The 72089-nt window shown below is 36.4% G+C and overlaps 2 protein-coding genes across 3 annotated transcripts in view; one reads left to right on the plus strand and one right to left on the minus strand.

The window, feature by feature from the left end:
- Window positions 1-2563: 2563 nt before the first annotated feature.
- Window positions 2564-47259, plus strand: LOC114049623 (WD repeat-containing protein 26). The gene is made up of 14 exons (XM_027870898.1): window positions 2564-3009; window positions 5032-5131; window positions 5236-5292; window positions 11595-11731; window positions 16589-16686; window positions 17834-17990; window positions 22000-22138; window positions 28873-29013; window positions 30870-30989; window positions 32372-32517; window positions 32785-32863; window positions 33124-33253; window positions 43302-43487; window positions 46529-47259. Exons 1-14 carry the CDS (start codon window positions 2579-2581, stop codon window positions 46552-46554), a joined length of 1947 nt encoding a protein of 648 aa, XP_027726699.1. The 5' UTR covers window positions 2564-2578; the 3' UTR covers window positions 46555-47259.
- An 8293-nt stretch (window positions 47260-55552) lies between these two features.
- The window catches only part of LOC114050242 (protein cornichon homolog 4), an 18560-nt gene continuing 2023 nt past the window's right edge, over window positions 55553-72089 (minus strand). The window contains exons 2-5 of one of the 2 annotated variants that reach the window (XM_027871889.1): window positions 71801-71869; window positions 64936-65048; window positions 58291-58431; window positions 55553-55713 (exon numbers count right to left, since the gene is read on the minus strand). In XM_027871889.1, the coding sequence (XP_027727690.1) occupies window positions 55686-55713; window positions 58291-58431; window positions 64936-65048; window positions 71801-71869 (351 nt within the window). In that variant the 3' untranslated portion in view covers window positions 55553-55685. Of the gene's footprint in view, window positions 55714-58290; window positions 58432-64935; window positions 65049-71800; window positions 71870-72089 lie in introns of those variants that run through there. The other variant, XM_027871890.1, reaches the window with a different exon arrangement.

Genomic DNA, 72089 nt, shown 5'->3' on the forward strand with positions numbered 1-72089 from the left:
AAGCTCCCAGAGAGGAGGGTGCTAGCAATTGCGGAAAATCAAGACAAGCTTTGTGTAGATAGTAGCACATAAACTGGACCTTGAAAGAAGTTAAGGATTCTAAAAGGAGGTAGTGAAGAGGAAGTGCATTCCAAACACGGACAACAGCCTGTTCAAAAGCACAGAGATGGAAGATGGAATGTAGAATACAGGAAACAGCAAGTAGACCAGTTTGGCTGGAATGTACAGCTCATGAAAGAGAATAATAATCTTGGAAAGGTAGGCTGGAGACACATTGTGAAGGTCTTTAAATGCCATGTTGGTAACTTAGAGGAATTAAAAAAACCAGAGGAAGACTCCATGGTATTGAGTTTAAGGAACGACATGGACCAGGATGACATGTAATAAGGTTGCCATCTGTACACTGGAAAGGATGTCCAAACAGATGAGATCACAGATCCATTTAAGTATGAATAAGCTACATTGACTGACATAGTAACATCACGCTTAATTTTAGCGTTTCAAGCCTGGAGCTGTCCCTTCCAGCCGTAAATCCTATGAAATCATGATTGTTCCAATCTTTGCTTTGAGCTTCACCCTCTCCCAATTGCTGGGACTGGAAAGACAATGACTCAGGAAGGAGGCTGGTAAAAAAAAAAAAAAACTAATAAACAAGGTGCTCTCCCTGGTGCTAATAGAGACCTGTAGCTCATGTAATTAACATGCATTCCAACCATTACAAAAAAAAAAGTTTTCCACATAACCAGAAAATATGGTGAATAAAATTTTCTGAACCAAAAAATCAAAACACATGATCTGACCAAAGATATTTCTTTTGCAAAATCTTGTTTAGAGTACACTAATAAGAATAATTCAGATACAATGTCAAAGTTTACAAAGGGTTTTCTTCACAACAACAATCACTTGGGTAGTATAAATATTATTATCTCCTTTTTTATAGATGAAAAAACTGAGACGAAAAGTGTCTTGCCCAGGATCACAGAACTAGTGTCAAAGACTGGCTTTGGACCAAGGTCTTTTGATTACAAGGTCAACACGCTTTCACTGCCTCTTCACATAGTTTTCTTGAAGCTGATACTATCCTAGAAAAATAGGTACACACACAGTCACTAAACACCAAATAACATATGTTACAGTTTAAGGCTGCCCTTGAGGTTCCTTTAAACCTGATTTTCCATGTTTGAGGTAAGGATCAAAATATGATGTGCTTTGGAGCTGCCCATCTCTAGGAATGGCCTACCTATGCTTGGTTCCATCACCACCACTAGTAGGTATTGTTCTAGGCCCTCCTCTGCCCAAAGACAGCCTTGGACCATCGAAGGAAAGGCCATGCATACAGCAAAATAAAGCACTTTGCATGGTGTAAACTCAAGACTTTCAATGACAAAGCGGGGTCTTAGTGTTGGCAACCACTACCTGGCCTGACAGGGCCTATGCACTGCCCCCTCCCCCATCACCTGTGCTACCAAGAACAGAAAAGTCAACCCCCCCACACAAACACACATTAGCCAGAATTTCTCCTGCCTCTCCATCTCCATCTCATCTCCAGTGAGATGTTTGCAGTGTCATCCCTATCCTACATGTTCTAGGTCACCCTGGTGTGTATACACATACACACACACACACACATAGAGCCATTAGTCATCTGCACACACAGTCACAGGGAGAAAGGGGAGAAACTTGGCCCTCGGACCCTGCCAGCCAGCCAATGCCGGGGGGCTGCTCGGGCCTGCCCTCCCTCCCAACTCTCCAGGAGCCTGCCCCCTGGCGCACGTGCTGGGTGACAGGCCCCCCTATAGGTTCCATACCTGCCACCGGAAGTGAGTGAGGAGGGCAGTATAGGCATTTCCTGTGACGCGAGCGCCTGGACTCCATTAGGCAGCAGCTGGGGGAAGAATCAACACACCAGGGAGCGGAGCGGGCCCGAAGACAGAGGCGGCAGCTGCCTCCGCTGCTGCCGCCGCCGGGGCTCAGCACAGCGGCGGGCTCCCCCCTCCCTAGCAGCGGCCGCCGCCGCCCCAGCGGCGCCCCCCCCCTACGGGAGCGACCCCCGGGCCCGGCACCCCAGCTGCCTCCGGGAGGGGGGGGACAGGGCCCAGATCCTTCTCCTCTTCCTCACCCCCCCTTCCTACCCCCCCTCCCCGCTTCCCTGTCCCCTCTTCCCTCCCCCCCTCACCCCGGCCCTCTCCCCGTCCCCCTCCTCCCCTCCTCCGCCTCGCCCCACCGGCTTCCCACCACGGCCTCTCTCGGCGAGGAAACTCTGGCCTCCGCTTCCTCCTCCTCCGACTCGGACACCGGCGGAGCCTCCCCGCCCCCGCGGAAGAAACCCCGAGCCTCGGCGGCGGAGGGAGCAGGAGAGCCCGGGGCTTCGACAGGCAGAGCAGGCCTCTCCCCCCCGTCCTCGTCGTCGTCGTCGTCCTCGTCCTCCTCCACCTCCTCCTCCTCCTCCTCCTCTTCCTCCTCCTCCTCCTCCTCCTCCGTGGTGGTAGTGGTGGGACTCCCCGCGGCTGCTGCCCCTCCTGCCGCCGCTGCCGCCCCCCACCGCAGTAGCGGCCACAGCCTGGTCAGCGGCAGCATCATGCAGGCCAACGGGGCAGGAGGAGGAGGAGGAGGAGGAGGCGGCGGCGGCGGCGGAGGAGGTGGCGGCGGTGGTGGGGGCCAGGGACAGACCCAGGAGCTCGCCTGCCTCTCGGCCCAGAACGGGGAGTCGTCCCCCTCGTCGACTTCGTCCGGGGGGGATCTGGCCCACGCCAATGGGCTCCTGCCCTCTGCCCCCTCCGCCGCCAGCAACAATAGCAACAGCCTGAATGTCAATAACGGGGTCCCCGGCGGGGCGGCCTCCGCCTCGTCCGCTGTCGCCGCGGCCACCTCGGCCACCACGGCTGCGTCTTCCTCGGCTGTGGCCGCCTCGGAGCTGGGCAGTAGCCTGAAAAAGAAGAAGAGACTCTCCCAGTCAGATGAGGATGTGATTAGGTTAATAGGACAGCACTTGCATGGCTTAGGGCTCAAGTAAGTATTTGTTGAAGAGAGCTGGTGATTCAGGGGCGGGGGGCGGGGGGCGCGGGGCGCAGGGGAAGGCTGGAGAGAAGAGACCTAGAAGGGGTGAGACTGACGGACGGCCCCGGGATGGAGTTCTGCCTAGGGAGACTCCGGGTGAGACAGACAGACTCCGGGAGGAGGAGACAATCAGACGGAGAGACTGAAAGACTAGCAAATTACGACTCGCAGAGCCAGGCCTTGAATTCCTCCCAGCTTTCCCCCTCCCCCACCACCACCCCCACCACCACCACAAACTACCCCCATTGGAACTTAATTATCCGTCGGTAAAGACAGATGTATAAAAATGCTGGGGGAAGGGGAGGAGTGGACCAGATCTGGTGGAAATAATGAATCTTGGAGGACTTGGCCTTCGGAGTATATTTTAGACTTCTGTGTTGTGAACCCAGGGAGAAGCTTCTCCCATAGAGGACGAGACCAGAGCATGGTTACCAACCAGAGAAGCTGGACACCCACAAGTGTTTGGGTTATTGAGGGGACGGGAGGGGGTGGGTTAGGAGGGTGTACAGCTGGTGGTTGTGGTCAATTGGAAAGAAGAGTTGCTGAGGAAATCAAACAGGAATAATGGCGCAGAGGAGACATGTTTGTGTCATTTGTGAAGCTTTGTGTGTTAAGGACACAGGCCACAAACTACTGTCAAATCCTGATTATTATCAGTAAGATAGATACGTGTTTGGGAAGGGATATCTGATCTGACCACTTGTTTTCTAGTCTAGGTGGCTTGATGCACCCCAGAGAGAGGGTGAAGGGGTCTAACCTTGTCCACAAACTGCTATCAGTTTGTTTACACATCAATAAAGGAAAAGCCCACGGAGCGGGGGAAGGGATCTTCTAGAGACTGAAAGCTATTGAGAATGGTGGAGGAGGTGGAAGGGGCAGGACCTAAAGGAGACTCACACACACACACACAAAAAAAAGAAAAAACCACCTCCAGCAGTCAAAGTTTCCTGGCTGCGAAGCTTAGATTAAAATAAGCCTTTGGGCTTGCCACTGTGTAGTTTTTGATTTATAGATTTGTTTGAGGAAGAAATAAGAACTTCTAAAAAGTGACATAAGTGCATCGACACAAGCCATACTTAGAGGTCTGATGTATTTTGCTTAAAGATTAACAGAAGTGGGAAAAAATCCACTAAAACAAGAAAATGTTAAACTGGTAAATTAGGACTTTTGAAATAACAAAACAAGACTGAAGGAACAAGCCACATATAAGAAGCCAAACAGCCATATTTATCTCCTCTTCCCCTAGCTCCCAAAAGGAACTGTTTGCCATGAGAGAAGATTTCACAGACTATGATAAAGATGGATTTCGTATTAAATGAGCTTAGTAAATGTAATGTATTACTGAAATCAGGCAAGCTGACAGCAGAGGGAGAAAATAACTCGTGACTGTTTGGAGCCTACAGCATAGTAAATTTGCTATTTTTAGTTAGAAAGGTGGGGGATGATTTTGTTTTGCTTTTTAAAAATTTTTTAATAAATTGACCTCATAAAGTGTTGATGCAGACACAAAGCTTGAATGTGTTTGGGAGAATTTTAATACTAGACATTACTGAGAGCAATTTGTGTAGTACAGTAATTTTATTTAAAATAGTGACAATATAGCTAGGTGGTTTCCTACTTTTCCCGATGGCCACTTGATTGCAACAAATGTTATATTTTAAAACTTTTATTTTCTCAAAGTATTCATATTTTAAGTGGCAAAACTGAGGGAAATAAACTTATTTTGAAACTGTGTACAAGTTTTTTAACCTTTTGCCCCAATGTGGATGTAGGAGATTGCTCCAGTGTGTGTAGCTCAGCAAATTTGAGCTTGTAAGGATTTTTTTTTTGTCACTTTATAATTAAAAAATATAAAATAAAATAAAATTAGTTCTTTTGGGGAAAAAATTCACACTGTTGCATAGGTATTGGTGTATTTGGAAAAGTAAAACCCTGAAGTTGGTCAGGTCTTTTTACACTGTATCTCTCCTGCAGCCAGACAGTTGATCTCCTCATGCAAGAGTCAGGATGTCGTTTAGAACATCCTTCTGCTACCAAATTCCGAAATCATGTCATGGAAGGAGACTGGGATAAGGTAAAGTAGGGCATATGGAACTGTATAACTGCTGTTAAAGTTATACATCTGATGTGCATATCATAACACTTTTGTTTTTCTCTCTTTTATATCAATTTTTGCAGGCAGAAAACGACCTGAATGAACTTAAGTCTTTAGTGCATTCTCCTCATGCTATTGTGGTAAGAGGCGCACTTGAAATCTCTCAAACGTTGTTGGGAATAATTGTGGTAAATACACTTTTGTTCTTAGTTCTGCATTTATGCTAATTTTAGTAAGCAGAATGGTCTCAGTAATAACTTAGGGCATCTGCCACCTCTATAACATAACTTATGTAATTTTTGTCTTTGTATCTAGAGCGCCTAGAACAGTGCCTGACACAGGCACTTAAGTGTCCATTAGATCATCAAGTATAGCCCCCTCATTTTGCAGATGCCTAGAAAGATTGATTTGCCTGGAACTATATTGTGTGTATTAAAGTTATAGGATAGTCAGTCTTCATTGTGCTATAAAATCTGAACTTTTTTAAAAAAATGCTTATCTCGAAAATATCTTTGAATTAATCTTTTTGCTCTACATATAAAAATTATGCCAAAGTTGTCAAATTTTCAGCATTTATGCTAAGAAATTTTAAATCACTGTCATGTGTTTAGATATTCAAAGTCAGGGAAGATATGCAAATTTTTATTTTAATGTTTAAAGGCTTAATATTGAATATATTTTGGGAGTGAAGAAGGAAGGATATTACATGTGTATGTGGCTTCTTTGAGGAAAGAAAAGCAGACATAGGATAGATTGGATAAAGAAGTTTTGTCCTTTTTTTTTAAGCTTTTTATTTTAAAGAAAAGTCATGTGTGTTAATTCAAACCAATCATTGGGTTATGATCACCCAGTTCCATTCAAGTAATCTAGTTGTGTGAATTTACAGTGTAAAAGTTTGAAATTTGTATGAGAGTTGTCTGGTGATTTTTGTGCAGATATGAATATTAATGCTGTGTTCACTGGTCCTTTCTGACATAAGATCAAATTGGGAGTTGGACCATTTTCAGAAATTATCATATATTTTAATATCTATTATAATAATCAGGCATTAATTCTTAAGTAGGTGTTTGAGGAAGGGGAAAAATAGTTTTTTGAAGTGCCTGTGATTGTAAACTTCAAAGAAGAATCAGCTGGTGGCTGCTTGCTTTAGACTTCTGGCTGATTCATTTGTTGTCAAAAAGCAGTTTCCTGTCCAGTGGGGGAGGGGATGGAAAAAGAACAGGAAGTAGGGAAAACAGCTGTTTGTTAAACATTAGTAAGTGAAGATTATATTATTTTTATTTAAATTGGGTCAATTTTATAACTTCTTTGGCCTATTAACCTGCTAGATTTGTTGGGTTTTGAATTTAAGTAAATGTAATCATGTAATATGAGAGAAGCTATATTAGAAAATGGTTCTGAGATTAGTGGTTTAAAGATATTTATAAAAAATATTTCCTATTTGTAAATTTTTCAAATATGAAGAGACTAGCATTGAAGAAAATGTAAGGTTTCATATCTTAAAATCTTAAAACAAATTATGATTGCTTCCAAAATTTGGTATTTAGGACTGCAAAGTCACTAAGTAAATGTATTTAATAATAACAATTTGCAAATTGAATTGTTAAATCAAAGATAAGCCTATTAAGGCAACTTGTTGACAGAAAAAGAGGACTTGATTCTTTAACATTCAGTAAGTAGAATTATGGATTGTTAGTCTAGAATATATATATAATCAGTTACTTAATCCCACAATGGAAAGATAAAAATGTTAATATGATTTCCATCATATTTATAATGATACCTTGGAATTCAGCTTGATATTTCAAGTCTTTTAAAATGGAAATTGTGGATTGTGAGAGCAGTTTTGTGATTTTTGGCCTAACTTAAGCAAAAAGTGATTATAAGCTTTAAATGTAGATTTTTTTAAAATATATTATTCCTGACAACCTTATATATCCAATTAAAACAATTTTAGTCACAACATTTGGTTTTTATTCTCTCAGACCTGATTGAATAGCATTATAGTTTGGCTTCAGATATGTCTAGGCTTGTTTGAGAGTTTTGTGTGAGCAGATTTGAAGGTAGTTAACTAAGAGGACTTTTATCAAATTAAAAAGTTCAGCTCTTAAATTTAAACATTAAATACTGCCTTAGGGACCATGCTTTTACACATAGATACTTAACATTTGTCTTGAATTCTATATAAAAATTCTGCAGCAGTTCAGCTTCACTGTTAAGTTATATAGAAGAGACTGCTTCAGAACATGAGGCGTTGTAGTTAACTTGTGTTTGGTGTGAGGTGGAAAGAAAGCATCTGCTTATTTATCCTAGCTTTGCCTGTTACTTGGTATCTTGTACTACCTCCCCCAATGCCAAATACCTCAGTCCTATATCTCATCTTTAATAAAACATGCCCACAAGAAACTAATCAGACTGATTAAATCCATTTTACCATCTCCAGTGTTGTGTGTCAGATGTAGCTACAGCATTAGAACTACATTAGTATAACAGAGAATTAAGCTTTTTTAGTATAACTGTAGGCATTAATAAATTTTTCACTGAGTACTTAAGTTCTGCTTTTGAAATCTGCTTTGTGAGTTGTTACTGCCACAATCAACTTTTAGAGTTTTTATTTTTCTTTACATCCCTTTCCATTCCATTAAGGTATTACCATTTCATTAAGGTATTACCACTGAGATGACTACCTGTCATTTCCTTATATTGGTGGTTGTTTTACTTGTTAGGGATTGTATACTATTTGAATTTTTTAGTAAGTTATAATAGAAATATACTGTAATATGTTGAGGAAATTATCTAAATAATATTGAGGGCACAAAAGTAATGCAAATAATTTTTTCTACAAAATTTAAAGTGTTACATTTAAAATTTTTCTTTTAAAAATATGTATTAAACAGCTTGAAGAGCTGTTTTGTAATACTAGATTTCCTACTGGTTTGATTAATCAGATATCAGTAGAACAAAGGTAGACTTTGCTGGATTGAAGTGGTATACCACATTCTTCCTTCCACAAATAGCATCAGAAGTGTGATCTGATCAGTCTGATCAGAAATTGGAAAGATAAATAAAAGGAATACAGCTATACTACCTTAGCTCTGGGAAAAATTGATACCGTGGATAAGGCCTTTACCCACTTAGTGAGCTTCAATTTGACGTATTCAGAATCCACTAATCAACATTATTTTAAAAGCCACCCTGGGGAAGAGTTTAGGATAGGGACTGAACCTTTGGCTTCATTGGTATAGGAAACTCCCTCTACTAATGCACAGAGGAACCTTCTCTGCAACTCAGAATCTTAGGCATTTGCCTAGAGCATTGGGACATTAAGTGACTAGTCAGAGATAGGACTTGGATCCAGGGGGTCCTGGTTTCAAGGCCTGCTCAATATCTGCTATGTTATCAAATGGAATACTACATCACTGGGCTTGAGTTTTACACTTGAGCCATTTTAAATGTGTGCTTAAAATGTGCCAGTGGTATAATTCTTGAGATTATAGTATTAGTTCTCCTTTATATTCTCCCTTTCCCAACTGCCCAGCTCTATGTAAATGCTTTTATTGTACATTTTTTAGAAATTATATTTTTGATTCAAGTAAACAAGTTTTACAAAGAAAGCATGTTCCTAAACAGATGTCTTAATGTGTTTGACCAATAGCACATTACCAGAGTTTCTGTGTCCAAAATGATGCTTTAGTATCTGTTTCAGGATTCTCTTTGCACTAACTGTGGACAAAGTGACTCATAGAGACAGATCTTCTTGACCTGCTTTTATATCTTCCCCACGTTATCTATAGAAAAATATTGACATAGCCTCACTTGAAGTTTTACTTACTTTTTTCCTGCTCCACTTCTGTCACTTGAAAATTGAGTTGCAATTATATCAGCATCTCTGTGGAGAAAAATGGGGGGAAATGTCTAATGTTTGGGGTAGATTAAAACTGTCACTTAAAAGATTTGTGAGGGAGGAACCCTAATATGAATGCTAGAAAAATGAAATATGCCTGTTTATCAGAAATTCTTATGAGCCAAGAAAGCTGAATGAAGAATTTAACACAATGTTGGCAAGTTAGGCGTGAAATTGAAATGAAAAATCTGAAAACAAGTATGTCTCCAACAGTAGGTATTCTTCAAATAGTAAAAGGAGTTTGTCATACCAACTGAACTTTTAACAATGTGTTGATAAATGGAATTACAAATTTCTCCATTGAGTTATGAGAATCAAATAAGATATATATAAGTGCTTTGCAAACATTAAAAGTGTTTATAAATGATAGCTATTTTAAAAATAAAGCTTTGTTCAGAAGATAGTTGTAAGAAATAACTCCCTTTTATGTTAAACCCCTCAGTTTTATATGCTGTTTTTGCCTGTGAAAAGCAATTTATTAATAGTTCAGCAGTACTAAAGTTGTTTAACATTTAAAGCTTAACTTCAGATTGTATGTACAACAGTGTACTTTAGTAATTTAATCTATACCTTTAAAGTATATTCAATAAGCCGGCCTAGCTTTTGTTTACATACCGAATAGAATTTGGTAAGTGTAATAGTTCTAGAGTTACAAAAATTTTCATGTGGTTGTCATTTTCTGATTTTTTTTCAAAGACTTACCATAATTAAACTATGTATATTTATCACACTATTTTGATAGCAGTGTAGTTTTGTATTTTTAGTAATAAGCATTTACCAAAAGAGAAAATAGCTATCATGGGGCAACTAAGTGGCGCAGTGGGTAGAGCACCAGCACTGAAGTCAAGAGGACCTGAGTTCAAATTTAGCCTCAGACCAAACACTTGACACTTACTAGCTGTGTGTCCCTGGGCAAGTCACTTAACCCCAATTGCCTTAAAAAAAATAGCTATCATGTCCTTTAAGATTTTTATGTTAATATTTTTAAGTGGATTTTAGTTCATTGGAGTCACTAAATGTCAGTAACATTTTCTGCCTACTTTCAAAAAGTAGCATTACATAATTAAAGGTTTCATTCAATTGATAGTTCTTAAAGTTGAATTTAGGGTTTAAAATACTAAATTTTATGTTAGTAGAAGTGTTTTCATGCCTTCTCAATTTTGCCAAAAAGATTTGGGGGGGGGGTTATTAGTAGCTAATAAGCTAAAAGTGAAACTTATGATAAAGTAAACAATATTGAGAAAAAATTCAAAACCTAAATGCAAATTTGTGAAAATATGACTTCATAGTACAAATAGTTTATCCTTCTTTAAAAAAAAAAACACCTTGAGTTTTTGTAGGGGTTTTTTGTTGGGTTTTTTTCTGTTTGTTTTTGTTTTTGTTTTTTTGCTTTCCTCCAGAATATTTTCAGTGTTAGAGGGAACAGCAGTCAAGATTCCAGTCTTCATTACAAAGTTGTAAGGGACCTCAAGGTTTATCTTTTCTGCTCAGTTCAGAAACCCTTTCTACAACAGCTGAAAGAAGGTCATACATCCACTATTTAAACACTTTCACTAACAAGAAGCTCTCACTTCAGCTACTGTTCTAGGGCTGTAATTCCTAGGAAATGGTTTCTTAGGTTAAGCCAAAAGTCTCACTTTTTTCTGTTAGTCCTAGTTCTCTCCTCGAACCACAAATGTATACCCTCTTTTTTTTTTTTTTTTTTTTTTTTTAAGGCAATTGGGGTTAAGTGACTTGCCCAGGGTCGCACAGCCAGTAAGTGTCAAGTGTCTGGTCTGAGGCCGGATTTGAATTCAGGTCCTCCTGACTTCAGGGCCAGTGCTCTATCCACAGTGCCACCTCACTGGCCCTACACCCTCTTTCTTACAGCCCTTCAAATGATTGGAGATGGTTACCATGTTTTTCTTTAGTCTTATCTAATATAAAAAAACCCATTTCCGAACATTAATGTAATTAGAGAAACTCCTAAACATAAAAAGTTAAATTGTTTTTTTCCTTAGAAGTAAACAGCCTGAAATAAGATATTCGTTTGATTTGGGGGAAGGAAGGTGGTTACTGAGCTTAAAAATCAGTCTTAATTTTAATGGAAGTTCTAAGGTCATATATTCCAAATTATTGCCTCTACAACATCCACAAGTCATCCAGGTCCTCCTTTAAGACTCCTGAGGCAATCTAGTATAGTTGTAATTTTTAGGTAGTTTTATGTTATGTGTAGCTGAAATCTTTTTGAGTCTTGGAAGTAACATTTAAAAGTTCTTTTATTGAAGTGTGGGATTGAATAAAATATCCATTAGCCTTGACCTGGAAAGGCATCTGTTTTCTAGGTTTCATAAGTAGGTAAGCTGCTTCAACAAAGGATAGAAGTAACTGGGAGATTTTAATGAACCAAGACCTTTTTTTAAAAATCATGAAACTTTTATGTAAAGTTTTATTTTCAAAGGGCATAGTAGAATGGTTTCTACTGTTCTGTTTAGGCACAAACATTGTCTGAAACTTCCATCAACCCTTTTCCCTGACTGCTGCTTTCTGTCATGTCAGAGGATGAAGTTTTTGCTGCTGCAGCAGAAGTACCTGGAATACCTGGAGGATGGCAAGGTCCTGGAGGCTCTTCAAGTTCTACGCTGCGAATTGACGCCCTTGAAATACAATACAGAACGAATTCATGTCCTCAGTGGGTAAGAATGTCTAGTTCATGAGCTCTGTTTTGGGGGAGTCTTACGATACAAGATTATAGTTATATACTTTCTCTGAGTGCTTGGAGTATTTGGAAATTCTAAGATAATTTTATGGAATTTTCTCCCTGTGATAGGAAGTTGTTTCTTGTCTTTGCCTTTGTGTAGACCATTGCCTTCATCTGAGGAAGCATTTCATGTTAGGATAAAGTTTTGTTAAATGGGTGAGAGAAGATTGCCTACAGAAAATCATTTCATATTCTTTTGTAAATCCTGTGATATGGCATAATTTGACCAATTCTCGTTTTTTATCATTAGAGTACACAACCACAAACTTGCCAAAGTTCATAGAAATACAAAGTTTCTCATCTTAGAGCAAAGCAAATTCTACTGGACTTGTTAATGCTATGGTTAGTTCCCTTAAGTCAGAAGACCTCTACAAGATGTCATATTTACAACTCAGCATTCGTGAATTTTAAAAAAATTCTGTATTGCAAGTTTTCTAATTTAATTGTGCTTACAATTGTTTAGAACTAAAGGAACTTTATAGATCGTCTAATTTAATTTTTTAGCATTTTGAGAAAACTAAAGCTTAATGAGATTAAATAACTTGGCAAAGGTTATTTATAGGTAGCAAGTCTTAAATTAGAACCCAGCTTTACTGACTCTGGCCATCTTTCATTTTATTTTATTTTATTTTTTTTTTGGTGAGGCAATCAGGGTTAAGTGACTTGCCCAGGGTCACACAGCTAGTAAGTGTCAAGTGTCTGAGGCTGCATTTGAACCCAGGTCTTCCTAACTCCAAGGCCGGAGCTTTGTCCACTGTGCCACCTAGCTGCCCCTAGAGTTTTAATTTATTTAGTTAGTTAGTTTTCCTGACCATCTTTCATGTAGTATTTCCCCATAAATAGACATTGACTTAAATACTGCGATGTTCAAATTCAGTCATTTTTCAGTCATGTCTTGACTCTTCATGACCCCATTTGGGATTTTCTTGGGAAGGGTACTGGAGTGGTTAGTCATTTCCTTCTCCATCTCATTTTACAGATGAAGGACTGAGGCAAACAGGATTAAGTAACTTGTCCAGGGTCACACAGCTAGTAAGTGTCTAAGGCCAAATTTGAACTCGGATCCTCCTGACTTTAGGGCCAGCACTCTTATCACACTGTGCCACCTAGCTGCCCCAGTGAATACGGAAAACTGAATGTTTATTTACCAAATATAACAGACTTAGAAAGAACTTTTGAAATAAGAAAATTGTGAACCGTTTTCTCAAAAAGTATTAATAAGTAAATCATTTAAAATCAAATAGCAGCCATAAAACCACATTTTGTAATTTGCTTCCTTCTGTTTTTTGAAAATAAACCCAGTTATTTAGTTCCTTTTTTTCTAGTAGTTTGAGTCTATCTATTTGAGATACTACTTGGAAAATGTGTTATTCACTGATCATAAGCACTGAAGGTATCTTAACCTATATCTTACTAATGAGGAATGCCTAAATATTCAAACTCTAAGTGAAAGATAAGCCTTTTTAAAAATTGAAGTACTTTACAAACACAAACTTAATTGTAACTTACAAGAAAAGCGGCTGGTATTTTTTTAATTAAAAAAAATTTTTTTTTTATTCTGAACTTGGCAAAAATCAAATAAAATAAGCATTTCCATATACATTGTAGAACAGTAGAGTGTTGTATATGAAACTTGGAACCTCTATTGTGTAGAACTTGCTTTTTAAAAACATATAATAAATTCAACATATAACTTTCAAATCTATCCTTTTTGTCTGTGATTTCTGGCTTACTTTCTGAAGGGAGAGGAGGATTTACCTCTACCTTCCCTCATGTTTGAAAAAGAAAAGAAAAGCTCCTTGTAACACACACACACACGCGCGCACACACACACACATATGGAGTGTGTGTGTGTGTGTGTGTGTGTGTGTGTGTGTGTGTGTGTGTGTATGTGGTTAAGCAAAACAGATTGCCACATTGGCTCTGTCCAAAAATGCACATCTCATTTGATATCTTGCTTTCTCACCTCTTTGTCAGCAGGTGGGTGACAATCTTTATCATTGATGCTCTGAAATAGTAGTTTGTTATTACATTGATTTTAGATCTTAAATCTTTCAGTTTCTCTTTATATTGTTATTTTATCAATTGTTGTAGTTCTTCTTACTTCATTCTACATCTGTTCATGTTTCTTCCTAGGATTCTCTGGAACCATTTTCATGTCATCATTTCTTGTGGAATGATAATATTCCATTGCATTCATACTATTTATTTCCATTATTAGATTAGTAGAATGCCATTCCTTGAGAGCAGAGACTTTTTCACTTTGAGTATTCCTTGCATCAAGCAATGCCTTGATTAAAGCAAGTGCTTAATAAATTCTTATTGGACTAAATGATTTTATCTAAGCAGGACAACTTAGTTGTATTGTTATAGGTTAGACCTCACACTGTTGTTACCCAGTAATTTGTTTATATTTATCACTTCTAACTGTAGTAATTTAGATCTGGAAGATGTTGTTGTAGGTGAATTCTCATTTAATAAGCATTTCTGGAAATCAAAGGATTTTTAAGTTTAGTTTTAGACTTCAAATCTTCCCTTTAATTCTTACCCATTTATTATCATGGTACTTGCTTATTGTTCTTGATCTGCCTTCAAACAAGTCCAAGTCTCCCCCATCCTTTTACAAAAAAAAAAAAAACAAACCTTCACTTGATCCTATTATCCTTTATGTCTCCTTTTCTCAGCCTAACTCTTGAAAAAGTTGTCTTCTCTCACTACCTCTATTGACTTTCCTCTTTTCTAGCTTTTATCCTCATTACTAAACTGAAAATCTCCTCTTCGAAGTTATCAGTGATCTCATAATTGCCAAATATGATGGTCTTTTTCCTCATTCCTTGTTCTTCCTGAGCTGTCTACTGCATTTGACACTTGACCACTGTCTTCTGCATAGTCTCTCTTGTGACACTACTATCTCCAGGTCTTCTACCTCTCTAGCTTCTCTGTTTCTTTTACTGGTTCTTCATCTATGTTACACACTACACACCCTCTTCACCCCCCATCCCCACTGACACTTGCTGTTGGTCTTTATTTTTGTGTGTGTGTGTGTGTGTGTATACTATTAGTAATCTCATCAACTCCCATGGAGATTAACTGTCATCTTTATGTAGATGGCATCTATATTTACATATCTAGTGCAGCACATTCCCTCTCTTGAGTTTGGATCACCAGTATTGCCTATTAGACAATTCAAACTGAATTTCCTGATGATGTCTTAAATTCAACATGTCTAAAATTGAGCTCACAGTCTATCCCCCTAAATTCTGCCTTTTCCAAGCTTTCCTATTTTTATCAAAGACACTGTCATTCTTCCAATATCTTTAACCCTTCAGTCTTTCATCCCACATATCCAATTAGTTGTCAGATATTACTGTTTCTGCCTTCACAACATCACTTATATCCAACCTCTTCACACAGCTACCACCATAGAGCGCCTCATCATCTCCTGCCTAGATGATTTTATTGGCCTTCCCATTGGTCTCTTTGCCTCAAGTCTTTCACCACTACATCCAACATATTACCAAAATAGTTTTTCTTTAACATAGATTTGACCAACTCCATTGGTTTCCTGTTGCATCTAGAATGAAACATAAAACTTTTGTTTAGTTCTGAAAGCTCCTCAAACTCTGACCCCAACCCTTCTTTCCAGCCTCATTGAACATTATTCTCCTTCTTGCCTTCTGTAATTGAGCCAAAGTGACCCTCCCTCTGTTCTTCAATCACAATACTCTATCCTGTCTCCATGCCTTTGACCTAGCTGTCCTCCAAGCCTAGAATCCACTTTCCTTACCTCTACCTCGTAGGATACTTGTTTTCCTTTAAGATGCACCATATCCTACCTGAAGCCTTTCATGATCTCCCCAGCTGGTGGTGTCATCTCTCCTAAACTACCTTGAAGAATTTAACTACTCATATATTTGTATTTATTTCATTTTTATGTACGTTTTATATCTACTTGTTATTTCCCCCATTAAAATATGACCTCATTATGTGTTGGGATTATTTCTCTCTGTGCTTGTACCCCCATCCCCAGTCTAGCACAGTGCCTGACATGTAGTAGGCACTTAATAAATTGTAAACAGAGTCCCCATAGTAGCAGAATGCTTCATATGACCTAATGTTGTCTAGATCTCCTTTTTTTTCTATTTAACTTCCATCACTTGAAAGTCATTTCTACAGTATAGAACACCAAGAACCAGGTCAGGGGCACAGTTAAAATCAAAAGGCCTTGATTTGTTTCCCTAGAACTTTACTATGTGTCCATCAGTTTATCTAGTGAGTAATGAAGCAGTCCCTGAGCTTTGTTCCTGGAAGCCTTGAGTTGAGCCCCTGCAACCCTTTAGTTGTGTGAAGGGTTCACACAAAGCTCATATTAAGATGGACAGCAAACCTGTGAATTTGGTGTGGTACAAGTTTTTATCCCCATTTTACGGATTAGAAAACATGATGCTCTGAGAGGTTGTGACTTGCTGAATCTTGGTTACCTAAGTCTAAGCTAATGTCTTATTCACTGTACCACATTACCTAGTCAATCAAGCCTTTGCTTAAAGGTTGAATACTTTGTAATACCCTCTTGGAGAGATTTTCTGGTTTTGTGTTTTCAGCACGTGTGTTTTAATGGTTCAAAATTATATGCCAAGATACCAAGGTCATATATTAATGGATTGTGACGTAGCTAGTCATTTTCTCCTCTTTCTGTTTCTGAGATAAAGTTGGTTGCATAGGTGCTATATTTTTATTATTTTTAATCCCAAAAAGAAATTGGTGTTAGCTACTTCTACTGTCTCATTTATAGGTATCTGATGTGTAGCCATGCAGAAGACTTACGTGCAAAAGCAGAATGGGAAGGCAAAGGAACAGCTTCTCGATCTAAACTTTTGGATAAACTCCAGAGTAAGATTTTTTTTTTTAGTATCTGATAGCAACATCTATTTCCTAAAACTAAAATTGACTTGGACTCTTTAGTAAGGTTTTTGATTGGTAAAACTTAAAATGGCTTACCACTGAGGGGATGAGGGAGGGCTTGTTTAATAGGTAGACTCCTTAGGCCACATCAGTTTAACATGCTTATTCCTAAAGTACAGGGATAAAATAGCAAAGTTACATCTCCCTCCCCACCTTTAGGCAAATGCTTATTTGGGGGGGGGGGGGGCGGTATTTCAAAAAATGTAAAATCATTACTAGGAATAAATGGGCCCAATAGGATGCTTCATTCTTACAAATTTAACTTTTTTGTAAAAAGCTTTTTTCTTGCCATTTCCAGGCAAATCAAGGGTTCCCACAGCCTTTTTTTGTGAAGTTGGGAGGTCTAGGTACCAAGAATGTTTCTTGAAGTCCATGAGACCAGCAGAGTTGGGAAGGTGTAGGACGTTTAAGGGTAGGAGTAGAATTAGCAGCAGTGTCAGAGGTTGTGGGAGCAGTGGTATTTTATATTAGGATAGGTTTTATACACAATATCTGGGATAGTTGTAGTTTGTTGGGACCTGGAATTTCATCCTTTTGAGTCAGTCCTTGCTGGGTATCTCAGTGGAGATGCTTCCCAAACTTTTGAGAATAGCCATTATCCCTTATTTACTATTTATTTATTAGCTAATTTTTTTTTTAAGAAAACCTAAAGAAATGTGAACTTTCTTTCCAAATGAATTCTAGTGTCCTTACAATTGTAGACAAAATTTGATAGGTAGTCATGAAAACAAAATGTTTATACTCAAAAGTTCTGGGTGGCTTGACATAAATACCATAATTTTGATAATGATTAACTGAGGATGAAAAGTCAGAAGATATTGAGCAAGTCTCTTTAAAAAAAAAAAAAAAAAACAGAAAAAGATATTTCCTGATCCCTCCCGTAGTTGCTAATGGCTCCCCCCTTATATTGCTTTATTTTGTATTATAGAGGCCATATTATTTACATTGTCTCCCCTGTTAGAACATAAACGCCTTGAAAAAAGGAGTTGTTTTCAATTGTCTTCCCAGCCCTTAGCTCTTAAGAAATGCTTGTTGACTGACTGACTGAAAATAAACTCTTGTTTGTTTTATTAAGCTTATTTGCCACCATCAGTGATGCTTCCCCCAAGGCGTTTACAGACTTTGCTACGTCAAGCTGTGGAGCTACAGAGGGATCGGTGCCTATATCACAATACCAAACTTGATAATAATCTAGATTCTGTGTCGCTGCTTATAGATCATGTTTGTAGTAGGTAAGAGGAAAACCATTTCTACTACTCCAAGATTTGATTTAAAATCTTTTTTATAAGTAATCCCATTTTCCTTTTTAATACTGTTAGAAACATGTGAACTGGAGTTCCTTGAAGCTAGAAATTCTTAACTGAATTACTGTTTATTCTAACATACAAAAAAATTAGAATGACTATTTTAAAATGTTCTCTGTGTCCCTCACCCCCACCCCCCAGGTTTGACTATTAGTTTGATTACTGTCCACAGTTAACTATAAAGTCACAATCTCAGCGTAGCAATTAGCATTATGTTGCTTCCTGTATTATTTTGAGGAATATTTTGCTATCAGCTATGTGTGCAAATAATTTAACTTAGAAGAATGTAAAATTGTCCTTCAGTCTGGGATTCTTTTAATTATTAGTGAAGCAGGAGCATATTTCATGACCTCTAAAGTTAAAGTGTCATTAGAGTAGTTGAGATACTGAAAAACAAATTGTGAAATCTTTTAAACCCCAGGAAGGAAATAATTTGGGTCTAGTGGACGAAGGGGAACAGCTGCAGTACACATAGTCCATTTCTTTTGCCAAAGATGATCAAAGATATGATGAAAGTAGCTTAAACAGGAAGGACAGAAGTAATAAGGTTAAGTGTGAGGGCCATAGACTTTTTGTAAATGAGGAACCTACATAAGCTACTGAAAAAATGATGCAGGCAAGCATTGTGATTTAAAAAAAACACAATTTTTACTTATTTTGTAATAAACATCTCTACATGGGTACTTAGCTTTAGATTTTTTTTTAATCTAAGCATTTTATTATTTCACAGGAAAAAGTCATTGAGCATTCTAGAGAAATGTGACTAAGAGTTTTTCAACTTCCCCCCACCCCACCCCCAATCCCAATGTAATTGTTTGAGCATAATTTGGGGGCAGTTTTTAATCATGCTATTTATTTGGCAATACATACTCTTCTTTGAGTTTTTTAAATTGTGAAGATTCATGATTATTTCACATAGGGTATTGGATAAAACCTGTATAGTTTTAGTCCTTGACGCCTTTGGGAACTTTGAGAATAATACAGACTACAGCTAGAGCAGTTAGAATGCCAAAAATCTTAACTTGACTACTGGTTCCTAAATTTATTGTTGGAACATATGAGATGATAGTTTTTTGGAGATTAGGTAAATCAAAAAGTGTGGTATAATGTTGATAGTATACTTAAGATAAGTATGAGCAGACAATTCTGTATCTATCCCTGTTTTATAAGGTAAATCTGCATAAAATTGACCTATATTTTCCTGAATTTTTTAGCTGCTTTTCTAGGTACCTATGAAAAGCTAGAATTTCATAAGCCTATAGGGAAGCCCTTTGAAGGTTTACATAGGAAAAGTGTAATATGGTTCCTGCCTCACAGAAATGGCTAACAGAAGAGGAGAGTCTTTTCTATGAAGCTATGAAAATTCATTATTAAAACCTGTAGAGGTAAAAGGGGAGGATTGGGCTTCTCAAGTTGGTAATTCTTACCATTTTACCTGCTGTGCCACCCACCTACCCCAAGAGTCAAAACATTTCAAACTCAAGGTTTATATTCTTTTCAGATCAACCCACTCTATCTTAATATTGTTGAGTTGAAAGCTGTAATTCTGAAATTTTATGCCTTTTAAATTTGATACATTGAAGTAATCTTGATTCTATTGTTTTTTAAGAGAATGTCATGCCTATAATGTCAGGGTTATTTCTATGATCATAACAACTTGTATTTTTCTTTTGAATTTTGCCCTAATACTTATTGGACTGTCAGCTATATCAGAGTACTACTACACAGAATTAAGTATGATTATGTCATACTGGTCAGTAAAGGCCTTGGATTGAGCCCATCAGACTAAATCACTTCCAGTCCTTAGGAGGATGGTCAGGGGGAAAGGGAGGCTGTCTTCACATTTCCTGACCCATCTAATAGAGGACTTAAAAGGACACCGTTGAGGTATTAAAAATTTTTTAATCCAATTTAACTCAATTTCAAAAATTAGATCTTAAAATTGGAATCTGTTTTCAGTTTAATTCAGGAAACATTTGCTGAGCACCTTTGTGCAAGGCACTGTGCTCTAGGTAACATGGCAGATACCAAGATAAGATATGGTCTCTTCCTCAAAGAGCTTATGATTTAGTGAGCTCCCTTTCTGTAGATAGGATTGCATATGAACTAATGACATTGGATGTGCTTTTTCCTACTCATAGAAACATTGAAGATGTTTTTGAGTTGGAAGCATAAATAGGTTAAATTTTTGACCAGTTAGCCTTGACGGTGTTTCTTTAAGTTGGCAGGTTTTTTTTAACCACCATCCAATGGAAATAAATTTTCCTGTATATAGTTTTATGAATATTAAATTTATGATTTATACTTTGTAAAGTATCACATTATAGAAATGTATTGCTTAAAATTTATCAAGTGAATTATTTCATATTGGTGGTACTGATACATTTAAAGATAAATGTATAAGCTTGTTTTAGTGGGTATTCAGGTGATATTTCATAATCTCTTCTTGATTAGAGAAATAGTTTAAGTAATATTTAAGATAATGACTCTTGAACAACACTTCAACACTTCAGTGACAGGGATTCTAATATAAATGGATGACTACATGACCAACTGGTTTGTGCCCTGTAATTTTATGAATCAGTCCTATAATAAAGGTATTCTGCCACTCTCCTTTTAAATACATCCTTGTATTAATTATTGACTCTTTATTATTGTGAATCAGTCATTATATGCCTTAGGAACATGTATATTGTGCATTACTAGATGTCAGTGTTGTGACTATTGTGGCTCTAAAATTAGGAAAGAAAATTTCAATTCTGAAATTTCAAGTAACTTCTCTAGATAAAAATTTTCAGTGTGGTTTGAGGAGTAACATTGAAGTAGGTATGACAGTAGTCAACATTTTTGTACTTATAAATTGTACTGGTTAATATAGAGAACTTTTATTTTTAAAAATTCACTTAGTTGTGCAAACGTTTAAATCTTCAAATATCTCCTTTTCTAGAGTGAGTTACAGTTTATGCAAATAGTAAAAATAGAAATGTTGATTCTATTTATTTTATATAATTTATGGACTGGTAAAAATAATTATAAAAATTATTTCCTGACAAATTTTTTAAACACTTTTTTAAATTGAGGCAGATTTACAAATCATCTAAATCATGGCAGAGATTACTAATGTAGAAGTAATCACAAAAATATGAAAAGTACATGGTGCAACAGCTGAGAATTTGGCTATACAAAGGAGCCTTCCTAAATTAAAGAACATTTACCCAGGCTAATTTTCTAGATTCCTTGGTAGTCAAAACTTAACCAGAGAAAGAATGACTTTTCTTTGAGATTCTTCCTTTATGTATTTAGGATTAGCTGATGTTTTGTAATCACTTCAACAAGGTTCACATAGTACTGGGAATATTTAACAGGGTAGATATTAAGTTTGCAATGTTAGTTGAAGTTAATTACTACTTTTCTCTTTGACTGTGCTAAAAAATTTGGATGCTTAGAAGGGTAAGGGCTAGGGGGTTGGATTGGATGGATATGTTTTGTTTTTAGTCCCAGATAGTTTCATATTTGTATTTAACCAGCTCATTGCTGTTCAGTACCACCTCAAAAAGTTACTATGCCACTCAGTCTTTATTTCCAATTGACATAAAGGCCCTAATAACTAACTGCTAGTATGAATTGATCTTAACCAAACCAAAACAGATTCTGAGTAGATACATAAAAATTTTTGTAAAACTTTGAAATCTTTTTTAAAAGAAAATAAGTAAAATTTAGGCTATTAATTTTTTCCCAAATATATGTTTATAATATATTGTTTTAAATTTACTCAGCATGCAATTAAGAGCTTTCTTCCTTAGCTAAAAGGAAAGACATCTACATAACTTTAAAAACATGTAAAATTATTACAAGAAACTTTATTATAGTTTTTTTCTGATCGTGTATTTTTAAGAATTCTCAGTTTATTTTTTGGGTTTTTTGGTTTTATTTTTAGGAAACAGTTCCCATGTTATACACAACAGATACTTACAGAACACTGTAATGAAGTGTGGTTCTGTAAGTTCTCTAACGATGGCACTAAACTAGCAACAGGATCAAAGGATACAACTGTTATTATATGGCAAGTTGATCCGGTAAGTATTTTCATATGAATAGTTATAAGTTATGCTCCAGCAGCATTGTTTTATATTATGACTTCTTGTTTTACTTCTCTAAGACATTGCCTCTTTTCACCACCTTTTTTGTTTGTTAATATTTTTAGATTAAAGGTCAGTTGCTTCTACCATCTAAATCCAGTGTCCTATCATTGTATGACAAGCTGGTAGAAAGTCCTTTATGTCATCAACTTTCTGCTTCCCACTCCTTGCCTTTGTGGAATATGTGGTGCCAATTATATGTCATGAAATGGCTAGGCAAAACCAATTCATATTTCATTTGAGTTATCTTTGCTTTCTATAGATTCAAATTGTTTTTTCTCTTATCACCAGCGAACTTTCTGGAGATTTCTACTCAGATACGCTGTTTTATCATTTTAAACTTGACTTTTCTACTTTTAATGAAGGAAATGCAGACAATTAACATTTATAGTAGAACTAGTACCTATTGAAATATATAGATAAACAAGTTGGGGGGAAGGGAGTATGTAAGTAATTGATTTTCTCTTCAAGTTGGCAGCAGGATACCTGGTTACATGAGATCTTTTGAGAGAGAATAAGACAAACATCTGTAGAGACTTTTAATTTAGGAATTATCAACCTCTATAGTCATGGTGGATGAATTCACTGAGTGGATTTAAGAGAGAATAGTGAGCCTAGGATAGAGAATTTGAGGACATTGGTTTTGAAAGGATGAGGAATAAAGGAGCCAATGAAAAGACTTCAAAAAAGGAACCAATGAAAAGACTCCAAAGAGAGTATCAGGATCTGATACTCATAAAAGGAAGTATCTAGGAAAAGGGAGTTTCTAGGGTAGAATGATCTGGAAACTTAAAAAATAATAGGGATAGGAAGGAAAAAAACTCTTAGATCTGGCAAAAAGTATTTCATTGGTTAACTTTATAGAAGTGAAGTGAGAACAGAAATGAAGTCAAGAATGACTACGTCAGGAATAACTAAATAAAGCCAATCTTGATTAAGAGGTCAAGTATAAAATTTGGTAAGAAGTAACAGGTCATAGTATAGATTTAGAGCAGCTTAGAAAGGTATCAATAGCATGTTTGATTTTAACTATAATTAGAAGAAAGAAATAGGGCAGTAGTTGTTAAAGTATGTGGGGAAACCCAGATGACTTGAGAACTGAAGCAGAATATGTGTGATTGAATATGATAGAGGTAGCTGGGACCCTTTGGTGATGGTGAAAAGTTAGAGAAACAGGTGAGTGTGCATGTGGAAGGAAGGGCTCATGAGTAGTGTGCAAGAAGGGGCCTTAAAGCAGGCGAGAGGGACAAATTAGTATCTGGGGGGTTGATACCAAATGCCTGGGGAGCAGATAGGAAATGTGAGTCAAAGGATTGTTATTATTTTTCCCTTGAATCAGTAGGAGGTGAGTGTTGGTTGCATGGAGAAATAGAAAGTGAATGAAATTGCTGCAGAGGAGAATGTAGTTTCAAAGGGAAATTCATATCTGGAACTGGTTGATGTTCATCCCAATCTTAATAGTGTAGCATTAGAATAGATTATGATGTGTTATCATGTCTGCTTAGCAATGTGCTCTAAGGCAAAGGTGTCAAACATGTAACCTACAACACTCCTGAGTGTGGTATGATCAGATAAAAATGTAGTTGGGAAATACTTAACAAAGTAAATAAATGATCCAATAAAACATAGGTGATATTAATAGTTTTTTTTTCTAAATCAGGGATCCTTATGTACAGTTGAGTTGCCCCTACTTCTGTTTGAACTGACACCTACTGTAAGAGACTGTTAGGATTTTGATATTTAAATTAATTGATGATAAGAGGATTAGAAATTTTTTCCATATGTTTCATGGAAATTTGTTGTTATCTGATTTGATCTCTGATATTCCTTCTATTCTTGACATCTGTAATGAGTAAAAAGAAAGGAAGGGTAGAAAGACCTAACTATATAAGTTAAGATTACAGTTCTAATATTACTATTGCCTTTCCTTAATTTTCTCATTGAAATCCTTAATTTCCTTAAAGTTCTCACCCCTGTTACCACATCAGTCTTACCCCAAAAGACCTAGCACTAGTTAGATGCCTCCAAATGGAGTGAAAAGTTTTGTATCACAGCTCTGCCATTTGATCTCTCTGTGAACTTGAACAGTTACTGCTCAGAGCCTCAGTTTCCTCATCTTTTAAATGGGTATAATAGTATTTGAACAACCTACTTCACAGAGTTATTGTGGGAAAAGGTAGTACGTAATCAAGAACTATCATTATGAAGAGGTCCTGGAATTATAATGTGGGCTCACTACCTAATGCCATATTGGTGCTTTTCCTCAAAATTGTCATTTATAGCATTATATTGTAACTTGCCAGTTTAAAAGAGATACCAGTGTCCTGCACTAAGCATTTTTAATGGAGTTTAATAAGTTGAAGATACAGGGGTAATCTTAAATGTGGGATTTTGTGTACATATCTATAATGTAGTTATGAAATGGTAGTGCTGCTGAAAGATCTCAAGAATTAGCTGTGGAATGAGGCATGTTATTAGACAAGGCCAGCATGTTGCTTAACTATACTTGTTACACAAGAGTGTTCTATTGGAGGTAGGGAAGGTATTGGAAAGTGAAGTGTTGTTTTTGCTTTTGTTTTTTAAAAAGTCAATGAAACAATTGGAGAGATTTTCCTTGTGCTTATTAAACTATACAGATTACCTTGCTTTGTTGAGAATGCTTTGCTCATCTAACAGGTCCCTTAGAAAAAGGGGAAAAGTGTAGGAGAGGTTTTTGCTTTCTTAATCATTTATTCTGTTAATATTTAGTCTTAGAAATAGTAGAGGATATTTGGCTAGTTCAGTCAGCCAGTGAAAAGATTTTACAAGACTTACAGAAGAACAAAAGATAGTGAGCACGAATCACTTATCCTCGGACTTGAAGTTACCTTTCTCATTCAGATTCAAGAACTTCTATAGAACTTATTTGAAAGATTTTTTTCCATGAATATGAGTTTGAGAAAAAATACTGTCTTTGTTAAAGCTACAATTGTTGTTTGTTGTTCAGTCATTTCAGTTTTGTTTGACTCTTAGTGACCCCATTTGGGGTTTTCTTGGTGAAGATCCTGGAGTGGTTTGCCATTTCCTTTTCTGGCTCATTTTGCAGATGAGGAATCTGAGACAAACAGGGTTAAGTGACTTGCCCAGGGTCACACAGGTAGAAGAAATCTGAGGCTGGAATTGAGTTCTGGTCTTTCTGACTTCAGGCCCAGGGCTCTATCCACTGTGCCACCTAGATGCCTTTGGGCCATAAACATTTGGGTTAAATTTACTTTAAATGTAAATATTTGAAAGTGTTCAGTGTGTTAACTTGCTGCTTTTCTTCATTATTCTATGGATTTTTTTTTCAGAACCTCTGAAAATATTAAGATTAGTATGTAACCTAACTAAACTTTCTTGCACTGCTGTTGAATTCTCCCAGCTGAACCAGAAATAGAGGCAGATAATAAATGTCTAGGTTTACAAGTGTCTGAGGATCTCTTGGAAAGGAAAAAGAGTTCTCAAAGTGTTTCCACTATTTTAAACATGGCAGATGAAGTTCTGGGATAACCAGACGGGGGTTGAAATGCCACTATTTAGCAACATTTGCTCATAAGCTCCTTGAGCCTGTACTTAATAGGTCTAAAATTTAGCCTACATTTGTGAAATTTGGAGGTTTGTTGCTATGGAAATAGTATATCATATTTCTGTTCATACACTTGAACATTTCTATTCAAGCACTATTCTTAAAACTGTTAGTATCCATCATTGATGGTAGTGTGGAGATGTGGTCTTCTATTGATTAATAATACTGGTCTATTGAAAATGCTAATTTATTGGTTCTTGCAATACAAGAACCTTTGCCTGATTTTTTTGGTTGTTTTGTTTTGTTTTTTGCTTTTTGGTGAGGCAGTTGGGGTTAAGTGACTTGCCCAGGGTCACACAGCTAGTAAGTGTCAAGTGTCTGAGGCTGGATTTGAACTCAGGTCCTCCTAACTCTAAGGCCAGAGCTCTGTCCACTGCACCACCTAGCTGTCCCTGGTATAAGTTTTTTTAAAAAGCAGAATGAAATGGGGAAAACAGCAGCAAGTCATGTTATAAGGTGTAATACCTTTTCTAACAAAATCGATTCATTCATGTTCAGTTAAATGGCTTTGGGCCATTATTGAATGCAAACATATCATTGCTTAATTAAGGCCACTGAATGTCAATAGTCTTTCTTTCATAGTACAAGTAGAATTGTGAATAATTTAAAATTTTAGCATGGTGCTCGGCTTAATTTTTGGCTGACCAATTTCTAAATTTAATATTCTGAAACATATAGGTATATTTAAAATATTTATTTCACAGTATTGTTTGGAGTATCAAGTGAAATTGTTGTAAAGCACTTTATAAATATTATAACTAATTTTCATGTGTATGTTAGTCATGCAAATAAACATGTTTCTGCTACTAGAGGAAGTAAATGAGCTTTAAGAAAATTGGATACTGAGGTTTAAAATGTTAAGCCCCTTGTCTTTCCATTTTTTTGATATGGTTTCATAATTTTTTTAAGTGAGTAATTAGATGTATTTTTTGTTAATAAGATAACCAGTGTGATTCTAGTCTTATAATACAGAGAGGAACTGGAAGGTTGGCATTAATGAATGTGGGTGAGGTAAACATGTGGACTAAAGGGAAGAAAATCTGGGTCTAATGATTTTTTTCAGGCTGCCATAGAAGACTAATGTTCTTTAAAGATTTTGTCTTAAATACAGAACTAACTCTAGCTATATTGCATAATATAAAGTAAAATGTTTGGGTTTTTTAGGATGTTGAGCTTGAGGGCTCTATGAGATGTCCTAAAAGTGGCCTTCTCAGCATTCAAAATCCACTTAAGTGGTTAGGTGTAAAGTACAGATATAAAGTACTAGCTCTGAGTTAAACCTAATGAGATTTTGAATGTGACATACCCTGGAATTATCATTTTAATTTTGACCTTAAATGAATATTCTCAAAGTTGAGGAGTGTCCTCTATTCCAGTGGTCTCTAAACTTTTTGTGATCATGCCTGGAATTCTTTCCTCATCCCTACCTCCTACTTTCCCTGCCTTCCTTCAAGTCTCAGCTAAAGTCTCCTACCTTCTGCAAGAATCCTTCCCAATCCTAGTTGGTGCTAGTGCTTCTCTCCCTTTGATTATCTCCACTTTATCCTGATGTTTGTACATCATTGTTTGCATGTTGTCTGCCCCGTTACACTGTAGGCTTCTTAAGAGCAACAGGAGCTGTCTTTTGCCTTTCTTTGTGTCTCCAGCACTTAGCACAATGCCAGGTAGTCAAAGATAAATTTTGGGGCATTCATCTCTTCCCAATTATATGTACATTTACTTATTTTACTTACACCAAAATTTAAATGATGAAACTATATGAGCGTAGAGTTCATAGGGAGCCACTAGAATTTGAGTAGGGGAATGACAGGTCACATGTGTGCTTTAGGAAAATCTCTGCCAGATTGATTGGAGAAGTAAAAGACCTGAAGTAGGAAAACCAATTAGGAAGCCACTAGAGTATTTCAAAAGAGATGGTGAAGTTCTAAACCATGATGGTTTTGTGAGTAGAGAACAGCAGATTGATGTAAGAAATATGAAGGGAGAAATGACAAGATTTGGCAATTGATCTGTATGTGAGGTGAGGTAGAATGAAGAATCAAAAAAATGACACTAAGGTTGCAAAACTGGGTGGATGGTGGTATTCTTGACAGTAAAGGAGAAGTGTGGAAAGAGAGTGGATTTGGAATGAAAAATAATGTAAAGAAATTTCTGATGCAGATCACAATTCATCTGTACTTGCTTATCCTGTGAGACTCACTCTATCCCATCTAGACAATGGGGTCGTGGCTCACTGCCTTCAGAGCACAGAGCCAGAGGGTGAGGGAGGACTTTTCCCAAGAGTATGTGTATATTATTTCTTTGGATATCCATATTACTGTGGATGTCCAGTAGTTAAGTTATGACTGCCCTGAAGGGCCAACCCTAGCTCAGAGGTGGGAGAAGTTGGCATGGATAAAGGAAAGGTTGAAAAGAGCAGTATTAGAGGATGAGGGTAGGTTTGGGTCTGTTAGAGACAAGGCATAACAAGAAGAGTAGAATGAGACCTGTCACACACCCTTGGAGATCCCTGATGAAATGCCCAGCCCATCTCCTTACCTAGAGACAGTAGGTAAATGGAGTATAAATGGAGACTTTTTTAGACATGGTCAGTGTAGGAATTAATCTTTTTTTTTTCTTTTTCTCTTTTGATGAGGCCGTGGGGTTAAGTGACTTGCCCAGGTTCACACAGCTAGTGAGTGTTATGTGTCTGAGGCTGGATTTGAACTTGGGTCCTCCTGACTCCAAGGCTGGTGTTCTATCCACTGTGCCACCTAGCTGCCCCCAGAAATCAATCTTTTTTTTGACTATGCATATTTGTTACAAGAGTTTTTTCTTCTCTTTTTGAATGATAGGGGTAAATAGGAAGAAGAGAAAATAGATTTTTATTCATTAAAATAAATGTGAAAGAAAAGAAAAAGAAGCATTGTGCTTAAGCTGTAGCTTGAAAAGAAAAGCCAAGCAGATTTGTCCCAAAGAGTACTAATCAAGTATTTTAGCAGCAGTTTAATAAAGTGACAAACCAAAAGAAAAACCAAAACCATATTGGTTCGAAATATTTGTCAGTTTGTTTTTTTTCCTTTCTCAGGATACACACCAGCTAAAATTGCTTAAAACATTAGAAGGGCATGCTTATGGTGTTTCTTATATTGCTTGGAGTCCAGATGACAACTATCTTGTAGCTTGTGGCCCAGATGACTGCTCTGAGCTCTGGCTCTGGAATGTACAAGTAAGCAACAACTCTGTTCTTTGTATTCATTACAGATGTACTCAATTTGATGACTAAAGTCAGGGTGAATTTATTGTGATAAACTTAATCCATTTATTAAAAAAACCTCTTTTAAAATTTATTTTTAGTATTCATTTAAAAAATATTTTTATTTCCAGATTTTTTTCTTCCTCCTGCCCTTCCCCCACCCGTTTGAGGACACAAGCAACATGATCTCAATTATACATGTCATGCAAAACATATTCATATTAGCCATGTTGCTTTAAAAAAAATCAAAAACAAAACAAAGCCACCAAGAGGCATAAAGTGAAAAAAAGTATACTTCAGTCTGCACACAGTTCATCAGATTTAGCATTTTTCATCCTGAGTCCTTTGGAATTGTTAGGGATCATTGTATCAATCAGAGTAGCTAAGTAAAAAGAAACTTTCAAATAGCTCTACTTTTAATTTTCTGTTATGGGATTTACAAGTCTACACTGTGGTGCTGTGAAAGCAAATGAAAACCAGTCTAGTAAACATTTTTCAGGAGTCTTTTTTTAGCTTATGCTTTGTCACAAAAGGATGGATTTTATAACAGTCTAAGGATATTGGAATTACCTTTGTCATTGTGGATATGTGTAGTAAATTTGGCATTAATCTTAATTTTCTACGTAATACTCTAACTTTTCTGGCTACCTTTTAATAGTATATTCAGATTTAACTTGGTAATGCCAGATATTCTTTTTCCCAGATGCCATGCACAGCTTCACCAGAGTTCAAGTTCTGGAATTTACTTCTCACCCTAAATAAGACATTTACTTTTGTTTTGGCCTTGGAAGTAAGCCTCAGTTGTTTGGAACTATTTCATTTCTTTATCAAGCTGCAAAAAAAGTTTATTGTTAGCTGGCTTGTGAGGCAATGCTATTTTTTTGCAATGCTATTTTTTTTAACTCTAAAGAAAGCATAAGAATAGTTCAGGTTGTCTCTGAGGTTGAGATAAAACCTAGATGGATAGGCTTGAGTCCAACATATTTATAAATATTTTCATTGTTGCTTCATTGAACAGCTATTGGAAAGGAGGATTTAAAGAACTTAGCAGAATGAAGACCATAAAAGCAAGTATACTAGAAAATAGCTGAGGCTGAAATGCCGTAATTGCAATTCTGATTCTATTATTAATTCTCCATTAAGACTTCCAATGTGACACAGAAAGGGCAGTGTGTATACTTTAATACTGAAATTGTGGGTTTTTTTGTTTTCTAACTTAAAAATCTCAAGTTTTCATTTGGACCAGTGTCCATTCAGTCAAGTATGTCTTGACATCCTGTCTACTTTTACTGTGTATCACTTTAATTTGCTTCAGAAACTCCTTCAAAAGAAAATAGTTTTTAATCAGCTTATCTAGAAAATATCTTGTTCTTCAAACCATTCCAGGATGTGATTTATTGCTTTCAGTCCTCTGTATGTTCTTTATAAAGAGAGGGAGAGGAGGAGAGAACAAACCTTACCCACCTTTATGGTGGGTCAGCATTCTACATTCAGATATCTTAGGTTATTTTTTAAGTAGGGGTAGTGGCCTTGGGCTATTCTTATGCTGTTATTCTGAAAAAATTGCACACCCATTTCATTGTAAACTAGTAAATTATCAGATGATAATTTCATTTTGGGAGGGGATATTATCACATGAAATCTTTATTTAGTATTACTGTTAAAATGATGTATTTCTCTAAGTAAGTATATAGCACTGTTCTCATAGACCTCCATAGTTAGCATTAATTCACGCTTTTTTTTTTAAACACATTTTCCCTGAAGTAGTGGTAAGGAAGGATAGGTCTTATCCATTTTTTTTTTTTTTTTTTTTTTTTTTTTTTTTGTAGACAGGGGAGCTGAGGACGAAGATGAGCCAGTCTCATGAAGACAGTTTAACAAGTGTGGCTTGGAATCCAGATGGGAAACGCTTTGTAACTGGAGGGCAGCGTGGACAGTTCTACCAGTGTGTAAGTGCTACAGTGTTCCCTTCAAGAATCACATTTCTGTGAATGAAGTTCTTAATTTGTGTTTACTCAGAAAAAATGGAATCTACTTTATTACCAGCTATTGACTTAACTTAAGACTCGGTGTCCTATTTTACTAGATCAAAATATTTGCCAGAATAAGAGAACTTTTTAAAAAACGCTTTAATGTGCTCACAAAAATAAAGTGACTAAAAATAGACCAGGTCAGTATTTCACTGTTTTCCTTGTCCATACCAAGCCGCCTTCTTTTGAGTTTAGTAAGGTATTTGATAAAATATGGGAAATATATTTTATTCTTTATGGTTACTAGATTTATTGCTAAATTGTGTTGGAGTCAAAGGATTGCATTTCATTTTAAGCCTACCAAATTTGGTCTGATTTAATGTGAATTCTTCTTAGATAAATCTTATTTAGCAGTAAAGTGATTCAAATTTTAAGTAAAAGTAGGATTAGTTTTACAAAAAGTTTTTAGAATCTTAGTCTGACGTACTTGGAAAATAATACTGGATAACATTAAAAATGCTATGGAAAAAGTCAGGACTCTAAAAGTACCTGGCATAACAATTGTGAGGAAATTTGTGTTCTTTGTACTTCATTGTTTTTGGCACATGCAAGGTACACAATAAACACTTTTTGTATTGGTTGATTATTAAGAAACTTAAAAGGTTTCACTACAGCATAGGTCAATTAAATTGGAGGTTATCTGTAGTTGAAGAACCCCTTTCAAAAACATTTTCTGTGGATCCATGACGAGTATTTATCTTGGAAATTTATATCTCTTAACTTCACACATTTAGTGAACTGTTTGTGAAACTAGTACAGAGTTGATCTTGGCCTCACTAGTAAGTGAAAGTTTGTTAAAGGGTAAACCTTAAACTGTGAGGGAGAACTATGTATCCTTTTGCTAATATTTCTGCATCTGTAGTCTCTCTACAAGAAAACTCAAATGCCTATAAGGGGTTCATGAGCCTACTTAAAACAGATTCTGTTTAATGCCATAATTCCTGATAAATTTTCAGTGAAACACATTTCCAAAAATCCCATTTTGGTCAGCTTCAGAAAACCAATGTCCAGGTGTCAGAATAGTTTCTCTTTGCTGGTAATTCTTTCAGTACATAACCCCTTGCCTAAAGCTTGGAGAACTTCATCACTGAAATTTTTGTCTTGGTTATATTTATTTTCATAGGACTGTTTAGATTCCTATGATTGAGTAGGAATACTTGGAAATAACAAGGTTGAAATTAACATCAAGTGGGGGAAATATTTTTAAAAGATATTACTAAGAAAAACATATACTTTTGTTTTGGAAAATTGTTATGGTTTTCTCTGACCACTCTTGTCAATTATAATTCTCTCCTGATTAGGATTTAGATGGTAATCTCCTTGACTCCTGGGAAGGGGTAAGAGTGCAATGCCTTTGGTGCTTAAGTGATGGGAAGACTGTTTTGGCATCAGACACACACCAGCGAATTCGGGGATACAACTTTGAGGACCTTACAGATAGAAACATGTAACTATTGTTTTTTGTTTTTGTTTTTTATTAAATAACAGATGTTAAGCATTTTTAAAAATGCATTGGAACAAATGGTTAAATGGCATCTAATCGCCTTTGATTCAGATTAATTTTTCGCAGTCAAGTATAAAGATCATGTTAATTACAGAAAAAATTGTGTCATTTTTACCAAAAATCTGGGGGGTTTCCCATTTTTGGAAATTTTAAATATGTTCTAATCTTTACCACACTGACTAGCATTTTTTCTGTGTGTTCTTATAACAGAGTACAAGAAGATCACCCTATTATGTCTTTTACTATTTCAAAAAATGGCCGATTAGCTTTGTTAAATGTAGCAACTCAGGTAAGTTTATAATAATTTTCCAATATGTTTTCTTCAAATGAATACCAATTGTGATTTTATTATTTATATGCAAGTGAATAGAAATAGGTCTATCCAATATTAAATTGATGTATCTATGACACTTAAAATAACATTGAATTTTATCGAAAGATAACTACTTCACTTGTTCATAACAAATAGAAAATAAAAATAACTTAGGGGGGAAAAGAATGTTGTTCCTTTAAGGTAAAATAAACTCCTATGATTTCTTTTGCTTATAGGGAGTTCATTTATGGGACTTACAAGACAGAGTTTTAGTGAGAAAGTATCAAGGTGTTACACAAGGATTTTACACAATTCACTCATGTTTTGGAGGCCATAATGAAGACTTCATCGCTAGTGGCAGTGAAGGTAATAGTAGTTGAATGTGTGATTGTAATTAAGTGCCATTTTTAATGTACTTAGACAGATTGAAGATCCATAATTATTTAGAATATGTGTAGATGAAAGAAAATGTAGTAAAAGGGTTGGAGAGCCATCCTGAGAGCCAGGGAGGACCTGGCTTCAAGACTGGCTTCTGATATATCCTGGCTGGCTTTCTAACCCTGGGGACATCACTTAGCCTCTCAATCCTCTGAGCAATGGCTCCAAGACTGACCCTTAAGTCAAAAAATGTCCTGACCTATGTTGGTAAGAGGGAGCTTCCTCTTCAGATGTTCCTTTTACTCATGAAATCACAGATCTGGTTCCTATCCATTATTTTTTTTTATGTATAGGGGGGTTTTATTCACTATTAGCAGTTGTCACTCAAAGACTTAAAGCTCTCCTGATGCTAAATTCCTAGCATTTAATCTTGGCTGTGTGTGTTAGGTAGGAGGAGGGAAGGTAGGGTTCTTGGGTCCATGCATCAGATTGATTAAATCATTGTTTTTTCATAGTTTTAACAGTCAGGGCATTTAATTAGATTGATTCTTCTTTAGAAGTAGGTTGAGGTTTAAAAATTCATTATTAGTTATGGTTAACTTGGGTGGGCTCAACTGAACACAGCTATGATTTTTAAAAGTCAACTGTTGAAGGTCCTATCAGTCATAGCAGCACGTGTCTTTTTTGTTTTAAATCAGTAATAATCTAGATAATATAATTTTTCTGCCACTTAGCATTTTAGGCAAGCTGATTATAATTATGCCTACACTCTTTTGATTAGGTTTTCTCCTTTGCCAATTAGGAATGTTTTGGTCACTTTGTGTTCAGTGTTTCAGCTATAGTATCAGAGTATCAGAATGCTGATACACATCGATCAAGCATTTGTTGAGTACCAGACATTAATAAATGTCAGTGCTAGGTGTTGTGCTAAATGCTTGTGATACAAAACAAAAATGCCTTTTTATCAGGAAGAAGCAACATTAGCTATATTGGTAACTATATAAATAGAAGTTGATTTCAGGGGGAGGCACTAGTAGCTGGAAGGATCAGGAGAGGATTTATGAAGGAGATGGCACTTAAACTCAGATTTGAAAGAAACCAGGGAGTCTGATAGTTGGAGGCAAGGAGGTAGTGCCCCCCAGACATAGAGAAGCACAAAGCTGGGAGAGTGAAGTGTTGTATGTGTGGGAACAACAAATAGGTCATTTGGGTTGAAAGGTAGAGGGAATGAAGGAGAAATGTGTCATTGACCTATAGGCTGGAGCCAAGTTGTGAAAAACTGTAAAAATGCCAAAAGTTGTTAGTATTTGAATCTGCAAGCAATAGGGAGCCACTGGAGATTCTTGAGCAGGAAACTGACATTGTCATATCTATACCTTAATTATGTGACTTTAATATCAGTGTGGAGGATAGATGGGAAAGGGCCCCAGTTGGGAGGCTGACATCTAGTTCAGCAAACTGCCAGCTACCTGGCTTTTGAATGGCCTACAAGCTAGAATCATTTTCACCCCCTTTAAATAAGATTTATATTTTTAAATGCTCTTTTGTCCTTCAGGCTATAGTTTGCCAACCCTAGTCTAGTTAGCACTTCTTAAAGGTTTCTGACTGTGCAACAACCAAAAATTAATTAAAAATAAAATGCAAAAATGAATCTGAGGTGTTCTGGCAGCATCAAGCAACTTCACTTGGTTGTGAACACAAAGCGTGCATGCCCTCGGGCCACGCAGTGTCCAATTAAGGCTGCTGAAATACGAAAAGAGGAGGGGAAAAGTTTTAAGAAGCCCTAGTCTAGTTGAGAAGTAAGGAAGGTCTGGCCTAGAAAAGAGCAGCATGAAAGTGGCTGTGGTGGCACCAGGAGGAGAAGAGTCAGGGGTGAATCTGTAAGGTTATTATCCAAGGCGACAGTGAATGATGGGGTCTTCACTAGTCTGAAAGGAGGGCCAGGTTTAGGGGAAGATAATGTGTTTGAGATGCTGGTGAAATTCCCCTCCTGCACATAATAGTCACCTCACCTTCCTGGACCTGAGTTTCATTTGTAAAATGGGTATAACATCTTGAATATTTATTTAATGATCAAAAGTGAAGGTATATAAACCACATCAGCAATTCTTAGGTGTTGTGCTAAACTGTTATTTTATAATCATATATTATTACTGTATTTGTTATACAGCAAAGATAGTTATAATGACAAAATCTGGGGATCTATGTAGATCTTAGCGTCACTATGAATTAAAATGTAAAATAGATTCAGTAAATCTCCCGAGCTGATAGAAATAAAAGCCCTAAAAACTACAGAAGATAAATTATGATAACCACCAAAGTCTTATATAAATTAAATTTTAAAGGCCCAGCCACAAGTATTTTCCCCTTGTTTCTTGCTCAGTTGTTACAGCTAAAGCATTCAAGCATTAATTATTGTAGCTGATTTAAATTTGTAACCCTCAGGTTGGTAGAATGCTGCTGGAAACTAAATTGTTTATAGACAAATTGAGGTGAATTATATTTACTGAACAACTTTTACAGCAACATTCTTGCCCTAATTTTAAAAAAAAAAACCTCGTAGAACAAAATGGGTCATGGTATCACAAATACTATCACATTTTGTTTTAGAGCCAGAAAGAAACTTAGTGATTATATGATCCGACCCATTCATTTTACGCACGAAACTAGGACCCAGAGAGATGAAGCGGCTTGCCCAGGGTCACGTAACTAATCTCACGTTGGTAGATTTGGGGCTAGAATTCTCGTCATGCTTGTCGCCTTATTATCCTAGCTTCATTAAAATGTTTTTCATTAAGGTGTATGCATGGGACAGAAATGAAATTGAAAATGATAGCTTTAGATTTTGGCATAAGGTGAAGTCCAACCATTCATTCCTTCAACAGATATTTAAGGCCTACTATGTGCTAGAAACTATCCCCTACCTGATAGAATTTATCTAGTAGAAAAGACAAAACATACCCAAGTAACGATAATGCAAATTTAAAATATGAAAGCACAATGAGACCAGTACAGAAGGGAGAGAGACCTTCAAGCTAGAGGAATGAAAAAAGGCTTCATGGATCTGGAAAAATATGTAGCACAAATGGATTTGGGGAAAATACTGGTGTTTTCCAAGAAGAAAAGCCGGTCTGAGTAAAGGCAGCAGCAGCAGCAGCGGTGAAAATGCAAGTGTTCAGGAAGTAGAGAGCGGAGGGAAGAGCAGGCTGGGGCCGAGTCTTGGGCTTGGGCCGCCGGCAGAGAAGTTGAGACTTTCTTTCATGAGTGATGGAGAAGCACTAAGGATTTTTGTTTTAAGCATTGGCAAGATCAGAGCTCCGCTCTGAAAATTCATCCGACTTGACCAAATTTATAAAAGAGAGCCTAAAGGCAGAGAGATTAGTAAGGAAGTTTTTGTAATAGTGTAACCGAGAAGGCCAGAACTAGGTTGGTAGAGTGGAGAGAACATATTGGATTCAACTTAGTGAGTAGATATTGAAATAATGGGACTTGGCGTCTTGTTGAATTGGGGACTGAAAGACAAGTAAAAATTGATAGGTTTTAAATCTGGATTACTAGAAAACTAATGGAACCACTGTCAGAAGTAAGAAAAGTCAGGAGGAAGAACAGATTTTGGAGGGAAGATAAATTCATTTGGGGGCATGTTAAATTTGTTGGAATAAACAGGTGGAAGTATCTTTTTTTAATATTTTTTCTAATTACATGTAAAGATAGTATTCAACATTCATTTTTATAAGATTGTGAGTTCCAAAATTTTCTCCCCCCTTTTTTTCCCTCCTTGGTCTCCAAGACAGCAAGCATTCTGATATAGGTTATACATATGCAATCATGGAAACATATTTCCACAACAATAAGGAAAAGCCACCAAAAAAAAAAAAAACCAAGGTGAAAATAATATGCTTCAATCTGTATTCAGATGCCATCAATCAGTTCTCTCTCTGGAGGCGGGATAACATTTTCCATCACAAGTCTTTTGGAATTGTCTTGGATCATTGTATTGCTGAGAAGAGCTAAGTCTATCAAAGTTGGTCATTGCACAATGTTCTCCTGGTTCTGTTCACTTCGCTCAGCATCAATTCATGTCAGTCTTTCCAGGTTTTTCTGAAGTCTGCCTGCTCATCATTTCTTATAGCACAGTAGTATTCCATTACATTCATATACCACAACTTATTCAGCCATTCCCCAATTGATGGGAATTTCCTCAATTTCCAATTCTTTACTCAAGTGGTAATATCTGGCAAGTAGTTAAAAATCCTAGCTTGAGAGATAAGTTGAAGTTAGAAATTTAGATTTAAGAGTCTTCTGAATAAAGGAGACAGTTGAAGCCAGGAGAGTGGACCGGCATGAGAAACAAAAGAGACAATCCAGAAAAAGGAGGATTTGGAGAGTATTATGGGGCCTAAGGAAAAAAAGAGTTTTTCAAGAATAAAGGAAGGATGTGGTCAGTTCACTTCTACAAATTTTAAATGACAACTGTGTGCAAAGCCCTGTGCTAAACAGTGGACATGTCCTCAAACAGTTTTAAAAGATCAGTTACTGAGAAGTGTCCACTAGGTTTGGCAATTAGGACCCAGTCATTAGTGACCTTTGAGAGTGCAGTTTCAGTAAAGTGGAAGGGTAGATAGAATGAATCCAGATTGTAAGAGGTGGAGGAACAAATAAATTGATGGAGAGGAAATAGAGACAATATTTGAGAGAAGAGATAAGATAGATCACGTAGCCGGGTTGATTTGGGGTACAGAAGTACAGCTGGGGAGACCTGAATATGTTTGTAGACAAAAGGGATGAGACCAGTAAAAAACAGAAAATGAAAAAAAGGAAAAATTACTTCTTGAAGGAGGTGGGACAGGGTTATTAGCCTTTGAATTGAAGAGAGAAAAGAAGACAGGAGCACAAATCTGAATACTTTTCGGGTTTGTTTTTTTTTTATCAATATCTGTCATTTATTGCTGTAGACTTCTTTTGGGTAAGTAATCTCCTTCTACCAATGCAGATCTTCAGCTAGTCTGCAACTTAGTCTCACAGCACTGCTTTAGATTCAGAGGTATACAATAGCTTTCAAAAGCCACTATGTCTTGTAACCTTTTTATCTTTCTAATTCTGTGACTTCATTGCTTCCTCATTGTTCTGGTCAATCATATTTTCTGTTGAATCATTCCTCCTCATGTGTGAAATCCAAATTTCTTTACCCTCTGAAACTCATTTCCTTGTCTAACATTATTAGGCACTCTAATCTTGTGAGACCAGAACATTATCATACCTCTCTACTTTGTAATTAGCAAACAAAATTCCCTCTGGACCTCTTTTCCAGTTGGAGAAATTGGCATCATAATTGTTAACTTTCTTTAATCCAGCCAAAGATTTTAAATTTGTAGACATATATTGTCTGTGGTTTACTTTGAGGCAATCACATTTCGGTGTACAAGATGGATCAGAGAGAATAGAACTTGCTGGGAAAAGACATACCGCATTAAAGCAAACAAAGATACAGAAGGGAAAAAGATTCAAAGAAAAGTGAAGAACTTTAAAAAAAAAGTTTTGTGTCTTAATATGGAAAGCAGTGGGGTGATAGAAGGTAGAGGTTGGGGGACGAGTGTGGTACTTTGGTTGTAATATAATATTTTACTTTGACAGCACATAATCTGTTAAAATAAACAAAACCATTCTTATAAATAGCTCTTATTTTGGGGAGTGTGAATTGAATATGAAATTCAGATTTTTTTAATGTAACTTTCAGCTAAATGTTTATTAAAAACAATGGAATCTTTTAAAATCATTCAAAATCTTTATCTACATATGTCTTTTTTTTAAGTACCAGACTATGTTCTGAAACCACCAGGTCATTTTATAGTAAATCAAACCCCCTGAGTTCCGTGATATCAAAGCATGAATACTTCAAACTGGATATCTATAACAAGATAGCTTCCTTTTTCATTTGATTGGGTGGTCAAATAGTAAAGAGAATTGCTTAGTTCAAATCTCCCAAAAAATTAAGTGGTTTTCTCTTTTCAAAATTATATCTGATGAAGTGGTAAGAAAGGTTTATCATGCAGACACATTGCTAATTTAGGAAAAGAAATCCTATTCTTACATCTGGGTAAAGATATTAACAGATTAAATAGGAAGTCACCAGGGTCAAATGTGAATAGTGAATGAGTCCACTACATTTTAAGAATGTAAAAGGATCTTGAGACCAAAGTTAGAGAACCCACTATCAACAGTGATTGTTTGAAGTCTTTTCCTCTTTACTCAAACCTCTCATACTACTTTTCCTGCCCCATTTTTGTCTTTGCAGAGGACGGACTTCACCTCGTACTTAACTGTAGAGGTTATTTGCTGTTGCTTTGAGCTGCCTCTTCTGATATCTCCAAACCTTTGGACATCATCACATACACCCACCCCCAACCCCATGCCTTTCTTTCTTTGATCCATTCTCTAATGAAATATCCATTTCTCCTTACCCAGAGCCAACCCATCCCATCTTCTTGTGTTTTTGTTCCCATCTCTTCTAGCAACTAGTCCTAACAACCTGACCGTCTCTGTCACTAATTTTCAACTCCTACCTACTACCTACTGGCTCAATCTTACTATTGTTCTCTACAGAGATTCTAAGAAAACTTTACTGTTTGCTCAAGCCGTCATTTTATATCTCTTTCCTTTCTTTTTTTTTGTATTTCTTTCCTTTCACAACCAAAACAAATAGAAAAACCCATTCTTGCACACTGCTTTCCATATCTTCCCTAACTTCTGAACTCCCTGCATTCTAACTTCATCGTTTAACTCAAACTATCTCTCGAAGGTTATCACTTATATTGACATATCTAATGGCCTTTTATCAGCCCTAAAATTTCTTGACCTCTTTGTCGATTCTGACATAGTCAACTACCCCTCCACCTGGTTTTGTTCTTCTTCCTCATTTACGTGACACTGCCCTCTCTTTGTTCGCCTGCTGCCTGTCTGATTGCACCAGTACTCTCTCAGCATCCTTATCTACGGCTTAACTCCCACCTCTACCCCCTAGGCCAGGGGTAGGGAACCTGTGTCCTAAAGGCCACTTGTCCTTTTTGACTGAGTCAAAAAAGTTTTACAAAACACATCCTTTTATTAAGGGGATTTGTTCTGTGAAGTTTGGGTTCAGTCAAAGGGGCACACCTTGGCAGGTTCCCCCACCCCTGCCCCTAGGCTCTTTTCTCCCTACTTTTCTGGGTGATTTCATCAGCTTCTTTGGACATGGGTTTCAACTGTCTCTTTTGCAGATAACTATGAAGCAAGTCTCTCCAGAGTTCCAGGCATGCATCACCAACTTCCTAATGGGCATTTCCAGTTGGATGTGCCATGGGTATCTCCAACTCAATATATCCAAATCAGAACTCCTCTCTTCCTAACTTTGCTAATTCTGTTGAGCATTCATTCTACCGTCATTCCAGTCACTTCAGTTTGCAATTAATTGAGTCATCCATACCTCTCCATTCTTCCCCACCCTCTATGCTCAAGTGCCAAGCCTTGTTGATCTACCACCACAACATCTCTTATCCATATCCATCCCCTTCTTTATACTCGCGACTGCTGTCCAAGTTCAGGCCTTTACCACCTCTGATCAGGACTATTATAATAGCCACCTAATTGGTCTCCTGGCTTTCAATCTCATCTTCCTATTCATACCTCACATAACTGACAAAGTGATATTCATAAAGCTCCAGTCTAACAATGTTACCCTGGTCATTAATGTCTGTTGGCTCCCTATTGCCTCTAGGGATAAGTACTCCTTCCTCTTTAGCATTTTAAGCTCTTCACAGTCTGGCTTCATCCTTTCCATACTTATTGAACATTACGCTCTTTCATTCACTCTATATTCCAGGCAAACTGTCTTAAATACCATTCCCTGGACACTGCATCCAGTCTCCTATCTTTGTATAGACTGCGTCGCTGGGATGCACTAAGAATCCCATCGTCCTTTCCTCTCCACATCTACCTGTTAGGATCCCTACCTTCCCTCAATACTTTATTTTAATCACCTCCTCTTTAACCCAGTTGCTAGTGCCTTCTCCAAAGTTATTTTTATTTACTTTGCATTTATTTACATATCTCTTCATGTTACTTTCCTTGCAATAGAATTTAAGTTCTTTGATGATGTAGATTCGTTTGTGTTTGTTTCTGTTCACAATGCCTGTCTAAGCACTTTATAAATGCTTGAATGAATGAATGGATGCTTGACTCACAAGCTTATTGCGTGGGAAACATTTTGTAAATTGGAAAGTGCTGTACAAATGTAAATTATTACCACTCAGTTTTCATAAAAATAAATCAATTGGTCCATTGCTCAAATGTGGCATCTGCATATGAGTCATAACTATAAAATAATGTGGCTGCACAGTGCCTGGCACGCAGTAGGTGCTTAATGTTTATTGACTAACTGTTGACTGGCTAGATCGTTGACAAATATACTGAACTCTTAATGCAGATGAATGTGTCTCCTTCATAGTGGTTACTTTCAAAGGCTATGTACTCCAGCAATATTGCTATTGCTCAAAATATTTTGCAAATGCTTTTTAAACTCCTTTCGGACTATTGTCTTCAATTAGTGAGCAGTCAACTTTTAAACTTTTGGAAACAGAGCCCCTCTTCACGATTTTCAACCCCCACAGCTAAAAAGCATTTGATTCTCCACTGCCTTCAGCAATAGCAGATCTTCATGCTTTGAAGATGCATTAGATTTTAAGTTAATTCATTTATCACCGAGTCAATGAAGTGAGTGATCAAAGTAGGTGTTAATATTTTAAATAAAAAACTAAGTGCAGCTATAATGTAAAAGGGTGGATTTTTCTTGCGTGACTTATGGACTTGAGAAGGAGATGTGGAATAAAAAGATTTGGATTGAAGTTGTTTTTTTAACCTTCCTTGTTAGGTGGGAATAATAATCTATTACCAGTATGCCCAGCATGATTATAAGGGGACACAATGAATGGTTTGCAGCACACTGTATAAATGAGGTGACATTTGGGTTATTTGGTACTATAATCTGAGTTTGGGGCTCTTATTTAGTATTTTAGAAATCATTTTATTTACTTTTATAGTTGTGATACAGCTGTGGTAAAAAATGAAATTTTCTTCTTCCTCCCAGAGAGGGTGGGGCTTGATAAAATTGTGGGAGAAATGTTGGTAGATGTGTGTTTTGAGAAGACAAATAAATGGGGGAAAGTAGTTAACTTGCAAAGTGAATTCCTTTATATGAATTGAAATGGAAGAAGAGAAAATATAAAGTAAGACAGCACTTTGAACTGGATGTAGATACAAAGGAAACTTAAAACTGAAATGTGACTAGTGAGAAAGACAAGGTTCATTTGGGTGTATGTTTTAAAATCAGTCACATTACTTCATGATCACAAGTCACAAATGTATACTGTGGAAACAGGTACGTGACCAATAACTGTATAAATAGACAAAACTCATTGTTACCTGCTTAGGTTCAAAGAACTTAAAATGTTATTCATGAAATAGTTATCTTAATGTTAGCATAATAATATGATGGATGAAAATCTCTTTCAAATCATTATGGATGTGGTACCTACACAAGTCTTCCTCTGTTGCCTCCTTTTGAGATAGAGGGAAACTTAAGTTCTCAAAGCTAAGCCAAAGCGTAAGATCTAATATGTTCTACCAAGGTATAAGGGTCCAGTGAGTGTATATCCACCTGGAGATGATGTTTTGGCCCATAGCAATTCTCAGAAACTGTTCTGAATCAGGGACACAGCAATAAAGTCACAGATCCTTGAAGTGTTGTTTGTTTCATCACATCACTTTTATAAGAAAGATGATGAAAACCGAACAAAGAAATATGGTGGTGTTGAATATTTGCTTAAGAGAATTTTTCACAAACTCTGTGTTCTTTTATTGTCGAGCTATGTTATTAGTCAGTAGCTGTATGTATTATTGTTAGGCCTACAGGATAATTTGAAAATGTCAAATGGTAGTATGTCTCTTTTATGCAAATGTCTCTTTTTTTTTTTCTTTTTCTCTGAATTGCTGTTTTATTCAGATCATAAAGTATACATCTGGCACAAACGTAGTGAACTGCCAATTGCAGAGCTAACAGGACACACACGCACAGTTAACTGTGTGAGCTGGAACCCACAGATTCCATCCATGATGGCCAGTGCTTCAGATGATGGCACTGTTAGAATATGGGGACCAGCACCTTTTGTAGACAACCAGGATATTGAAGGTAACGCCATTTACAACGTTCTTAGGTTTTTTTCTTCGATGAAAGCTGGATTTTGCATATTGGTTACAATAATCAATGATAATTTTGAAGTATATGTATGTGGCATGTGTATTGGGGGTGAGAAATTTATCCTTTGAGTACTGTACACTGGTCTTGCATAGATATTCTTTTAAACATTGTTGTCACTTAATTTCGTAGTTACAACCTTTTTATGGTTCTTATGAGTAGAACTGGAAAGAATTCCCTCAGCCTCATGTAATTATATACCAAATTCTACTATATTAGAAAATCTTTTTGCCATGGATGCTACCTAAATTTTATTTATTCAGCAAACATTTATTAAATACTCACAGAGTGTAAGGCACTGTACTCATTACTGAAGGACACAAAAAAATTACATTGTCCAAGTTAACGTAATGACTTTACTAAAACTAAATGATCTCTAACCAGTATACAAAATGGAGATGTCCGTCTTAGACTTTGGCTGTAGACTTTTTTTACCTAATACCTCATGTCAGTTGCATGCTAATCATATGTTATCTAAAAATGAAACCAGGGTGGTGTCTTAATGAATGAGGTTTGTTCTTCCAACGTACAGTACGAAGAAAGGGCACAGCACTATAAGAGAGTACGTGGCATGAGATGAAACAGTAAAAAGAAATTCATTAAGAAGTGGACAGTTGGGAAAGATGGTGGTCAAGACCAAGGGGGTCCCAGATGGAATAAGGTGTCCCAAACTGGCAAAGCCTGGTGGATTTTCGTAGGGTTCTTGTCTGAGTCAAGCAGGATCAAGAATTAAGGAGATGAAGAGGAGAGTCTAGTCTGGACCTGGTGTGCTGGACTATTGCTGAATAATGCTGTGGGGGAACACCTGGAGAATTTGCAGCTATTTTATACTCAAATTCTCCAGTGGTTAAAGTGTTTTTGGCTATTAAAGGTCTTACTTCAGCCATGTGACTTGGGATTTGAGCTTCGCTGGGGCTTCTTCATTTAACAGGGAATTTTTAAAGATAAAGTTTTCTCTTTAGAGCAGAGATGAAGAAGCATTAGAATGATGAGTTAAATTTTAATGTGAAAACACTGATGAACCAATGGAATGTGGTGATAAGATAACAGGAAAGTTTAACTTAGATGATTTAGTGGCAGTTTCAATATGATTGCTAGCTATAAATGTTAATTTTTTAGCTTGTTTGGAAGGAACTAAATTGATCTTGGTTATGACAGAAGCATTTTCATATAGTTTATCTTTAGCTCTTATGCAAAAAATGGCTCAAGGCAGGGAGAAGAATAGTTCTAGTTTTTTTGTTGGTTTTTTTTTTTGTTGTCGTTGTTGTTTTCTTCTACTCAGAATCTTGGTTGACAATTTCACATCTTCAGATTATCATGGGACATTCTGACTTTAACTTCTAGAAAATCCTGCCTATGAAAAGGCAGGCTCATTTTGCCATCTGTTATCGTATTGCCAATTCTGAAACCTCTAGGGTAGGTAGATGCTTTATGGATCTACTTTGTGATGATACGCAGTTTTCTAACATAATTCTCTTAGTCCTTTGGCAGCTCTTCCTTCAAAGAAATTCATGTAGGTGACAGGAGAATAGATCTTTAAGTGATTTGTTTTAGAGGTGCCACTGAGATGGTATAATCACCCAGCACGTTATCTGACTTTCATCCACGTAGTCACAAAGGAAAAATTCAATAAATTTGTTTCACATCATATAGTTGGAAGAGATTTGAGAGGTCATTATAGTTTGCCCTCTACCCACATAATCAGTTTCATCTATGTCACTAACAAGTAATCCTCCAGCATCTGATTAAAGACTTCCAGCAATGGATTTAGGAGCCAAATTAACTTTTCATCTTTCAGGGGAATAAAAACAGTGAAGAGAGAGGTGGCATTACTCTTCAGCTTCTAAGAACCTAAACTAGGATGACTGAGAAGGGTTTTTAATGGATCTTGGAAGGTCGTCTGGAGGGAGGGGGTGGAAACTGAAAGAAGGAGCTGACTACATTTGCTGAGGTGTTTCCTGAGTCATCTACAGGACAGAGAGACCTCCTTGTGGCCAACACATACACTCATACTTTAGCTGGGACTGTAGGCTGAAGTAGGCTAAAGGATAGTGATGACTGAGAAACTCAAGGAGAATTCAGGAATGTGTGCTTTAGGTTTTTGTTTTTATTTAATTTTTTGTACCATCATGATAGTAAAATACAAAAGAATGAGTAGTGAGAACAAAGTGAACTTCAGTAGTTTCCAGTAAAATTGTACACAAAATACCCGTGATGAAATTGCTAGGTGATGTAGTGCTAGAATTTATCAAGACCTGCATGTAGGATTAGCTCTAATTACACTGGTTATTATCTCAAAACTATACTTTTTTAGTATAGAAATAGCCAAAAAGAGATTCATGATCTTACATGAGATATAAAAAAGATTTTTCAAGTCCTGATTCTATGTCTTCTAGCAATACAGGTATATCTTTGTGTGCAGGTTTTTTTAATGGCTATTCAAATTACATTTGTGAACTTTTTAAAGCCAAAAAAAAAAAAAAAAAAACCTGGCAATTTAGAGAGGAATGACAGTTAAAAGATCTATAGTATTTGTCCCTTAAGTGAAATATGGTGGTATGTTGGTTTAAATCTTATTTCTGCGGTGTGAAAAAAGGTAATTGCAGGGAAATAAATGTTTAACAGCCAGCATTCAAATCGCCATCTTACCCCTCCATTTAAATATCTTAATGTACTCTCTCTCTCTCTGTCTCTATTGTGTCTATATGGCCTACTAAAATAAAACTTGGGATAGCAGTGATACAAGTAACTGTTATTATGGGAACAAATTATTTCTCTTTGGAGTTAAACCAGTGTATAAAGGCAAATGTATCAAAAAAATTTTGCCCTGAAATGAATGTTGCCAAAAATATGACTTAAATTATTTTATTAGTGATACTATAATTTGTAGTAACATGCTATTTTTAAAATTTCTAACCAACAACTTTTTTCTTTTTCTCCTCCATATACACACATTTCATCTTGTCTTCATTCAGAGGAATGCAGTAGCATGGATAGTTGATGGCGAATTCGGAGCAGACGACTTCTGTTTAACTTAAAATTAGTCGTATTTTAAATGGCTTGGGATTTGGTGCAAACAAACATGATTGATAGCTGGACAGACATGCTCGTCATGAAAAATAAAAGAACCATTTCTGAAGCCCGATCGGGGCCAAACATTTACCACCTTGCTTCATAGTAACCAGTTGAGATGAAGCACGTCGTTAGAACGTTGTTGGACACCGTGTTGAATTACCCCCCCATCGGTTGTGAAGAACTGTGCTACATTCAGGCTACCCATTGAACTCAGTATATATATTTTTTTCCTTCCTGCCTTTTTGTCTGGCGGGCTACCATTCTTGTTGCTCTTCTGTGTAATGAAGTTTAAATGCTTGTTTGGAAAACTTTATTTAACAGTTTAGAAGGCTTGATAGAAAGAGTGCTTTAGTCTGAAGAGTATACGTTGGATAGGAAAGTTATTTCCTTCTCTTGTTTCTCTAAATCTCTCCGCCTTATTTAGCTTGAGATCTTTGCAGCTTGGTTCATGGATTCTAGCCTTGCCCGTTGCGCAGTATATACTGATCCAGATGATAAACCAGTGAACTATGTCAAAAGCACTCTCAATATCACATTTGACAAAAAGTTTTGTACTTTTCACATAGCTCGTTGCCCCGTAAAGGGTTAACAGCACAATTTTTTTTAAATAAATTAAGAAGTATTTATAGGATTAAAGTGACTTCATTTGTATACATTTGGAACTTAAACCAGCTTAAAAACAGTGTCATCTGTGACATAGATATGCAGTATAACTGATGATCTTCTGGAGTACCATACAAGACATGGTCAGAAACAGTGCTCAGAAGGACTTTACAGGCAATTAAGAGTAAAATTTTTGAGGTCTTTTGTTTTTGTTCTTACAGCCATCACTCATCTTAAAAATACTGAATAAAAAATAACTTCTAGATGCACAACCAACATGATAGAATAGAACAAAGGTAAACTTAGAATTTCTCAAAAGCTTATCCAAGTTTTTCATGAAATTGAAAATAAAAAAAGATGAAAAAGAGTAGAAATGTAGAGAAATGCTACAATCTTGGCTACATTTTTTAAATCTCAAAAGTAATTTAAGAAGAGGGCCATATCCAGATTATAATGCATATTGAGTTTATAAACATCCATTTTCCCCTATATTACTTAGAAATTTTTCCTTAATGTTTTGATCTGTAGGGATTCATAGATTTAAAGAGTATCCCTTTTAAGTTGAAGTTAAAAATAATGCCATACTGGACCTCATTCTAAACTGGTGCTGTGGATAGATTTCTTTTTTCTGGTTTTTGTTTTTAAATATAAGGAATGGTTTCCTTTGTAAAAAACAAAAAAACCAAAAACAAATAAGCACTTTTATTTTGAATATTTTACACTTCTGAAAATAAGCCAAGAGCCTGATGTTCATGTTGTGCTTTTTACCCCATCATAAGTTGAATATGGCACACTTGGTCTCCCTTGAAATTCTCTTCTTTTTCAGATAAAGGACAAGATAGATAGGGTAGACCACAGGTTTTGGTTAGGGGAGAAGGTATCAGGATGAACCCAGAGTGAAAGATCATGATCAGTAGAAGTCTTGAACTGGAGTTACAGGTTCTTTTAGGACCAGTCATCTACACTATAGTTAACTACTGTGGATAGACTTTTCCAGAAACCACATGGGGAAGGAAAAGGCATGGGTGGCTTGGATATCACGGATTCTTCCATTATTTGGGGGGAGGGGGGGAAAACTCGGTTGGTGGGAGGAATAATGTGGGGGTGGGGGAGGAGAGAGAAACACAAATTGGCCTTAAAATAACAGATTCTCCCCAAAGCTTGCAGTAAGAGAGAAATTAATAGATCGTGGTCAACAGATTATTTATCAAATTGGTATATAACCTTAAAGATTTTCATAGTGTCTTTACTCTCCATTTTGCAGAGATCGCCACTTAGAGAATCAAAGAATTCCTGTCTGTTTTGATACTTCTGAGTTAGAATAAGAACTATATGTTACAGCTTATCTGGTACTTCATTTTTCTTAACTAAAATTACTTTTTACTTTAAGCTTGAATAAAAATCTATTGGTAATTGTATATAACTAAGTGGCAACTTCTCTTTACCTCAGTACAGTTCAGACCATTCATATTTTAAATGATTTGTGTATACCCTGAAGCCGTTAATACACCCTAGTCTCTGCAGTAACATCTCTAGTAAATTATGAGCTGTAGAAATTCCACAGCTGTTTACAAGTTTGGTTACAAGAGTGCTATGGGTACATTTGTAACATTGAAATTCATGCCCTTTCAAGAGGCAATCTGGATAGAACAAAAAAAATCCCTCTCTGACCAGCCCCTCCTACATAATTTGTGAATTTTCAAAGTGCACTTTTAAAGTACAGTCCAGTAAGAATGCTTCAAAAGCAGAGATGTGAGGCCCATTTTACAGGAACATAGCTCTATTCAAGTAGAGCAACACAACTAACTATGCAAAGGTTTCTATAGCAGCTAGGCGAGTTCATTTTCCAAGTGTATTGTCTTACTGACAGTTTCCTGTACTCTCTGGTACTTTGCTGTGCCAATTTATTGTTAACATCTGTTTCTTACATATTACCAGTTAGTGACTGTGATAGAAAGGTCAAATTTGTATGGGGAAGCAATCTAGGATTTTATGGTACTTAAACCCTGCCAGCAGATTAATCAATAAGTCCACAGACAGTAATTGCAAACTTCTGATAACTGCTGTAGAATTTTTAATAAGATAAAGAAGAAAAGCAACTTAAATTTCTAGCAAGCCAACCACAAGATATTAGTAAATGTGTGAAATGAAAAGTACCAATACTTTTTGCACATATGAAAATGGAGATTTTGACTGACAAAAAATCAGGTTAGTAGCAGATAATTTCCATGTGCTTAAAAATGTTTCTTGTCTGGTATTTTTAAGGGCCAGAGCAATGATGAAAGATTCTTATTCCCAAATAATTTGTCAATAGAAAATACTCAAATTTTAGGGTTATGGAGGTTCTCCCCGGGGGGGTAGAATTGGGGAAGGGGTAATGGGATATTCAGAATAAGTTTTATTTTTTATTTTAATAGTATATGATAAAAGTCACGGCAACTACATTTATGTTCTCATTGGCGAGGTAAATTCTGAGTAACACTGAATAAGGTAAGTAGTTTAAAGATGGAGCACAACTTCATTTGGGGCTATGGTCTAGCCAAAGGGAAGAGAATTTCCTAGTTATAAATACAAACGATAAACATTTGAAGGAAGCTTCAATTAAACCATTAAGCTTGAAATTAAACCATCCAATTCATTGGTATTTTTCTTACTCTGAAATAACACACGTAATGTTTAAGTGATTTGCTGTTAGGAGTGTTTTGCCTCTAGTGGCATTTCATGACATTAATAGAAAATTCTTCTTTCCCACCCCCTCCCCATCTTGAAATTTTCTTTTTTAGGATGTTGGTTCCTGCAAACCAGAACTGACCTTACCACCTCTGCCTCACAGTGGGTAAATGTATGGTACATCTTTTGATACACTGAAGGGAAAAATATCCATGTCATATCTTTCACAGCAGAAGAATGGCTGATTTTGAATGGGGAGAAAGAAGACATTTTTCTTAATATCCTTTATTGCCCCAATTCCAAAATGTATAAAATCTGCATTTGATTTATTTCAGTTTGTTTTCTACAATTTAATTTAGTAGCAAGAATCCTTTTTTTGGTTCCCCCTTCAAAAATTGAGTATCTGAGTCCATTTTAGTAACTGTGGTTTAATGGAAACTGCTACTTTAAAAGAAAAAAGCAAAATTTCATTAACACTTAGATAATTTCTAAAAATAGGATAGTAATTGAAAATTTTCAGTGGTGTTAAGCTATTGCTATAGTAGCTGCCCTCTAGTTGCTAAAATAAAAATTATAAATCCCATTTCCTACCTTCCTAGTCCAGGTAATCTGGATTCATTGAAACAAAATAGTTGAAGGAATATTTAAAAAAGTGTGTGTGTGTTGTGTGCATGTGTGTATGAAAGAAAAATAGAGAGGACTACATAAGTCATGGAACCAGCTGTTCTAGGTACTTGTCATGTTTTATTAAAAACTTTTCAAGTCTTGTGCATATGTGAAGTGCCCTCTCTGACTTTAAGGTTTGGTTAATAATACTAGTATATTTTTATAAGCTTGAAATTAAATGTGCCCCATCTTTTACTTAAACATTTTCATTATTAGGGCAAATGTGCTAGAATTGAATCTTAACATTTTTAGGCACAGATGGAAAAAACTTGTTGGCTCCTTGAAAATGTATGGGGAAAAAAAGGATCCACAAAGCATGTGTGTACTTACAAACCAAGCTGTAGAGATCAAGAAAAGAACTTTATTGTTGATCCCAAGATTTCTAAATTGTCAAGAGTTTTATGAAGTTGTGGTGGAACTAGTTAACACTTAGAGCTTTGGGTATGTAATGACTATTTGCTATGGACTGATATTAAATGTTTCAAAGGATTGCGTTCTTAAATTTTCTGGGTTTTTTTTTTGTTACTTTCCTCAGATTATATTTAGTAGTTTAAAATTTCTTTGCTATATTAAAGCATAAGAACTTTGGGTCTCTATTTATTTTCACTTGTTTTACTAATTATTTACAGGATACCCTATGTTAACTTTTTTTATTTTATAAATGTGTAGTATATTAAACATCTTTAAAAGATTTTTTTTGTTCAATTGAAACATTAACTTTTGATTTGTTTTACTAGGGTTTTTAAAAAAATAATAATTACACTTTTTCCATGTCAGTGCACAGCACTTAACAAATTGTTTGTATTCCCTTTCTTTCAATTCAATAAACAGAATGAATAACTGAATTTAGTGTGTTAATCCTCCCTGGATTTTTTCAGTATTAACACTTTTTACTTAGAAACCATTTATATATTATTAACTTCAATTGGTAGGATCTGAATTTAACATCTTCCCAATTTAGAATTCATACTCTATATGTTGTGTATAAAGAATAGGTCATGTTAATTGCACCACTTTAATGTCAGAGAACCCTTTGTTAATTGACATTGGGCACAACATGGATGCCTTTATTGGAAGGTTTAAGCAAATTTTAGGAAAGCATTTTGGCTCTGTAGCTCTCACAAACAGCAGTCCCTATTCAGGAACAAGCGGAGAAAACAACTACTTAGAAGTTCAGGATAAAACCTGTTTTATAATGTGAAATTTGTACTGCTAAAGAGTTCTTTAGAGAAAAAAATCAGTACTATGAACTTCAAAAGCACTTTGTACTGTGGCTCTAAGAAACATTCTTTGGTCTAAACTACTTCAAAAATAGGCGTTTGGATTGTCATTATCAAGAACAGTTTGTGTTTTTAAGTGTTGGTCTTTCACTTAACCCCTGCCATCCTTATAAGATAGGCCCTACTTTTCTTCTCCCTTTCACAGTCAAATTCCTAGTCAAGGTTGCCCTCATCTTCCCATCTCTTACTTTATCAGTTCCTTGCAGCCCTGCTGCTGCCACTACCACTGTCACCACTTGAGTGAAACTGCTCTCTCCCAGTTAAATTACTGACTTAAGAGACATAACTGGCTTTGTGACCCTAGGCAAGCCACTTAAACTGTGTCCTAGGCAACCCTCTGAATCTGAGTTACTGAAATAAATGTGTCAAACTTCATCAGTAAAGGGCATCTCCTCATTTGCAAGTGCCCTATGCCAATGAAATCACCTATCTAGATGCTATCCTATACATGTCTGGATATATGTATCTTCCCAGTGGAACATAACTCCCTTGAGGGCAAGAACTGTTTTATTTTTGTCTTTCCTTAACTGGTGCTAAATAGGTGTTTAATAAATGATCACAGTTCTACTTGAAAGCCTAATCTTGGTGGGAGAGGCAACCTTGTAATCTTTAAGGCTATGCCAGGAAAGTTCAAGTCTCAAGGGTTCTACCATGTGAGTACAGTCCTAGCAACAGACTATATCAAGTGCAGCAATGAAAAGTGCTGGATTTGGAATCGGAAGACCCTAGGTTCAAATTCCAGCTTGGCCACTTACTACCTGTGCCACCTTGGACAATTCACTCAACATCATTGGGCCAGTTTCCTCATGTATAAAATGTAGAGATTGAAATAGATTACCTATAATGTCCCTTCCAGCTTAAAATAAGAGCAGGAATATGGCATAGGTAATGAAGTGCTGGGTTTGGAATCAGAAGATCTGGATCGTTGTTGCCCCATCAGCAGTGATCTTATCAACTCCATTTTAGCCCCTAGCTTTTAAAAAGCTTTCTGTTTTCACCATTTGTTGGTTCATTCCAAAGTTTAACATTTCCAACATTTCTCTACAACATTTTACGTTTATTTTAAGTTACTTACCTGTGTGCCCATGTTCTCTACATGTCCTTTTAAATATAATCTGTTCTTTTGAGTTCCCTGTGCATCCACTCTGTGGTATCTTTAAGCAGCTTCTCCTTTTCTGATGAGTTAGAAGAATTACTCTTCATGCCTTTTTGCCCAACTTTCCCTGATAATTTTAGGCTTCAAGACACTACCTTTCTTTGATCTCTTTTGAAATCTCCCCCAAAATCTGAAGTGTCAGATAATCCCCTTCTATCATGAACTGTAAGTGAAATGGTAACTTCCTCCTAGGCTGGCAAGGGAACAGATTGACTTGGCTGTTTTGGATTAATCTTGGGTTTACATGTTTTTATAGATGAATGAAAAGCTTTATAATCAGAAAAGTAGGAACTTTTCCTACAAATATCTGATTGATAACATTTCTTAAGTCTGTAAAGAAGTTTGGGGTGAAGCTAGTTCAAGACTGAAAAGGAGCAAAAGATAGTATTATGTAATTTTGATGAAGTATGAATAGCCAGAAGCCCTAGTCAAGTATTTTCTTTCTAATGGTTTTAGTAATCACATACCTACCATAATTGTAATACTTTTCCTTCTACTGTTATCTTTGTGATGGAAAAGAGGTTGTGTGAAGTCCAAGGTTCTTTGCTTTTCTTAACACTGACACATCAATGCAGCTTCCAACATAACCCAGGACTTCCATCAAATCTCAGAACTATGGTGTGTTAACCAAATGCAAGTGATAATTTATGGATGAAGTCTGTTCCACTTACATCACAAGCCAAGGCTTCATGATGCTGCTACCTTATATCCACCCCTTCTCCCTTGAATTTGAGCATGGATGAGCTTGAATTTCAGGCTGCCTAAGGGAAAAATAATTGGATCTTTATTAACAGAGGCAGGTGTATGTTTGCTCTCCACATTTCCTTACTAATGCCGTACCATCCAAGGATTTTTTAAAAGGGGTCATTTAACCTAGAGAAGTGATTTATGGGGGACATTTAGCCGTTAAAAATATATCTGAAAGACTGTCCTGTGAGTGAAGAATTAGACTAGTTTTGCTTGAGTCTAGAAAGAGCTAGCAGTATGGATATGAGTTGTATAGCAGCAGAGTTGGGATTGATAAAATGAAAAAATTCTCTTGTTCTTTAGAGCTCTCTGGTCTGCCTAAGGACAAGTTCTCTATTGCTGGAGGTCTTCAATTAGTGCCTGGATGTATACTGTTTGGATACTGTGTAAAGGGATTGCTTGTTAAACCATGGGTTTAACTAGTTCATCTCCCTAACGCCTGCCTCAATCGATTGAAGAAGGGGGAGGAAATAGTACAAGGAAAATGGCATTTTTAAAAATAGTGCTGCAGCTTTTTACCCAGCAGGGAGACTACAGGATTACTACAAGGGATAAGTTGTAAGCACATAGAGTATCTACAAGGACCATGTTTCTGTCCTGCTGGTTGAGGAATTCACTACCTCTTCACAGCCCATTTTATCTCTTGCTACAACACCATTTCCCTAATTGTAGGGCTGGCCCACGTGGAGAGTTTTGAGTTCAGTGGCCAACACCGCCAAGGCTGGATCTAACATAGGCATGAGAGAGTAGCCCGTTTAATCTTTTAATGATCAGAAACCTTGAGCACATTTGGCTGCTCAGCACTGATGGCAGATGGTGATTAATATTCTTGGGGAGGCCACAACCACATTCTGTCTATGCATTCAATTGCAAAGATTCATATTGTAACCTAGATATGGCAAATAGTGCTGATATGGTTAATTCCCCTTAGCAGCTGCAACTGATTTAGAGTAATGAAATAAAATTTCTATGGTGTAGTTGTGAAAGTATTAGGGCAATGGTAAATGTAGACTAGTTATTGTTTATTTGGCTTCAGATAAACAATAATAGCTTGATTTCAAATTGATTTCAACTACAGTCATCCCCAGCTTACAATTCAGTCAGCATCTACCAAATAAATATTCCCACTCTAAAACCACTAGGATATAAGAAAGAATGAATGCAGGTTCAATGATTTTGAACCATGACAAACAAATTAAGAACTGGTGAAAGCCATTAAGACTATGTGTTTAAGGAGCTGTGGATGGAGCAACTAAATTAATCAAATGTCCTTGGCTACAATTTTTGCTCTCTTTGTGTTTGTCCTATCTTTAAACAGGTTAACACTGGTAAATGGCTTAAAAAGTTGTATAGCTTCTGTAAGAATTCTGTTAAAATGTCATTTTTTTAAAATATTCATATGAAAAAACCTTTGGTTGAAAGTCTTACAAATTTTAAAGCATATTAAATACATGAAATTGTAGAATTATAGGGAAAGAAGACAGATAATTTTCTTTTAGCCAGACTGACACTGACATGGTGAGCTCTGTCTTATTACTGTGAATTTAGGGATATTTTTTGCTAATCCAAGTAACTTTTCTCGTTATATTTATTCTTTATTTCTTTGGCTTGCAATTCTTCAATTAATAGTACCATTCCTTCAACAAATGATGATTTTCAACACAGAGAAGATCAAATGGGTGCCTTGATTACGTGTGCTAGTGGTGAGGCTGAGAACCACAAATCTACAAGAACTCAGTTCATGTTTTTTAAATACTTTATGTGGTAAAAATACAGCAAAAATAGTTTTTTGGGTTGTTTGGTTTTTTTTTTTTGTCCAAAGAGGAAAAAAATATACTGCTTAATGAACACAGTCTAGGTATGGACTAAACTCATCTCTGGCTCCTCAACTTTCACTGTAGTGTGAGTCTCCAAGTTAGGCATCTCCTTCCAGGTTCAGTCATTTATCAAAGCCAGAATCATACTGTAAAGAAAAGAGATTATTGTTAACATGTGTTTAAGGAGGACCTACAAGAGTTGTCCAACCACTTTCAACTATACAACAGAATTCCTACTTTGAATCTGTAGAGCTCAGCAGGTAATACTGTTTTGATTAGAAAAATCTGGACCTAAATAGAGCAGAACATATTGAAGTCCATACATAGTAAGTGTTTAATAAATCCTTGTTAACTGACTGACTCATTTTCATTTGAAGTTAAAGGTAAATGGTAAACTTGAGAATATAACCTAAACCAATGTGAAAAGGAAATGTGTACAGAAACTTGATTAAGATGACAAAAATCCCCTCAAAAAGTTTATATTTTATCCCTTAGTAGACTGTAAACAAATTATGTATCAAGTACCTAGAATATCATCAGGACAAAGGAAGATCTAGAGTCTAGACTCTAGAATCAGAGGTGGGGAACTTGTGGCCTTCTAGGTCTTTGGGTGCAGCCTTTTGACTGAACTTCACAAAACAGATCCCCTTCATGAAAGGATCTGTTCTGTAAAACTTGGACTCAGTCAAAAGGCTGCACTGGAGGACCTAGGGGGCCACATGTGGCCTTGAGGCCATAGGTTCCCCAACCTATGTCTAAAGGACTACAAGAAATATAAGGCAGGAAGAAGAGATTTCAATTGGGGTGCATCAGAGAAGACTTGAAGATGGTACCTGAGCCAGATTTTCAGAGAAGTAAAGGACTTAAGCAGATATGGAAGGCCTGAAACCAGTTTGTTTTCTGTTTAATTCAGACTGAGTCTGAACATATGCATGTACATTTAACTGAATAATTCAACATACATTGAAGTGCCTGCCATATATAATTCAGTGCACTGTCATAAGAGCCCCAAATGTTGGCAGGAAAAGTGCATGTAGTCTAAGATCCAAAAGGTAAACGTTTTAACAGCAGAGAAACAGGCAGAATTACCAAACTCATTGGGAACAAGTTTATTTCCATGTTTGCTGAAATGAAATTAAATGAAGCAGGTCTTCAATAGAAAATTTATTTAGTCTTCAATTTTCATTTTTGGTATTTGAAGGGTTTTTTTATATATATGTAAATGGGATAGGTGACAGATATTTTCTGTCTTAAAAAGTAAAGATATAAAAAAGACAAATTAGGTGGATGATGAAAAGTAAACCAAATAAATTCTAATTTCAACATAATCTACATCAATAAGTTACAGTATCAGTACAGTAACAGGATTTTAGAAAATGGGCACTGTAGAGCGGAACATAATGGCCATGACTTCTAAGATGTTTCATTCAAAGATCGAATTAAATGTTTAACTCCATCCGATATAAAAAAGGAAAAACATAGGAGGGCAATTTAATTTAAAAAAATAAGAAAAATTCTCCCTCCTCTTGCCTATTAAGTAAATGTCAAATAAAACAATTATATGCATAATTTTTTACTCCTTTCCATCTATACAGAGTGCTTGGCTTGGAGTCAGACCTGGGTTCTAATCTCTCCTCTAGCACTTACTTGCTCTTTGAATCCAGACAAATAACCTCTCTAAGCCTTCATTTCCTCATCTGTAAGATAACACAGGTTGTATCTTCCTCACATGCTGTGAGATTCAAATATGATACATGTAAAGACCCTGAAATGCTATTTAAATGTTAGCCATGCTTCCTCAGTGGCCCAAACAAAGGCAATTTATAAAATCTGTCATTGCTTTCTAGTAACATGACCATTAGGAATCTGCACATGGTAAAAGTTCTAAATCTTGACATATATGTCAATCTATTTCATTAACAGTGGAAGCCTTTCCACTGTTATACATCACAACTCTTTTCAATTTAAAATCCCAGAATGTTGCCTGAGGCTCAGAAGGATGAATGACTTGCCTACTCAGGTGGCATACATCAGAGGTAGAATTCAAACCCACGACTTCCTGACTTTAAATCTAGTATTCTCTAGTATTCAATCCATGCTGTTCCTAATGTATTTCCTTTGTTTACCTAAGATTTGTGAGTACCTAGAGGGAAAAAGAAACAAGCCTCCTAAGTTTTGAAACAATACCCTATCCTAATTTCCAGGTTCACAAAGAATGTTTTTCACAAGTCAAATCAAGTAGTTTACCCAAATACACACATAAGATTTTAGATTCTTTCATTCCCTTGTCCTGGAGAATAAAAGTAAAAGCACATAAAGGTAACAAGGAAGACAAAGGAAAGGATTTCATGTTTGAAATTGCGAGAAGAAATATGTAGGGTTTCTGGTGATTCCCAATTACTCTCAATCTGGAGATAACAGAAGCTGGATGAGCAGAAGTTGTCTTGGGAATGCCAAACTGACCCACTGTTGTTGGTGCCAGCGGCACTACGAATTCTGCCCAGGACACAGAATTCAGTGAGTTTGTCATGAAGTGAAAACTCATGTCTGGGATATAGATATAATGAAAATGATAACTCTGCACAACTAAAAGAAATACAAGTAATCTCTAAAGTCACCTTTGCTTTCCGTGTCAATGCAAAAATCGTCTATGCTCTAGTATGTCGAACATTAAAAATAAAATTCCCTGGTATACAGGAAAATCCCAGTGATATTAGACTTACCTATAAAGGTACATAAAGAAACAAAGCAAATGAAAACCAAGCTTGATCATGGCTTCCTTCATGTGTGACTTCAACTGCCCTCGGTTGTGTATCTCTGTAGGATCAAACACTCCCATGTTCCCACTTGGTACCATAATGAACCTGGGAGATTAAAGAATAAAAAATGTTCATACCCATTGACCAGTTGATCCAATTACTAAGAATATACTGTAAAGAGATTATTAGTAGGAAATTCAATGTATCTGAACAAAAATATTACTACTAAAACTATGTATAATAGAGGGGATCAGCAGGGAAGAAAGGAATGAAGAAACAAATTCTATGTCCAATGACTGCAGAATGGCTTTACAGAACATGGTATTTTAATATACCATAAGAAATTAAAATATGAATAACATAAAGAACCCAAATAGCAATATACCCACCGACTACAAGTCAATTAAAATAAAATACTTTAAAAACAACTTCATGAAAAATAATTATTTTGATACGCATGATCCCTCTTAAACTGAGTCTCATAAATGAGGATATTGAGTCAAATTTCAGTCTTTTAATATGATCAAAGTGTATAACTGGCTAAGCTTGTGTTCAAATTTAGTCTCAGGCAGGTTGGGATAGTGAATAAAGCACTTGGAGAGGGGAATACTTGTGTTCAAATCCCACTTCACTTTGTACCTGAATTATGCTGGGCAAATCACCTAATCTCTCTCAGCCTCTATTTCCTTATCTGTAAAATAATACCTACCTCATAGGATTGTAATGAGGATCAAATAAGAAAATATACATAAAGCATCTTACAAGCCTTAAAGCACTACATAAACACTGGCTATTATTATTATAAATACATACATATGTGTATGGATACATGCATATGTGTGTATATACAAACATACATACATACACGCACTATCCTAACATTTCTAATAAAAGTATAACTATCTTCTTTCATTGGCGCTGCTTCTTCCTGCCTCAAAATGTGAACATTCCCCAAGGTTTAGTCCTCAGACTTCTTTCTGAGGGTCTCTATAGTCCCTTCCAATTCTAAATAATGTTTTCTCATTGTCCCCATCCTTCATGTACTCCATTAGAAAAAGTAGCCTCAGCACTTTGCACAGTAATAGAATTTAATAAATTACTGAATTAAAGGGTTTATAGAAGGAGGTAATACAATAAAAGTGATTTTTTTAAAAAGATTAATAAAGTGTATAGGGTAAGTTAGAAGAAAAATACAAAAACAATGCCTGCCCTCAAAGAGCTTACACTCTATTGGGAGGAAACACATGTATACAAAAAATTCAATACAAACTATACACAGAGTAAATTCTGAGGCAAGGGAAGTAACAATTGGAGATATCAGGATAAGTTTCCTATAGGATGAGGTACTTGGGTTGAACTTTGAAAGAAGCAAGGGATTCTCAGAGGCAGAGGTGAAGAGGGTTCACTCCAGACATGAGGGACGCCTGTGTGAAGGCACAGTGACACACACACGATGTGGTATCAGGTATAGAGAATACAGGTGGGCCAATCTGGCTGGCACATAGAATGATAAAAGACAGTAACAGGGATAAGCTTTGAAAGGCAGGGCAAAGCCTCATTGTGACAGGAAGCCTAGAAAGGCTGGCTCAAGCTATGGTGAAAAGCCAATCAGAAGAGTTTATATTTTATTCTACCCAAAAGAGAGAACCTTTCCAGCTTCTTCACGTTAGCAGATTCATTGTGTAGTTATATATATCTCGGCAGTCATGTGGAGGATGAGATAGAAACAGGAGGGGCTAAAGGCCAGGAGATCAATTAGGAGGTTACTTTAATACTCCAGGCAAGAGGTGATGAGGGACTAAACTAGTGTAATTGGGACAAAAGTAGCACAAGAGAAAGGAAAATGATTTTGTTAAAAATTTTGGGAAGTAATGTATATAAGGCTTCTATAGAACTCCTTCAGTTGGAACTCTACAATGAAACTTAGTCAATTCCTAGTCATTGCCAGAGCAGAATAGCAGCTGGTAAAATGGCAGGAAAGCAAACAAGTTGATAGCCATGATAGCTCTCATCATTCCCATGCACTTGTATTATTAGCACCAAAACCTCTCCCAATCTGTATATAAGGTATAAGTGAGGAAAGATCACTCCTCACATCATTTGGAAGCCAGGTGAGCAGAAGTGGTCTTGGGAGGCATATTGTGGAGTTAAAATCAATAAGATCTGGCAACTAATTGGATATAAAGGGTGAATAAGCTATCAGTCAACTAGCATTTATGAAGCATCTACTATGTGCCAGGCATTGTGCTAAGCACTAGGGATACAAAGAAAGGCAAAAAAAAAAAATTTTTTTTTAAAACAAAAACAAACAGTCCCTGCTCACAAGGAGCTCATAGTCTAAAAACGGGAGACAGCATGTAAACAACTGTCAACAAACAAGACAGAGCCGGGGTAAGTTGGGGGTAGTCTCAAAGGGAAGAAACTAAGATTAAGAAAGCCTGAAAAAGAGTCAGAGGATAGACAGGGGTTCAAATCTTGCCTCTGAAGCTCACTATTTCTATGAGCCTGAGTAAGTCCAATGACTAACTTCGTTGGCCTGTTTCCTTATCCGTAAAATAAGCGGACTGAAATTAATAGCCTCTGAGGTCCAGCTGCAAATCTATGGTCCTATTAACTATCCCTCCCCCAAATAAGCTGTCTTCTAGTCTGCAATTTATGTTAGATATTCCTTTAGTTACAGGAGGGAACTCCCATAGGGCATTTGGAATCAGTGCCTCTCCTTCTTCCTGGGAAGAACAGCGGTCCATTGCCTAAAGCAGAAGTGTCAGGCATGAAGCCCACAACACTCCTGAGTGCAGCCCAGATCAGATTAAAATGTAATTGGGAAACATGTGGCAAAATAAATAAAAATACAATAAAACATAGATGATATTAACATTAGGTTTTCTCACTCGATATGTGGCTTTCAGAGATTTTTATGTACGGTTTAGAGACTCCCATTTTTAGTTCAGTGGCTCCTGTCTGAGTCTGACACCACTGGCCTAAAGAATTAAGGTCTAACTCCTTCACTTGGAACTCTACAACGATTCCATAACCTACCTAAGCACTTAGAAGGAAGAGTAGATAAAGCACTAGACCTGGAGTCAGGAAGATCCAAGTTCAAATTCAGCCTCAGTCAGCTACTAGGTGTGAGATGGTAGGCCAAGTCACTTAACTGCTGCCTGCCTTAGTTTCCCCATTTGAAAAATGGGAATAATAATGGTACCTACTTCCCAGAGTTGTTGTGAGGATAAAATGAGATATTTGTAAAGTGCTTTGGAAATCTTAAAGTGCTACATAAATACTACTTACTACTTTCCCGTGTTCTCTTCCATTATTCTTTATAAAAATATGATCTAGGCAAATTTCCTGCCTCTGTGTTTTGCTTATGACATGCCTAAATCCTATTTATTCTTTAAGGCCATGCTCAGGTGACATGGTGATCTCATCCTCCTCTCTTATTCCATATACTGACAATATCACTTATTTGGCAATGAGGTGTGCACTCTCTTGGGACGTCTATTTCATGCTTGTATTGTTATTTAATTTTCCATGTATTTATATCTTGTTTCAGAAATGAGGTCATTGTGGCCAGGGACCACATTTTATAACTTTTCTTGTCTCCCCCCACAGTGTTTGGCATAAAGCTTTGTCCACAGCAGATGTTTAATAAATATTTGATTGACAAACTGAGGAGGAAATTATTTTTGAATATCTAATGGACTTAAGATCCACAAATGGTTCTTCTTCTGAAGTATTCTTACAGAACCTATCCTTCAAACACACATACTTGCATTCTGTCCTTATGTAATTACAAGGAAGGAGGATCTTTGGACTTGACAGCCAAAAGCAACCAAAGGGAGTGCCTTCTTCTGTTGCAATCTAACTAAAAGTACAAAGGTGGCTACTTCAGAGCTCTTAATTTCTTCCATGTATATTTCAGTTTCCAATAAGATAAGTAAGCACTTGCACGCATTAAGCTCCTGATGGTATGGTTTGTGGTTAGTTAAGAGTATACCCAAGACCTAGAGACTAAAGATTTCAGTACCCACTGTAGCTCTTCTACAGTGTGTTATGGTCAGAACGAGACAGCACTTTAGATGTAGTGGGTTCTTGATTTATCTAGCACTGAGTTCAAGGTCAGTGGGTGGATCTAGGAGACATAAACATGCTGATTCTGCTCAAGTCTATCTGACAAAGATAAAAAGTAATTTTCTGATTTACAGATTTAATATGCCAATGAAACTACTAAGAAAACACTTTATAAAGCTTAACAAATTCATTTGCAGGAGCAAAAGGCCTAAAATCTCTAAGGAATAATGACAAAAAGTAGAAACGAAGGGGTAAGATCTAAAATATATTATAAGCAGTAACCATCAAAACATTACGGTACCAGCTAAAAAAACACAAAAGAAGATTGGTGGAACAAATTAGATAAGTAGGAATCAGAAATAACTAATTTCAATTAACCAAGAACACAAACTACCTAGGGATTAATTCCCTATTTGGCCATAAATGGGAAAACTGTTTGGCAAAAACAAAATAAAAAAAAACCCTCAAAAATATAGGTCTGTATTTATACTATATATCATAACAAATCCCAAATGGAAACCTTAAAAACATAATAAAAGGTCACATCACATACACCAAAAAAAGCGAAAAACATTATCACCAACAACTGTAGGTAGTGAGAGAATTCTTAACCAAAAAAAGGATAAAGGCAATTAAAGAATTAAAATAAATTAGACTATATAATATCAAAAAGTTTTTGAACAAACAAAATCAATGCAACAAAAATAAGAGGGGAAACCACCGCACAAGAAAAAGTCATTTCAGAAATATTCTTGTCTGATATCCAAGATGTAAATGGAATTAACATACATATGTATTATAATCAAGAGCCATTCTCCAAAGGATAAGTAGTCAAAAGTTTTTAACAAACAATTCTCAAAATAAGAATTACAAATTATTAACAACCCATGAAACAGCTCTAAGTCACTATAATTTTTTAAAATGCAAATCAAAATATCACTTGAGATTTTATCTCACCAGCAAATTCACAAAGATATCAAATGATAGGAATAATACAATGTTGGAAGGGCTGTGGGAAAACAAGCACATCAGTACTCTGCTGGGGGAGCAGTGAATTAATCCAATGATTCTAGAAAGCAAGTTGGAATTATGCTGAAAAAGTGACTCAAATGTTCAGAAACTTTTAAGTTATAGATCCCACTGCTAGATCCATGCCCCATGGAAGACAAAAATAGAATAAAAAGTCTCATTTACACCAAAATATTTGTTACATCACTCTTTGTGATAACAAAGAATCAGAAGCAAAGTAGGTGCCCACTGAATGGGAAAAAGTTAACAAACTGTGGTGCATAAATGTAATGAAATATTACTATGCTATAAGAAAGGACAAATAAGAAGAATACAGAGAAGCATGAAAATATATGAACTGATACAAAATGTAGTAAGCAGTATGAAAAAATAATATTCACAATAACTGCAACAATGTAAGTGATCAAAAAAATAAATCAAACTGATCACTATCTACTAGACATATAACAACACGCTTCACCTGAAAAACAAGATGAGAAAATGTACCTCCCTTCACCAGGGAGGTAAGTGACTAAGGGTATAAATATTGCATATATTTTCAGACTCAAATGATATGTTAGTTTTGCAGAAACTTTTTTTCCCTTTAATCTTCTTTGTTACAAGGGATGGCTCTCTGAGTGAGGGAGGAAGAAATCTGAAGATGATTTCAGAACAGAAGACATTAATTTCTGAGTGAAGAGAGTCTTAACTAAAGGAGTAACAATGTAAATGGAAAGAAAAGACCTCTTAAAATAAGAAAGCAACACTCAGTCAATTGATCATGCTAAGAAAATTTCTGTTTTACTCAAACCAGCTAGACATAAATACAAAAGAAAAGGGCTAAAAGTTTCCAAAAGCACTGAACTATTACCATTACAAATGTGATTTTAAGCACTGTTGTTATTTCAGAGTTCTTTTCAAGTTAGAAAATATTCTGTATATTCTTTGAACTATGGGGGTATTTCCAATTTGCTATATTTGAACAAAACTATATGTTTAAGTCAAGGCTTTAGTAATTGTTACAGTTATCTAATTTCCATGTTACAATATATAATATAAGGTCTGCAATAACCTATGGATCTTCTGTGGTTTGGACTAATCCATGCCTATAGATATTAAATGCAACAAAAAGTCCAACATTTTCAGTCAGTTTGAAAACTTTTTCCCTGAAAGAATTAAGTACTGAATGAAAAACATTTTTTCAAGTTTATGATAGTTAAATATTACAGACTTGAAAAAATATTTACATAATACAAATTTATGCCTTTCCCCCAGAATATAATCTTGAAAATAGCTATTTTCCCACTCCAAAGTAAACAATTCAAGTAAACAATACATATTACACAAGGAATAACGAATCCTTCTTTCATTTACTATATTATCTAATAACCCCTTATTAAGAGTAGGCCATTTTAAAAAAGTACAATAAATGTTTTGGCTAACTTTCAAATGTGGCTTAGTACACCCTCATTTTTACTACTCTAGGCCAAAAACCTGCCCTAATGAAAAAACTAAATATGCTGTACTCACCGATATATATTCCAGGTAGCAACAGGCAAGTTGAGGAGAAAAATGAACCAGTGCAATGAAATAAGCATTAATATGGTAACAATAGTGTGGCCAATCAATTCTGGGACCACCCACTGAAAAGAAAGGAAAGCACATTTTACATTTTCTTCATATTGTTTGCAGCCAAGTCTATGACTGTAAAAAACCTCCATGCTGGCACCTTGGGACTTTACCCAAGGGCAGATGCCTCATATCTGCAAGCGGCTTCACCTGCCTGTGCAACCAACTGATTGCCTATGTGGCCAGTTGAAGTTTGTCTTAAATAACATACTTAAATTTCATGTTTGATTTTATCACGCAAATTTAAAGCCCTGATTGAAAAGGGGGTGGAGGTAGGGAAGTCTAGTTTACTTTTTATTTCAATCTCTCTGCTTTAAAAAAAAAAAAACCCTAAGTCAATATGAACACAAATTAGGGCATTACAGCTGGAAAGGGACAGGAACTGAGCCTGTAATTTTAGTGGCATAAGGAGCGCCTGGTGAGGAACTTCTACCACACAGGCCAGCCAGTACCTTCTTTATAACTTCCGGTTTTTAAAGCTTTACTCAGAGTAGTGGTATCAAACTCAAATAGAACCAGGGGCCACTACCATACAAGAGGATCCCTGGGGCTGGAATGTGACATTATCTATGTTTTACTGTATTTTTATTTATTTTGCTAAATATGTCTCAATCACATTTTAATCTGTTTCTAGCCAGACTCTGGCCCCACATTTGCTGCCTCTTGCCTACAGCACTAAAAAATAACTCATCCAAGTTCACACAGTGTGGATATGTCAGAGGTGAGACTTGAACTCATGTGGTCCTGGTTCTAAGGCCAACTCTCTATCTGCTATGCCACTTGCAGCCACTAACAATTTCCATAAAACCTTTCAACCCAGAACCTCAATGTACTTTACAAATAAATCATTCTCATGGAGACCATCATTCAACTCAAGGAAGGATAAAAACCTAAACACTGAATAAAGCTTAAAGTAAATACTTGGAAGGGCAGAGAGGTAGTGGCAGAACCAGGACTTAAATTTAAGATTACATTATTACATTAACATGGCAACACAATTTTAGTTTCCTTCATTTATGACTCCATTTTTCACGCACTGACAACTATTACAGCTGGGCTCTCAGTGGGGGAAAGGAGGAGCAGAGGATGTGGGAACAGAAGGACCTAAAAAAATGTTTTGTATTAACTTATGTTTTATCATTTTTAATAATGTATTTTAATAAGCTAAACAAAATGGAATATTAAAATACTCCCAACCAGCCAGATCCTCCCACTGGGTAATTTATTCTCTAGGGACAAACCGTAAGATACTTGTTTTTTTCCACATTTTCTGAAAGTGTAGTCAAATTTTCAACTATTAATAAATGTATAATTTAATTCAGCAGTCAGCAACATTTATTTATACTAGCCTTATTTTCTTTTCTTTAAATAGCGTCACTAGACTCACAGATTAGGGGAATGCTGTTTACCTAGTCTTTAACAAAGTATTTGAATACATATTTCATGCTATTCTTGGGGAAATTATAGAGAGATATGAGTTAGGTGTCTATCTAGAAGTGGCTGAAAGGCTGGACTGAAAGGATAGTCACTAATCATTTGATATCAACTTGGAAGGAGTTCTCCAGTGGAGTTGGAAGGAATGAATGCTTGGCCAAATGCTGCTTAACATTCTTATCAATGGAAGGCATAGATAGAACCCCTACCAAATTTGCAGATGACACAAAGCTAGAACAGATAGTCACTCTGTATGACAGAGTCAGGATCAAAAAAGATCTTATCTTGTTGGTCTGAATCTAATAAAATGAAATGTAACAGGGATAAATGTAAAGTCATATACTTGGGTTTGAAAAAATTAACTTCAAAAATACAAGACAGCAGCAGTTCATCTGTAAAAGAGCTAGGAGTTTGAGTGGCTTGTAAGTACAATGAGTCAAAAGTGTGACATTCCTACAAAAACATTTAATGTGATCTTAAGCTGAATACAGAGGAGCACAGCTTCCAGAACAAGGAGGTGATAATCTATATATATTCTACCCTGGTCAGACATCTGAAACGTTGCACTCATTTCAGTTGCCAAAATTTAGGAAGGACACTTGATAGGCCAGTGAGTGTCCAAGGAAGGCAGCTACGAAGGCGGAGGACCTAAGGACCACACAGTATGAACACTGGCTGAAGAAAATGGGGATGTTTAGCCAGGACAGGAAATTCATGGGAAAGGGAGGAGCAATGTAGCTCTCTTTGTGGATTTCAAGATTTGTCATGTGGAAGACGGGTTACCCTTGTTCAGTTTGGTTTCAATGAGGAAAAGTAGGAGGAATAGGTAGAAGCTGCAAAAAGGCAAACTTAGGCTTGACAGCAGGAAGAACTGCCATGAGTTGGAGTAAATTGTTTCTAAAGTCCCTTCCAATTCTGAAGTTCTACTGTGATGTCTTGACAGAGTGCCAGAGGCACAGAACCCAATCTTAGGACGTTAGGCTGACAGTGTGAAAACAAGGTAAAGAAGGGTTGGAAAGAGCATAGGGAGGTGGTGCAGCCGCTATAAACAGCATCCCTGGGTACGGCAGAACAAGAAGGCGGCTCACCCCAAAGCCAATATCACTCCCAGCTCTGACCCTAGGGAGTGAGTGTCATCATCAGTCCCAAAAGAACTGTGGGTTTATGAGATAAGACAAATGGTCAAGACACTGGAGCTTGCTCTGGTAGGGGAACTCCAGGCAGGGAGATTTCATAAAATTCTCATTCAAAACCCAAGGACTGTCAAATCCTAACCAGCTACATCCATGCTATAATTAGCTAATACCACCTTAGAGATCTGCCAATGTTTAGGTGTCTCTAAAATGACTTAAATTAGGGGTTCTTCATCTTTTTTGTGTCAGACCTCTCTGGCAATCTTGTGAATCCTTTGGATCCCTTTCTGGAGTAATGTTTTTAATTGTACAGGATTACTAAGGAAAGCAATTTTATTAAAATACAACCATCAACGTATTTTTTAAAACAAATTCACAGACCTCTGACTTAAATGGACAACAAGGAATAACCCTCTCATTCAAAAAAACTGGTCTTTTTTTTTCAGTTTTCAAAAGAAAACCTACAAAACATCCTACATGCTAAACAAAAATAATGTGCCACTCAACTAACCAAGAAATAATTTATTTGAAAGTTAACAATTCAATAACAATATCACTACTAGGTAATTAAGATATAGTTTATTAAAAATTCAACTTTAAAAATTTCATTTTATTTCTATCATGGGCCAGAGAAATCTCAGTAGAAAAAAAAATGGAAGACACGTGTAAGTGGTTTTTAGAGTCAAATATGTACATAACACTTTTTAGGCACAAAGTGTAGGTCCATCCTTCCCATAGGTTGAACCAATGCTAATTGTTTCACTTACCTATATTCAATTTCTGCAATTCAAGTGTTTTTACCAAAATAAAGTTCTGGCTAAATTAAAGGTGATGTTGCCTCAGTTGCCTGAAGAGAATCTTTTAAACAAAAATGCCCACTATTTTGGTCTGACTATAAGCTGAATTTTTTTCTCCTAAATCTGGATTATATAACCCAAGTATGGCCTATAAGCTGCAGTGTACTGATGTTTAACAAGGAGGGGGGTAGTGGAGTATACATGATAAATCTGTAAGCTTAATCTGCATTGTTAATATTTTCCCCTTTCTCCTCACTTTCTTAAGTCTAGACAATCAACAAAACAATAAATCAAGCCCAGATTTGTATTATTTGCCTATTTCTGAGATGTAAATACTCACACTAAACATTTTTAAGATGCCTCCAGCTGGTTCAGGCTGGCTCCCCCACCACCACCACCTTTAAGTGTTATTTTTCATTTTGTGTGTGTGTGTGTGTGTGTGTGTGTGTGTGTGTGTGTGTGTGTGTGCAGTTCCTTTCAAAAAGGTATCAAAATGGTAATATGGCTAAGAAAGTGACTATCCTTTAAATTATCATCCTCACCCAGGGATGATGTGAGACTCCAAGAGTAAAGAAACACAGACTTGAGAAAGAGAACAGCTTTCCTCACGTAGGTACTTTGCCTTTGCTGTAACAGTGAGGGAAAATGAAAGGGGGAAAAAGGAGGAGCTGAAGAGACAGATTTTTTTCACGTCCAACATTCCTGAGGGCGTTTTATTACACCAAGTATTGTGAGATGTCAGAACTAATCCAATTTCTGAGATGGAAGGAAACTCTGAAGTCATCTGGTCCCCATCTAACCTCTTACCTCACACAGGAGTACCCTTGAGAAACAGTCGTCTAGCTTGTTTGAATCTTCCAGTGACAAGCACTGGCTTTGGAGTCAGAAGGCCTGAGGTTAATCCAGTCTCTGCTTCTAATTGCCTGTTAGATCTTGAGCAAGTCACTTAAGTACTCTATGCCTCAGTTCCACATCTGTAAAATGAGGGTTGAACTAAACAGCCTTTGTGATCCCTTCCAACAGCCTTTTCAGTCAGGCCATTCCATTTTTGGACAGTCTTGATTGTCAAAAAGTTCTTCTTTATACTGAAATGAAATGTGTCTCCTTGTAACTACTACCCATTGTTTTGGTTCTGCTCTCTGGAGCTACTCAAGTAAGCTCCAACCCCCCTTCCACATGACAACCCTTCAAATACTTGAAGACAGGGATACTATTCATCATTAAATCTGCTCTTCTCCAGGCTAAACAACTCCAGTTCCTTCAACCAATCCTCCTCTGACCTGGTTCCAAGTCCCTTCACCATCACAGATGATTTCCATTTTGTCCAATGTCCCTCTTAAAATGATCTGACCAACAGAGAGAAGAGTTGTACAAATATCTTCCTTATTCTGGGAAATACACTTCTAATCATAGAGCCTAATATTAGAGTTTTTTAGCAGATAAACCATACTGATGACTCTAATTGAGTTTACAGTCAACTAAAACCCCTAAATCTTTTTATATGAACTGCTGTTAAGACACATCTCTTCTATCTCATATTTATGAAGTTAACTTTTTGAATCTGAAGAACTCTGAATCTTAGAAAGACAGCCTGGTGTAGTGAAAATTGTAATGGACTGGGAGTTCGAAGACAACATCTGGGCCCTACCACTTACCTAGCTGTCTAACAGTAGACAAAGTAACAACCTCTCTGAACTTCAGTCATCTCACCTACAAAATGGAAATTATATTTATACTATCTATATTACAGGACTGTTCTGAAGAAAGTTTTTATAACTATAAAGCACTATACAAATATAATCTATTGTCATCACCATAGTTCCAATCCATGGGTCAGAAGAAAGGTACATATTGATTGGACACCCTATAGCAAATTTATATAAGGACATGGACAAGCATAGCACAGTATAGGCAGGCATGGAAAGGGTGCAACCTGCATCACTGGGGAGGTCTACAGAATCAATGAACTCAGATATCCATCTGAATATTTGAGAATAATACGAATTAAATTTCATCTTGTTAAATTTGGGCACTTTTAAAACAAGCCAGATCTACCTTTTTTTTTTTAAATTCTGTCATTTGGTGTATTTTAGCTAACCCTCCCAGCTCTGTGTCACCTGCAAATCTGTCACTGATGTCTTCATCCAAATCACCAATAAACATGTTGAAAAGGTCAGGGTTTAAGACACTGTATTTATGCAAACCAGTAGGAAGACCTCCCTCCAGTTTAACATGCATCTATTAACTAATATTCTTTAGGTACAGATTCAACCACTCTGTTAATCCACTTAACTACACTGTTGGCTAAGGTCACAAAGGGAGTGTCAGAACTCCCATTAAATTTGGGTTCTCCTGATTGCAAGTACATTGCTTCATATTTCACCTTCTAAGTTCTCACAAACCACCTGTGAATGTTTTATATTTTGCCAGGGATTAACACCAAGCTCAAGAGTCTAGTTTCTAAAGAATCTAATTCTTCCCTTTCCCCCTCCCCCACAAATCAGTACTTTTCTATTTTCGGTCTTTCAGCACATTTCACATTTTTCATAATTCTGAGCAACTCCACAATTTTATCTAGGTCTTTGTTGACATAGATCATCTAAGACAGGGGACTTCTATTGGATATTTTTATGGAGAACAGAGATTATCGTTGTTCTACTACGCTCTACAGAACTGAACCAGGACTAGAGAGTAACAAATTTTGGTTCAAGTAAGAAACAAGTTCTTTAGAATTAAGAGTTGCCCCAAAATGAGATGGGGGTATCTTTGCGGGGTGAGAGAATAGTTCTGTTTTCTCTCATAGATATGTCCAAGCGGGGGCTACAGTCAGGGAGACTGTACTATAGCACAGATTCATGCTTCAGACACGGTCTGCACTAAAAGACTTCCAAGGTTCCTTCAAACTCTAAGACTCCACGATTCTTTCAAAAGTCATTTAAAGTGGCTCAGTGTGCTTTCTAACTATCTAGTTGCTTGTCTTGAGTTTCAGTTTCCTCTTCACTAAGTTTGTCCTACTGTTATCAGTTTGAGGATCCTTTTTCTCAACTGAGAAGGCGGAAGTGGAGTAGCTGGGTATTTACTTTCCCTTCTCTTTCTCATTTGGTAGCATTATTATTATAGTATCTGCCTCAAGAAGTAGACTCAACCCTGGTATCTTCACATCAAATATACTTTTTAAAGTTCTTTATTGTCCTTGGAATATTTTTTTTTTAATTCTGAAAACTTCAGTTCATTCTGGCCCACTGCCTTCCTGATATTATTTTTAACATATTACATCCATAATTCAAGCTTCAAGAACATGTATTCTACAGTCAACTGTTCCCCTTGATTGGTACAGGAAATTGAGAGCTGACTAGATTCCTACTGACTAGAACATTAGAAAATAGGCTTTTAAAGTCTTACCTTGTTTAATTTTGAGCAACAAGACCTAGCATTGATGTAGTCACATTCTAAATCAGATAATGTGATTATCTGAAGACCAAGATAAGGAAACATTAAATTCAATCTTTAATAATACAACAGTGATTTCATGTTAAAGCCTCAGAAAATGACTAAGTATACAACTCATACTGCTCAACGATAGAATGAGGTTTGACTTGATAAAAAAAAATTTGCTATTTCTTTACTGAAAAATATTAATGTCAGATTATTAAGAGAACTTAAATTTCTCATTTATTTTACCCCATTCCCT

The sequence above is a fragment of the Vombatus ursinus genome, unplaced genomic scaffold, assembly GCF_900497805.2.
Source record: "Vombatus ursinus unplaced genomic scaffold, bare-nosed wombat genome assembly UNPS02014798.1, whole genome shotgun sequence".
Classification (NCBI taxonomy): Eukaryota; Metazoa; Chordata; class Mammalia; order Diprotodontia; family Vombatidae; genus Vombatus; species Vombatus ursinus.

Bases quoted from the DNA above. Each gene is read 5' to 3' on its own strand.
- LOC114049623 (XM_027870898.1), top strand. From the start codon at position 2,579: ATGCAGGCCAACGGGGCAGGAGGAGGAGGAGGAGGAGGAGGCGGCGGC. The intron at 16,687-17,833 runs GTAAGATTTTTT...TGTTTTATTAAG, and splicing joins ACTTTTGGATAAACTCCAGA to CTTATTTGCCACCATCAGTG. The intron at 33,254-43,301 runs GTAATAGTAGTT...TGTTTTATTCAG, and splicing joins CATCGCTAGTGGCAGTGAAG to ATCATAAAGTATACATCTGG.